Raw genomic sequence first — 72089 nt, 5'->3', positions numbered from 1 at the left:
AAATCCAAACCTCAAAACATAAATGGAAAAATCAAAGACTGTAACACCGTAAGAGAATGCTTACCACCAACAGAAAATAACTTCTATTTCACATTATAATCAACTACAATGCTTCACCTTCACCAATATAAACATGGTGTCTACTGGCTGTCAACAATTAAAAACAAGAAAAAAACGTATTTTAGCTTCTAGAACTCTCGTCCCCTTGGAACGAGCCCAAACAAAACTCATCTTTAATACGGAAAAACGTGCAGTCAAAATAAGATCCATGGCAACTCACTGGCTAAACGCAAAACACAAATCTTTTTGACTGTCCAACCTTGAGACAATCAGAAACTAAATTGTCCTCGCCATGGACACAAGCACCAGAAACGCTGTTGTTTTGACAAGTAGCAATAAATCACTGATATCGATTAGGGGGAAATCAGGTTGTACGTGCTGTTGAAACTAACAGAACTAAAAAACACATGGAAATGGGAGATATATTTTACCTCACTGATTAGAGGACAACCTGCAGAAGACAGTCAGCTACATTTTGGAGTGATGCATTTAAATGTAGGGGTCACTAAACAAAGGAACACAACACTTATTTGTCATAACTCATCGATATCGTGTTGAAATCATTTGGGTGAGAGGAGGGAGATGAGGTTGCACGTCCTGTTAAAACTAACAGCTCAAAAATCACACGGAATCTGGGAATAATGTGTACATCCCTGGTTAGAGGAGAATTTGTAGAAAACAGCTCGCTACATTTTGAAGTGTTGAATTGTGATTCAAGTGGGTCACCAACAAAACTATTTTTGTGTTCGTCACTTTTTGTTAAATCTCATAAATAGTACTCTTCCATTTCAGAGCCTGGATTTTCCCCCTGAGGCTAATATCCATATCATGTTGAAATCAATAGAACAGGGGACAAACGTTTAGGGTTCTACATTGTGACATCATTAAAATACTCCTTCTACAATGTTAAACATTCTACATTGTGACATCACTAAAATACTCCTACTACAATGTTAAAACATTCTACATTGTGACATTATTTCATTGATATCATGAAACAACTCCTTCATGTAGTTTCTGATGTTTGATCAGATAACTTTTATCAGAGTATGTCTTCCCACATTGAGTACAGCTATAAGGATTATGTCCTGTGTGTGTTCTCTGGTGCAAAGTCAGCTGGCTAGATGTAGTAAAACTCTTCCCACATTGACTACAGTTATAAGGTTTCTCTCCTGTGTGTGTTCTCTGGTGTGTCGTCAGACATCCAGATGTACCAAAACTCTTCCCACATTGATCACATTTAAAAGCTTTTCTCTCCTGTGTGTGTTCTCTGGTGTACTATCAGGCTGTTTAGCTGATTAAAACTCTTCCCACATTGATTACAGATTTCTCTCCTGTGTGTATTCTCTGATGTGATTTCAGGGTTTGTAGCCGAATAAAACTCTTCCCACATTGATCACAGCCATAAGGTTTCTCTCCTGTGTGTGTTCTCTGGTGTATAGTTAGATAGCTAGATGTAGAAAAACTCTTCCCACATTGACTACAGCTATAAGGTTTATCTCCTGTGTGTGTCCGTTGGTGTACTATCAGGCTGTTTAGCTGAGTAAAACTCTTCCCACATTGACTACAGCTATAAGGTTTCTCTCCTGTGTGTCCCCGCTGGTGTACTATCCGGTTGCTTAGCTGAGTAAAACTCTTCCCACATTGATCACAGCCATAAGGTTTCTCTCCAGAGTGTATTCTCTGGTGTGATTTCAGGGTTTGTAGCAGAATAAATCTCTTCCCACATTGATCACAGCCGTAAGGTTTCTCTCCTGTGTGTGTTCTCTGGTGTATTGTTAGATAGCTAGATGTAGTAAAACTCTTCCCACATTGATCACAGCTATAAGATTTCTCTCCTGTGTGAATTCTTTTATGTATTTTAAGGTTTGATGAAGAGTTGAATCTCTTCCCACAGTCAGAGCAGCAGTGAGTTCTCTTCCCTGTGGGTCTCTGCTGGTGTTTCTTGAGGTGTTCTGATCTGGAGAGACTCCTCTCTGCCTCGTCAGCATCATGATGTTGTTGAGGCTCCACAGAGGATCCACGATAGTCCCGTCTCTCTCCTGTGTGAACAACAAAGTCAGACAGATGGTTAAAGGCCCACAACAGCAGAAATCCACTATTTATTTGAGGTAAAGGGTGATGTCCAGAGCATACCCATGAAACTGTACAACAATTGTCATCTGTTAAATTTGAAAATTAAGACAGTCAAGATAGCAACAATAGTCATATTTAGTCTTGTTTTCACATTAGTAGTAACATTGATGATTGTAGGCTAGAAATAAGTTATTCAAGTTGTTGAAACTCTAAGCAGTGTGCCAGACGACTTTTGGTCTCCAATAAAGGCCTTTTTCTGTGTTTGCTAAAATTGCAGCACGAGAGCAATGCACACACAATTTGATTGTAGAAACTCCTCCCTGCTAACGAGGAAACCACTAGTTATGGATGTAGTATATCTGGTAATGAGGAAACCACTAGTTATGGATGTAGTATATCTGGTAATGAGGAAACCAATAGTTATGGATGTAGTATATCTGGTAATGAGGAAACCACTAGTTATGGATGTAGTATATCTGCTAATGAGGAAACCACTAGTTATGGATGTAGTATATCTGGTAATGAGGAAACCACTAGTTATGGATGTAGTATATCTGGTAATGAGGAAACCACTAGTTATGGATGTAGTATATCTGGTAATGAGGAAACCACTAGTTATGGATGTAGTATATCTGGTAATGAGGAACCCACTAGTTACGGATGTAGTATATCTGCTAATGAGGAAACCACTAGTTATGGATGTAGTATATCTGGTAATGAGGAAACCACTAGTTATGGATGTAGTATATCTGGTAATGAGGAAACCACTAGTTATGGATGTAGTATATCTGGTAATGAGGAAACCACTAGTTATGGATGTAGTATATCTGGTAATGAGGAAACCACTAGTTATGGATGTAGTATATCTGGTAATGAGGAAACCAATAGTTATGGATGTAGTATATCTGGTAATGAGGAAACCACTAGTTATGGATGTAGTATATCTGCTAATGAGGAAACCACTAGTTATGGATGTAGTATATCTGGTAATGAGGAAACCACTAGTTATGGATGTAGTATATCTGGTAATGAGGAAACCACTAGTTATGGATGTAGTATATCTGGTAATGAGGAAACCACTAGTTATGGATGTAGTATATCTGCTAATGAGGAAACCACTAGTTATGGATGTAGTATATCTGGTAATGAGGAAACCAATAGTTATGGATGTAGTATATCTGGTAATGAGGAAACCACTAGTTATGGATGTAGTATATCTGCTAATGAGGAAACCACTAGTTATGGATGTAGTATATCTGGTAATGAGGAAACCACTAGTTATGGATGTAGTATATCTGGTAATGAGGAAACCACTAGTTATGGATGTAGTATATCTGGTAATGAGGAAACCACTAGTTATGGATGTAGTATATCTGGTAATGAGGAACCCACTAGTTACGGATGTAGTATATCTGCTAATGAGGAAACCACTAGTTATGGATGTAGTATATCTGGTAATGAGGAAACCACTAGTTATGGATGTAGTATATCTGGTAATGAGGAAACCACTAGTTATGGATGTAGTATATCTGGTAATGAGGAAACCACTAGTTATGGATGTAGTATATCTGGTAATGAGGAAACCACTAGTTATGGATGTAGTATATCTGGTAATGAGGAAACCAATAGTTATGGATGTAGTATATCTCGTAATGAGGAAACCACTAGTTATGGATGTAGTATATCTGCTAATGAGGAAACCACTAGTTATGGATGTAGTATATCTGGTAATGAGGAAACCACTAGTTATGGATGTAGTATATCTGGTAATGAGGAAACCACTAGTTATGGATGTAGTATATCTGGTAATGAGGAAACCACTAGTTATGGATGTAGTATATCTGCTAATGAGGAAACCACTAGTTATGGATGTAGTATATCTGGTAATGAGGAAACCACTAGTTATGGATGTAGTATATCTGCTAATGAGGAAACCACTAGTTATGGATGTAGTATATCTGCTAATGAGGAAACCACTAGTTATGGATGTAGTATATCTGCTGAGGAAACCACTAGTTATGGATGTAGTATATCTGGTAATGAGGAAATCACTAGTTATGGATGTAGTATATCTGCTAATGAGGAAACCACTAGTTATGGATGTAGTATATCTGGTAATGAGGAAACCACTAGTTATGGATGTAGTATATCTGCTAATGAGGAAACCACTAGTTATGGATGTAGTATATCTGGTAATGAGGAAACCACTAGTTATGGATGTAGTATATCTGGTAATGAGGAAACCACTAGTTATGGATGTAGTATATCTGGTAATGAGGAAACCACTAGTTATGGATGTAGTATATCTGGTAATGAGGAAACCACTAGTTATGGATGTAGTATATCTGGTAATGAGGAAACCACTAGTTATGGATGTAGTATATCTGGTAATGAGGAAACCACTAGTTATGGATGTAGTATATCTGGTAATGAGGAAACCAATAGTTATGGATGTAGTATATCTGGTAATGAGGAAACCACTAGTTATGGATGTAGTATATCTGCTAATGAGGAAACCACTAGTTATGGATGTAGTATATCTGGTAATGAGGAAACCACTAGTTATGGATGTAGTATATCTGGTAATGAGGAAACCACTAGTTATGGATGTAGTATATCTGGTAATGAGGAAACCACTAGTTATGGATGTAGTATATCTGGTAATGAGGAAACCACTAGTTATGGATGTAGTATATCTGCTAATGAGGAAACCACTAGTTATGGATGTAGTATATCTGGTAATGAGGAAACCACTAGTTATGGATGTAGTATATCTGGTAATGAGGAAACCACTAGTTATGGATGTAGTATATTTGGTAATGAGGAAACCACTAGTTATGGATGTAGTATATCTGGTAATGAGGAAACCACTAGTTATGGATGTAGTATATCTGGTAATGAGGAAACCACTAGTTATGGATGTAGTATATCTGGTAATGAGGAAACCACTAGTTATGGATGTAGTATATCTGATAATGAGGAAACCACTAGTTATGGATGTAGTATATCTGGTAATGAGGAAACCACTAGTTATGGATGTAGTATATCTGGTAATGAGGAAACCACTAGTTATGGATGTAGTATATCTGGTAATGAGGAAACCACTAGTTATGGATGTAGTATATCTGCTAATGAGGAAACCACTAGTTATGGATGTAGTATATCTGGTAATGAGGAAACCACTAGTTATGGATGTAGTATATCTGCTAATGAGGAAACCACTAGTTATGGATGTAGTATATCTGCTGAGGAAACCACTAGTTATGGATGTAGTATATCTGGTAATGAGGAAATCACTAGTTATGGATGTAGTATATCTGCTAATGAGGAAACCACTAGTTATGGATGTAGTATATCTGGTAATGAGGAAACCACTAGTTATGGATGTAGTATATCTGGTAATGAGGAAACCACTAGTTATGGATGTAGTATATCTGGTAATGAGGAAACCACTAGTTATGGATGTAGTATATCTGGTAATGAGGAAACCACTAGTTATGGATGTAGTATATCTGGTAATGAGGAAACCACTAGTTATGGATGTAGTATATCTGGTAATGAGGAAACCACTAGTTATGGATGTAGTATATCTGGTAATGAGGAAACCACTAGTTATGGATGTAGTATATCTGGTAATGAGGAAACCAATAGTTATGGATGTAGTATATCTGGTAATGAGGAAACCACTAGTTATGGATGTAGTATATCTGCTAATGAGGAAACCACTAGTTATGGATGTAGTATATCTGCTAATGAGGAAACCACTAGTTATGGATGTAGTATATCTGGTAATGAGGAAACCACTAGTTATGGATGTAGTATATCTGCTAATGAGGAAACCACTAGTTATGGATGTAGTATATCTGCTGAGGAAACCACTAGTTATGGATGTAGTATATCTGGTAATGAGGAAATCACTAGTTATGGATGTAGTATATCTGCTAATGAGGAAACCACTAGTTATGGATGTAGTATATCTGGTAATGAGGAAACCACTAGTTATGGATGTAGTATATCTGCTAATGAGGAAACCACTAGTTATGGATGTAGTATATATGGTAATGAGGAAACCACTAGTTATGGATGTAGTATATCTGGTAATGAGGAAACCACTAGTTATGGATGTAGTATATCTGGTAATGAGGAAACCACTAGTTATGGATGTAGTATATCTGGTAATGAGGAAACCACTAGTTATGGATGTAGTATATCTGGTAATGAGGAAACCACTAGTTATGGATGTAGTATATCTGGTAATGAGGAAACCACTAGTTATGGATGTAGTATATCTGGTAATGAGGAAACCAATAGTTATGGATGTAGTATATCTGGTAATGAGGAAACCACTAGTTATGGATGTAGTATATCTGCTAATGAGGAAACCACTAGTTATGGATGTAGTATATCTGGTAATGAGGAAACCACTAGTTATGGATGTAGTATATCTGGTAATGAGGAAACCACTAGTTATGGATGTAGTATATCTGGTAATGAGGAAACCACTAGTTATGGATGTAGTATATCTGGTAATGAGGAAACCACTAGTTATGGATGTAGTATATCTGCTAATGAGGAAACCACTAGTTATGGATGTAGTATATCTGGTAATGAGGAAACCACTAGTTATGGATGTAGTATATCTGGTAATGAGGAAACCACTAGTTATGGATGTAGTATATTTGGTAATGAGGAAACCACTAGTTATGGATGTAGTATATCTGGTAATGAGGAAACCACTAGTTATGGATGTAGTATATCTGGTAATGAGGAAACCACTAGTTATGGATGTAGTATATCTGGTAATGAGGAAACCACTAGTTATGGATGTAGTATATCTGATAATGAGGAAACCACTAGTTATGGATGTAGTATATCTGGTAATGAGGAAACCACTAGTTATGGATGTAGTATATCTGGTAATGAGGAAACCACTAGTTATGGATGTAGTATATCTGGTAATGAGGAAACCACTAGTTATGGATGTAGTATATCTGCTAATGAGGAAACCACTAGTTATGGATGTAGTATATCTGGTAATGAGGAAACCACTAGTTATGGATGTAGTATATCTGCTAATGAGGAAACCACTAGTTATGGATGTAGTATATCTGCTGAGGAAACCACTAGTTATGGATGTAGTATATCTGGTAATGAGGAAATCACTAGTTATGGATGTAGTATATCTGCTAATGAGGAAACCACTAGTTATGGATGTAGTATATCTGGTAATGAGGAAACCACTAGTTATGGATGTAGTATATCTGCTAATGAGGAAACCACTAGTTATGGATGTAGTATATATGGTAATGAGGAAACCACTAGTTATGGATGTAGTATATCTGGTAATGAGGAAACCACTAGTTATGGATGTAGTATATCTGGTAATGAGGAAACCACTAGTTATGGATGTAGTATATCTGGTAATGAGGAAACCACTAGTTATGGATGTAGTATATCTGGTAATGAGGAAACCACTAGTTATGGATGTAGTATATCTGGTAATGAGGAAACCACTAGTTATGGATGTAGTATATCTGGTAATGAGGAAACCAATAGTTATGGATGTAGTATATCTGGTAATGAGGAAACCACTAGTTATGGATGTAGTATATCTGCTAATGAGGAAACCACTAGTTATGGATGTAGTATATCTGGTAATGAGGAAACCACTAGTTATGGATGTAGTATATCTGGTAATGAGGAAACCACTAGTTATGGATGTAGTATATCTGGTAATGAGGAAACCACTAGTTATGGATGTAGTATATCTGGTAATGAGGAAACCACTAGTTATGGATGTAGTATATCTGCTAATGAGGAAACCACTAGTTATGGATGTAGTATATCTGGTAATGAGGAAACCACTAGTTATGGATGTAGTATATCTGGTAATGAGGAAACCACTAGTTATGGATGTAGTATATTTGGTAATGAGGAAACCACTAGTTATGGATGTAGTATATCTGGTAATGAGGAAACCACTAGTTATGGATGTAGTATATCTGGTAATGAGGAAACCACTAGTTATGGATGTAGTATATCTGGTAATGAGGAAACCACTAGTTATGGATGTAGTATATCTGATAATGAGGAAACCACTAGTTATGGATGTAGTATATCTGGTAATGAGGAAACCACTAGTTATGGATGTAGTATATCTGGTAATGAGGAAACCACTAGTTATGGATGTAGTATATCTGGTAATGAGGAAACCACTAGTTATGGATGTAGTATATCTGCTAATGAGGAAACCACTAGTTATGGATGTAGTATATCTGCTAATGAGGAAACCACTAGTTATGGATGTAGTATATCTGGTAATGAGGAAACCACTAGTTATGGATGTAGTATATCTGGTAATGAGGAACCCACTAGTTATGGATGTAGTATATCTGCTAATGAGGAAACCACTAGTTATGGATGTAGTATATCTGGTAATGAGGAAACCACTAGTTATGGATGTAGTATATATGCCTGGAGCAAAAAATAGTGAGCAAAGATTTTAGTTTTCACAATGTATTCTGAATAATACAGCGCAAGATCAGGAGTGCTACTCAAGGAAACTCACATTAAGCTCTGTGTCTATTCACTAATTCACCACCGTGGGGGAAAACTCAGGGGAGTTCTCATAGGCTGACAGTAAAAATAGCCTCCATTTACAGGTTGCTTATGAGTGCATTTCACATTAAATATGGATTATAATTGTAAGACTCGCTTGAATCACCTGCTTAATATGTTTGTGTTATTGTCGCATATCAACTGATTTATACTTAAAAAACACTTCAACCAGTAAAATGCTCTTTGGCTTTTCCATCAGCCTGACAATGAGGGTTTGTACACTAAGTGTTTAACAAATTGGCCCATAACTTCACCTAACAATAACATAGACCTACTGTAGGACCCATAACTTCACCTAACAACAACACAGACCTACTGTAGGACCCATAACTTCACCTAACAACAACATAGACCTACTATAGGACCCATAACTTCACCTAACAATAACGTAGACCTACTGTAAGACCCATAACTTCACCTAACAATAACATAGACCTAGGACTATAAATCATTTAATATTTCAGGTGAAACATGGAAACTAAAATGTTTTTGTCATGACATTTCATAACCTGATCACCAGATAATTTTGTGAATAATCCCACTAGGCTACTCTGTAATGTGTTGTCATTCTAAATGTCCTGAATAAAGGAAAATAGCTCTGTGTGTTGTACAATAGCCTATCCATCAAGGAACAGTTCTCTACACATTATGAGCTAAGTGTCTCTGTGTCCAAACAGACTAACAAGACCCTACTGTAAATCAAGTAGACAATAACACTTTATAAACATCAATTTGTTAGGGATGTTGGATCCAACGTGGAGCACGGCATAACTGTCTTTACCAGAGTAATGAATGAAGAAGCACTTTGGTTGTTGTTGCATGTCCTGATGTTTGTCATGTGACTGTCATTCAGAAAATGATTTCCTGGATCAGCTGATGATAGTTGAACATGTGACTGTAACTAAACAGCTACAGTATTAAGTATTATGTGTAATTATTGAAGAACGACGTTAATGACAGTATCTATTTGGGTGTTGTCAATAAAGTTAAGGTGACTCTCGGTTAGAACCATTGGATTTAGCAAACTCTGAAATTATTTAGGATTTCTGTGCCCATAAAAACTGTTTTGCCAGCGTAACATAAGGAGACACTAAATGTTACGTAGGTAGAGAGCATTTCAGAGATCTGAATACAAAAAAACGTCCTAACAGGACAATAACCTAAACCACAAGGCCAAATCTACACTGGAGGAGCTTACCAAGATGACATTGAATGTTCCTGAGTGGCCTAGTTACAGTTTGGACTTAAATCATCTTGAAAGTCAATGCAAGACTTGAAAACGGCTTTCTAGCAATGATCAACAAACAACTTGACAGAACAGGAAGGATTTTAAAAAGAATAATGAATATTCACATGAAGATCAGTCTCCTATTGGATGACATCACGACTTCCCATCAAGCCAACTCCTTGGAGGCCTCACTATGACATCACTCACTCCTTCTAGTTTGCAGTTGTCTAAAAAAACACTATTTTGCTCAAAACATTTATTTGTTTCCCATTAGTGTGTTTATACTTTACTGTATTTATATATCACTTTTCAACAGGAAAAGTTTAAAAATCCCTGGAGGACTTCATGGACAATTCATACCGTACAAAAATATATTCAAGTGTAGAATGCCCTTTTAAAAATCACACATTAGTTCAACAACTGCAGAGTTTGTGTCCCTGTTTTATAAGATAGTACTCACTGTATTTACTGGTGTTAATCAGATCAATGTCCCTGTTTTATTAGATAGTAATCACTGTATTTACTGGTGTTAATCAGATCAATGTCCCTGTTTTATTAGATAGTACTCACTGTATTTACTGGTGTTAATCAGATCAATGTCCCTGTTTTATTAGATAGTACTCACTGTATTTACTAGTGTTAATCAGTTCTCCAGTCTTCTCTTCTTCGTCCTCCTCTAATGTGACAGTAATCTCCCCCTCTTCATCTTTCACTCCAAAAACTGCATCTTCCTCCTTTTCTTTCACAGTAACATCCTCCTCCTCTTTCACTCTGAAGGCGTCTTCCTCTTCTTTCACTGAAACGTCTTTCTCTTCTTCTTTCACGGTAACAGCCTCACCCTCTACTTGTTTTTGTATTGTAACAGCCTCCTCTTCCTCCTCCTCTTTCACGAGAGCTTCTTTCTCCGTCCAACAGCCCTCTTCTTTAGCAGGAGGAGAGTAACTTAGTGAGCGCATGGTCGGGGATGTTAGCTAGCTAGGCTAGTGCTAACTTAACCAGCCAGCTAGTTGACTTACAACGTAAATATTAAATTAAATGCGGTAGCTAGTTGTTTACACATAAGTATGTTTAAATCACAGTTACAGTTAAACCAGGAAAGTGTCTAAAGAACTTGAATGTTCAGACTTTGTCGGCTAGCGAGCTACCGAGGTGGCTGCAGTTGTTGAAGAAGCGTTCCGTCCACTAGATTATACGTCACACTAGAAACATCGCCTGAAAGACACATATCGCCATCTGCTGTCTGGAGGGAGGAAACGCAGTTGAGGAGGGAAAACTATTTTTATTCTTCATTGAATTATAATATTATAAAGCAGTTTAGGGAAACGTTTTTTTTCTCTCCATTAAATATGAATATTATATCAACAAGTACAAAGAGCAACAAGTGTTTGATTAGTTCAGATTTTTTATGAGAATTTAAAACAAACTCTACATCTACTCCACATCTGTATTTCTGATTCAGTGAAATAACTAGATATCAAAATAAGCACCTAGTTATTGGTACCCTTGATAATGATGAGCAAAAATTACTGTATGAAATAAATAAATAAACTTTACCCACTACCAGGATATTTTTGCCAAAAACCTGGTTACCTCTCTGCTAGGAGGCTGAGACTTGGCCATAAGGGGATCTTCCAGCAAGACACATCAACATCCACAAAGAAATGGTTAATTGGGTACAAAATCAACATTTTTAATGGCCATCTCAGTCTTCGGACTTGAACTCCAATGAAAACCTGTGGTTTGAATTGAACAGGGCAGTCCACAAGCGCAGACAAAATAAATCAAGGACATGGAGAGATTCTGTATGGAGGAAGGGTCTAAGATCCCACCCAATGTGTTCTCTAATCTCATAAAACATTTCAGTGTCGTTATTCTCCCAAGGGGAGGGTGCTGGAGTATTGAAAACATGGGAGGCAATAATTCAGACCCCAACCTTTTGAGAATTACATTTTAAACTAAATCTCTTTCTCTGAGCAATTGTATTAGTATAAAATAATATAATTTCCTTTTTTTGTGTTGGTGTAACAATACATCATGTAGATGTATATAATGAACAGACTAGGTCTATACTGCTCCTACATGGTGTAACAATACATCATGTAGATGTATATAATGAACAGACTAGGTCTATACTGCTCCTACATGGTGTAACAATACATCATGTAGATGTATATAATGAACAGACTAGGTCTATACTGCTCCTACATGGTGTAACAATACATCATGTAGATGTATATAATGAACAGACTAGGTCTATACTGCTCCTACATGGTGTAACAATACATCATGTAGATGTATATAATGAACAGACTAGGTCTATACTGCTCCTACATGGTGTAACAATACATCATGTAGATATATATAATGAACAGACTAGGTCTATACTGCTCCTACATGGTGTAACAATACATAATGTAGAAGTATATAATGAACAGACTAGGTTCTATCCTATTCTACTGTATCTGTCTATGTATTACTCATCTCATATGTATATACTGTATTCTATCCTTTTCTACTGTATCTCTCTATGCATTACTCATCTCATATGTATATACTGTATTCTATCCTATTCTACTGTATCTTAGTCTATGTATTACTCATCTCATATGTATATACTGTATTCTATCCTATTCTACTGTATCTGTCTATGTATTACTCATCTCATATGTATATACTGTATTCTATACTATTCTACTGTATCTTAGTCTATGTATTACTCATCTCATATGTATATACTGTCTTCTATACTATTCTACTGTATCTGTCTATGTATTACTCATCTCATATGTATATACTGTATTCTATACTATTCTACTGTATTTTAGTCTATGCCACTCTGACATTGCTCGTCCAAATATTTATATATTCTTAATTCCATTCCTTTACTTTAGATGTGTGTATTTGTTGTGAAGTTGTTACATATTATTGCACTGTTGTCCTTGAGTGGTCCAGCCAGAGCCCGGACTTGAACCCGATCAAACATCTCTGGAGAGACCTGAAAATAGTTGTGCAGCGATGCTCCCCATCCAACCTGACAGAGCTTGAGAGGATCTGCAGAGAAGAATGGAAGAAACTACCCAAATACAGGTGTGCCAAGCTTCTAGTGTCATACCCAAGAAGACTCAAGGCTGTAATCGCTGCCAAAGGTGTTTCAACAAAGTACTGAGTTAAGGGTCTGAACACTTATGTAAATGTAGGATTGGGCCGTTGTCATCAAACTTCCATGATTAGTAAGAATTAGGGTAGATTTATAGGACTATTGTTTTTATGATTCATACATACTTTCCTAACCCAAAAATGTACCTAAATAATCTACAAGATCAGAGTATTTTTAAATCTACCAGTTGGTGTTGAAACAGAGACGAATGATGACTTTCTTGAATTGATCCCTAGTTTCTGACTCCGTGTATTCTATTGAGTCCGTCAACAAAATTAGAATGAAAAGGTATTTAAAGGCACAACATTCTAATTAAAGGTATTACCGTATTTAAAAGAATGGCTTAAGATGAAATGGACTCTAAACCCTATTGAATGAAAACTCCATGACAAAATCTGTTGGCCAACAACTGTGAGGGTTTTCAGCCAGGTATCAACACATGCAGAGTGTGAGTAAGCAAGACATACATTCCTAAATGGGGATCGGCCCCAGTCTCCTGGTAAAACACCAGAACCCTCCCCCTACAGCATTTATGTTCATTTTGAGAAAGTAGCACTACAGTCTCCAGGTAAAAAACTACTTTTGGGTAAAAATAGACGCGACACCTGTCTATGAATTTGAGAGGTTACATTGATGCTCCAGATACTCAACTAGTCTAAAGCAGACCAGTTTTATTGCTTCTTTAATCATAACAACAGTTTTCAGCTGTGCTAACATAATTGCAAAAGGGTTTTCTAATGATCAATTAGCCTTTTAAAATGATAAACTTGGATTAACTAACACAACGTGCCATAGGAACACAGGAGAGATGGTTGCTGATAATGGGCCTCTGTACGCCTATGTAGATATTCCATTAATAATCATCTGTTTCCAGCTACAATAGTCATTTACAACATTAACAATGTCTACACTGTATTTCTGATCAATTTGATGTTATTTTAATGGACAAAAAATGGCTTTCTTTTAAAAACAAGGTTATTTCTAAGTGACCCCAAACTGTTGAACGGTAGTGTACATCTACATCCTCCCATGTTGCTGAACCACTGATCAATAACTCCCTATTACAGGAAAAAACACTATTTCCATTGGTTGTTAGTACTGTACTGACCTCTCGTCCTCTGTCTCTCTCGTACTCTGCCTTGTGTATTTATCTTCAAAATATTCTTATAGTCCCAACATAGAACCAAATAGACTTCCCAAAAATAATATGGCATTTACTTTATTTCACATTTATTTAATCAGATATGTCAATTGAGAACCAATACGCATTTACAATGACAATCTGAATGAAGAAATACTAATATCAATATATTTAATAATTAACATGTTTGAAATATCCCAATGATATAGTGAACAACATTTAGGGGTTTACACTTGCATTCAATCAATCTTAAGTTCATAATCAAAACATTTTTTTTTACTCTTTTAATCCGATTTTCGACATGATCATGTCTTGAGCTGGAAAAAACATGTAGACCTATTTTTCAGTATGATTTCATTCATACAATATTATTTAATGTAGAATGAACAAAAACACAATTTCTCAATCAAAAACATAAGTCAGAACACAGCCTCTCTATTCTCTCATGTGATTTCAGGTCCTCTGACTGGGAAAATGTCTTTCCACAATGAGAGCAGTGGTATGTCTTCTCCTCCTGTGTATTAGTATGTTGGAAAGGCTTTTCTCCTGTGTGTGTTCTCTCATGCTTTTTCAAGCTCCCTAACCGGGTAAAACTGTTTTCACATCGGGAACATTTGTAAGGCTTTTCTCCTGAGTGTATTCTCTCATGCGCTTTCAGGCTCCCTCGATGGGTAAAACTCTTTTCACAATTGGAACAGTGGTAAGGCTTTTCTCCTGTGTGTATTCTCTCATGCTCCTTCAGGCTCGCATACCACCTAAAATTCCTTCCACAGTGGGAACAGTGATAAGGCTTCTCTCCAGTGTGTCCCCTCTCATGTGTTTTCAGGCTCCCTAACTGAGTAAAACTCTTTACACAGTGGGAACAGTGGTACGGCTTCTCTCCAGAGTGTCTTCTCATATGTATTTTCAGGTTCCCTAACCCAGTAAATATGTTTCCACACTGAGAGCAGTGGTAGGTCTTCCTATCTTCTGTGTGTATTTCTTCATGTTGTTTCAGGTACCGTAACTGGGTAAACCTCTTTCCACACTGGGAACATTGGAAACTCTTTTCTCTTGTGTGTGTCCTCTCATGCTCTTTTAGGTTCCCTAACTTGGTAAAACTCTTTCCACAGTGGGAGCATTCGTAAGGGTTTTCTCCTGTATGCGTTCTCTCATGTACTTTCAGGTTCCTTAACCACTTAAAACTCTTTCCACACTGGGAACAGTGGTGTTGTCTCGCTGGTTTGGGCGTCTCTGGGTCTGGTTCCCCTGAAGGAGTCTCCCCGCTGTCAGAGTGAGAGTCTGGTCCCTCTCCTACCAAAGACAAACAGAGTATTTAGTTCAATATTAAACAGAGAACTGAATTAAACCTCCATAAAATAAAACTGTCTTCCTGTGAGGCTAGATTCCTCAAAAACCTGAAGTCAGTTTTCAGAACATTACATAATTTAATAAAAACTTGGTGGCCGCCCTAATAATAATAATAATGTAGAACATAAAATCTAATCTTTCTCACATGTTTATAGGCTGAGCAGAGCTCTACAATAGGGAAAGGGGGATACCTAGTCAACTGAATGGATTCAACTGAAATGTGTGTCCCGTATTTAACCCAACCCCTCTGAATCAGAGAGGTGTGGGGGGCTGCCTTAATAGACATCCACGTCATCGGCAGCCAGGGAACAGTGGGTTAACTTCCTTGCTCAGGGGCAGAATGACAGCGTTTTTACCTTTTCAGCTCAGGGATTTGATCCAGCAACCTTTCGGTTACTGGCTCCTACCTGCCAGTCTACATAATGTTGTATTTTAGGCTGATCAGAGCTGTATAATAATAGATAATGTCATGTGTATAGGCTGAGCACAGCTCTATAATAATAGATCATGTTTATAGGCTGAGCACAGCTCTATAATAATAGATCATGTCATGTTTATAGGCTGAGCAGAGCTCTATAATAATAGAGAATGTCATGTTTATAGGCTGAGCAGAGCTCTATAAAAATAGATGTCATGTTTATAGGCTGATCAGAGCTCTATTATAATAGATAATGTCATGTTTATAGGCTGAGCAGAGCTCTATAATAATAGATTATGTCATGTTTACAGGCTGAGCAGAGCTCTATAATAATAGAGAATGTCATGTTTATAGGCTGAGCAGAGCTCTATAATAATAGATAATGTAATGTTTACAGGCTGAGCAGAGCTCTATAAAAATAGATAATGTCATGTTTATAGGCTGAGCAGAGATCTATAATAATAGATAATGTCATGTTTATAGGCTGATCAGAGCTCTATAATAATAGATAATGTCATGTTTATAGGCTGATCAAAGCTCTATAATAATAGATAATGTCATGTTTATAGGCTGAGCAGAGCTCTATAAAAATAGATAATGTTATGTTTACAGGCTGAGCAGAGCTCTATAATAATAGATAATGTCATGTTTATAGGCTGATCAAAGCTCTATAATAATAGATAATGTCATGTTTATAGGCTGAGCAGAGCTCTATAAAAATAGATAATGTTATGTTTACAGGCTGAGCAGAGCTCTATAATAATAGATCATGTTTATAAGCTGAGCAGAGCTCTATAATAATAATGTCATGTTTATAGGCTGAGCAGAGCTCTATAATAATAGATAATGTCATGTTTATAGGCTGAGCAGAGCTCTATAATAATATACATTACTAATGTTAAAGGCTGCAGTTGATCCATTGTTATTAACGTTTTGTTGGTGGCCCACTTCATCTCTAAAGTAATAATGACCATCTTTTCGAAATGATAATTCTTTAGTTTAGCCTTTCCTTGAAATGGCTATTTTGCCCATGTTTTTTGTCGACTAACAAATGTTTGCTACTATGTTCAGTCTCCCCAAAATGCTTGTCCTTTTGCTAATATGTTCAGTCTCCCCAAAACGTTTGTCCTTTTGCTAATATGTTCAGTCTCCCCAAAACGCTTGTCCTTTTGCTAATATGTTCAGTCTCCCCAAAACACTTGTCCTTTTGCTAATATGTTCAGTCTCCCCAAAACACTTGTCCTTTTGCTAATATGTTCAGTCTCCCCAAAACGCTTGTCCTTTTGCTAATATGTTCAGTCTCCCCAAAACACTTGTCCTTTTGCTAATATGTTCAGTCTCCCCAAAACGCTTGTCCTTTTGCTAATATGTTCAGTCTCCCCAAAACGCTTGTCCTTTTGCTAATATGTTCAGTCTCCCCATAACACATGTCCTTTTCATGTCAATAATGCTTCTAATTTTATGTATTTCTCCAACATTATTTAGAAATCTGTGTTTGCGGGTATACACACTCTACGCAAGGCCTACAATGGACACACGTCAAACATTTCATTTATAACATGTTTGCCATTCTGTGAGACAATTAAGTTGTGATTTTGTGGTGGGGGGACTCTGATGGTATACACATGTTACAGTTAAGTAATAAGGCCAGAGGAAGTGTGGTATATGGCCAATATAGCACGGTTAAAGACTGTTCTTAAGCACGACTCAACACAGAGTGCCCGGATACAGAACTTAGCCGTGGTATATTGGCCATCTATCACAAACCCCTGAGGTGTCTTATTGCTATTATAAACATGTTACCAACATAATTAGAACAGTAAAAATACATGACACACCCGTGGTATACGGCCTGATATACCACGGCTGTCAGCCAATCAGCATTCAGGGCTTTAATCACCCATTTTAAAATGTAGCTTTAACATTATATTATAACATGAATTCCTATAGTACAGAACAACATTTTCAAGTATAGAATTTCAGTAGCATGCTGCTTTAAAACAACACGTTCGTTCAAAACCTTTGGAGAGTTAGAGCCCGTTTTTAAGACAGTACTTACTGATGGTAATCAGATCTCCTGACTCCTCTGTCAATATGACCGTAATCTCTCCCTCTTTCTCCTCCTTCACTCCAAAAACTACATCCTCCTCTTTCTCATCCTCCTCTTCTTTTACAGTAACATCCTCATCCTCTTTCACTCTGAACGTGTCTTCCTCTTCTTTCACTGAAACGTCTTTCTCTTCTTCTTTCACTGTAACAGCTTCACCCTCTACTTCTTGTTTTACTGTGACATCCTCCTCTTCCTTCTCCTCTTTCACGACAATGTTCAGCCCCAGAGCTTCTTTCTCCGTCCAGCAGACCTCCTCTTCTTTAACAGGAGGGGAGTAGTTTAGGGAGCTCATGTTCAGACCTCTTCTTTAGCAGGCGAGGAATACATCAGTGAGTTCATGGTCGGGGATGTTAGCTAGCTAGCTAGTTAGCATGAGCGACTAGTTTTGTGCTAGGCTAACTTATCAAGCCAGCTAGTTGACTAACAATGTACCTATAACATTTAAATGGGGGCAATTAACTAGATGTCAGAAGTATATTTAAAACACAGAGGCAAATATGCACAGAAACAGTCTAAATGTTTCGGCTGTTGGCTACCAAGGTGGCTGACTCGTTGTTGTTGATCCGTTCCGTCCACTAGATTATACGTCACGCTGCAGTATCGCCTGAAAGACGCACATCGCCGTCTGCTGACTGGAGGGAGACGCAGTTAAGATTGTTTTTTTGTTGCACACACATTTATTTTTCATTCCTTTCATTAAATAATAATATTATATTGAGACGTTCAAATAGAGCAATGCATATTTTGAGTGAGAATTTAAAACATACTGTCCTTCACATCTGTATTTAAGGCAGTTTCATATTCATTCATTAATTTGGTCACTGCGCTCAATGCAATGGCACTTACAAATGTAGATCCTTCAAACACCCCCAAACAGGGAAACAGATCCCAATCACAGGTGTTATCAGGTGCACCACTAAGGCAGTTATTTAACTTTTCATTTGTCCTTGTGGTAAAATCTTTTGGAAGCGAACCCCTTGATTTCGTCCCTACATTATATCGGCATCGAACACGTCACCCTCCCTAGGAGAGGGGGTGACCTCGACAATTTATTGTTAAAAACAAGAGGCTGTCTGGATCTTTAATTTAAAGACCTTTGCTCCCGTCTGTCTCAACGTAGCCATTATTGTAATATTGCTATTCATTGTAAATGTTTGCAGGTCTATGTATCCATTATTGTAATATTGCTATTCATTGTAAATGTTTGGAGGTCTATGTATCCATTATTGTAATATTGCTATTCATTGTAAATGTTTGGAGGTCTATGTATCCATTATTGTAATATTGCTATTCATTGTAAATGTTTGGAGGTCTATGTATCCATTATTGTAATATTGCTATTCATTGTAAATGTTTGCAGGTCTATGTATCCATTATTGTAATATTGCTATTCATTGTAAATGTTTGCAGGTCTATGTATCCATTATTGTAATATTGCTATTCATTGTAAATGTTTGCAGGTCTATGTATCCATTATTGTAATATTGCTATTCATTGTAAATGTTTGCAGGTCTATGTATCCATTATTGTAATATTGCTATTCATTGTAAATGTTTGGAGGTCTATGTATCCATTATTGTAATATTGCTATTCATTGTAAATGTTTGTAGGTCTACATAGCCAAATTGTATCTATGATCGTATGCTATCCATTTATGTTTTCATATGTTCTATTTATATCTGTAAATGAACCAATGATATCAGGCCACCGGGGTCTGACAACTTGGATGGAAAAATGACTGAGGATAATAGAGGACGACATTGCCACTCCTATTTGCCATATGTTCAATATAAGCCTACTAGAAAGTGAGAAAACCCTACCTTGTCACAACACAACTGATTGGCTGAAATGCATTAAGGAAAGACATTTCACAAATTAACTTTGAATTATTATTTGTTCTGTGACAAATGGTGAATTGGTTATTGATTTATACCACTTTTAAATGGCATTTTATAGATTTATGTATTTCTATAAAATCAAAACTGGAATTTTTGTTTAAAAAAAGTTGTAAAAGTATGCTAGACATGTATATAATAAATCTAGTTTGATGTTTCTGTGATAATCAATGAATTAGTTATTGATTTATACCATTTTAAATGGCTTTTGGCCAATGTCTGTTGAATATCTGAATGTGTGAATATAAATCCAACTTTACCTCGGTCTTAACTTTCATTGTCTAGGTCTCATTTTTAGCCATCTTTCTCATTGCTATAACCAGGACATTGTGATTAGGAAACTATGAGAACCACACAAAGTCCAGAGGTTGATCACACTCTACCACTAAGGGTCAGTTTAGTTGGAACAACGTAAGACAGTCTCGTGTTCCAATTGTATGTTTTAGTAGCATGAATTGTTCCGGTTCACACCGAGGTGAAGAGCGGAATAATGGAAGGAATGAATCACAGCCTGACGCTCATCACCTGTGGAAGGCGGGACTTCCAGTCCGGAGCGGATTTCATTGGCCTTTTCAGGTGTGATTTTAGATCCTTCAACCGAAGTCGCGACTCCCTATAGTATGTTGTACCAAAGTTGACTGACCCTGAAGGGAACTACACTGCCATAAATACAAGGAAAGTCAAGTAGTGTTAAATACATTTAAAAAAAAAAATACAAATCTGGCAAGGCACCAACTTTGAGAAGGGTTTAAAACAAAGGTTTCAGACAATGTATAAATGTTATTGAATGTAGGTATGTTTCTCCTTTAATGTAATGGCATTGAAAACAATTGAAAAAAGGCGAATATCTGTGTTTGACTACCCATACTAACATACTGTATACAACTTACTTAATGAGTATATACTACATACTATTAGTTAATTGTAGTATACTGTAACTACATACTTAATGAGTATATACTACATACTATTAGTTAATTGTAGTATTCTGTAACTACATACTTAATGAGTATATACTACATACTATTAGTTAATTGTAGTATACTGTAACTACAACCTGTTATGGCTAGGGGGCAGTATTTTCACGGCCGGATAAAAAACGTACCCGATTTAATCTGATTATTACTCCTGCCCAGAAACTAGAATATGCATATAATTATTAGCTTTGGATAGAAAACACTCCAAAGTTTCTAAAACTGTTTGAATGGTGTCTGTGAGTATAACAGAACTCATTTGGCAGGCCGAAACCTGAGAAGATTCCAAACAGGAAGCGCCCTCTCTGACCATTTCTTGGCCTTCTACACTCTCTTTATTGAAAACTGAGGATCTCTGCCGTAACGTGACACTTCCTACGGCTCCCATAGGCTCTCAGAAGGCGGCAAAACGGTGAATGATGACTCTGCTGTCTCTGGCTGAAAAACAGTGCTGTCACGTCCTGACCAGTAAAAGGGGTTATTTGTTATTGTAGTTTGGTCAGGGTGTGGCAGGGAGTGTTTGTTTTGGGTGTTTTGGGTGATGTTCTATGTTTGTATTGACTGCTATGTAGGTTAAATGTACACTTCAAATGCAGCTGTCCTACAACATATCTGTACCTTATTGATCCCAATTGCATTGTGTCCATGTTCTGTCCTATAAGAATTTCAAAGGAAGAGAAAATGTGTCAAAGAATAGTCTTACAATTATTAATATATATATATATATATATATATATATATATATATATATATATATATATTTTTTTTTAAATGAATATTGAAAGATAAATGGCATCGACAAATAATATAATGTAAAATGGAAGAACATATTGGAGAAAGCACTAGCCAATACAGTACTGCCATACAGTAACAGTACTGCCATACAGCCCTAATATCACATTTCAAGATATCTTTGTACTCAAATTGTTCAATATTTTATCAGGCTGACTTGAAAGATTATACTCAACATTTTGCTGCGTGGCAATACTGTGTTTGGATTCTGAAGGGCATTCATACAAAAGAGGTAGTCTAGACACTGTATTAATACCATTATGCATTTGAATCCCATCTACAGCTACCATCTAAGATATGAATTTCCCTCCACAAGGGGGCGGACATGTAACGTTTCCAAAATGGGATAGTATTGTACATGTAACGTTTCCAAAATGGGATAGTATTGTACATGTAACGTTTCCAAAATGGGATAGTATTGTACATGTAACGTTTCCAAAATGGGATAGTATTGTACATGTAACGTTCTGCCCCCTTGTGAGTTAATAGTATTGCATGCTATAGCAGGCTATATAAAGAGGAAGACCTCCATTGACGATTCAGTTCGTTGTAACATCTCGTCTGGACAGGTCACCGTCCTTAGTTAGCTTCGTTAACTAACTAACTAACTAACTAACTAACTAACTAACTAACTAACTAACTAACGTTAGCTAGTTCATTATCACAAAAGTGAGAACTGCTCTAGATTGGAAACTTACGTTAATGAGTGTAAAGCCATGTTGGCTTTATGGAAACGATATACAATATATGGGAAAGAATATAGTTGAAGAAATAATCCAAACCTAGTTGTGCCTAGTTAGGACATAACGTTAGCTAGCTAGTTAACGGTACAGTACTGTAGCTCATACAACGCCGACGGTCAAACCCGGCTTTCTAATATTTACGTTCATTAACTATAGTAACGTTATGGAAGATATTCACAGAAAACCATCATTGTCTTCGATATTCATTATTAGTATGTTATATTATTATAATAAATTATTTCGAGACATATTCAGAGCCAAACATCAACCCAACTTAACCTTTTTAACTGTTGTCGCATCCAAACTTGTCACCATCGTTTTCAGTTGTAATTGCGAAGTTCCCGGAAGAAGTCCAGCAACAACGGAGGTTCCTCGATGAACCCACCTTCTAACAAGTTCTTTGAAGAACCTTTTGGGGATGTTTTTCATTGACCAAGAACCCTACGGTTCTTAGGGGATCTGAGAACAACTCCAGTTGAACCCTTCATTTTTAGAGTGTAGTCGGCTCTATTTACTCTCAGATTCAAACATGATGATTAGTATCTAGATATATTAGACTCTCCACATGTATCAAGACAACTGGAGCACTGGGCCAGACACTCTTAAATAGAACCTGGACCAGCTCAGGTGAAACACCTTCCCACTAACGAGATGGACAAGACAGCACAGGTGTAACACATACTGACTAACGAGGTGACACCAATCAGTGCGTCCTACGTGCTAACGAGCTAGACGTGCTGACGGAGCTAGACGTGCTAACGAGCTAGACGTGCTAACGGAGCTAGACGTGCTAACAGGCTAGACGTGCTGACGGAGCTAGACGTGCTAACGAGCTAGACGTGCTGACGGAGCTAGACGGGCTAACGAGCTAGACGTGCTAACGAGCTAGACGTGCTGACGGAGCTAGACGTGCTAACGAGCGAGACGTGCTGACGGAGCTAGACGGGCTAACGAGCTAGACGTGCTAACGAGCTAGACGTGCTAACGGAGCTAGACGGGCTAACGAGCTAGACGGGCTAACGAGCTAGACGGGCTAAAATCCAAACCTCAAACCATTAATGGAAAAACCAAAGCCTGTAACACCTTCCCCCTTAAGACAACAAATATATCCTATATTTTTGATGGACAAGTTTGCTCACCACCAACAGAAAACAACTTCCATTTCTCATTATAATCAACTACAATGCTTCACCTTCACCAATATAAACATGGTGTCTACTGGCTGTCATCAAGAAAAAAATATTTTCCCCCACTAGCTACTAGAACTCTCATCTTCCTAAAACTCACTAGCTTCTAGAACTCTCGTCTTCCTAAAACTCACTAGCTTCTAGAACTCTCGTCTTCCTAAAACTCACTAGCTTCTAGAACTCTCGTCTTCCTAAAACTCACTAGCTTCTAGAACTCTCGTCCCCTTGGAAGGAACCCAAAAATAAACTCAAATCAAATTGTATTAGTCACGTGCGCCGAATACAACAGGTGTAGTAGACCTGTAGACCTAACAGTGAAATGCTGACTTACGAGCCCCTAACCAACAGTGCAGTTTCAAAAACATACAGAAAACAATAAGAGATAAAACTCATCTCCAACACGGAAAAACGTGTCAAAATAAATTGTGATCCATGGCAACACACTGGCTAAACGCAAATCTTTTTGACTGCCCACCCTTGAGACAATCAGCAACCAAGTTGTCCTTACCACAGACATGTCTGATTTCAAGAGGAAACTCCTGCAATATCCATAGTAACTTTCCACCTCACTGCAGAGCTTCTCTCTCTTTTCAGGGTTCACTAGATAGGCATGTTGTTGGATCGGGGCCCAGTCCCCAATGTCATGCTCTAGTACATTTGGGTTGGCACATCTGAGAATGAACCCTGATATTCTAAAAGCAGGATAACAATGTCAATATAATTGTACCCAAAAATTGTCAGTTGGTTGCATGAATAAGTATTACATGAATTGTAAATATGAAATATCAAAACCAAATGTACACCCCTTTGTTAATACATATTGACAATAAAGAACCTAATGGTGAGGCATAAATAATAAAAAAAATCTGATTTTCTCAGGCTGAATGTTTGAAATTTGTTACATTTTACATTTTAGTCATTTAGCAGACGCTCTTATCCAGAGCGACTTACAGTAGTGAATGCATACATTTCATAAAAAAAAAATGTTTACATTTCATACATTTAAAAAAAAATATGAGGTGATTTGAGTCATTCTTCTTCAGTAGTGGAATAAAGACAATTAGCACTTGAATGTTGTAAAGAAATACTGGAGTGATGTAGGATTGTTAATAAAATTGATTATAGACAAATTTATTATACTGCGTCCATGTGTATAGGCTGCAAGTACGTTGAAATGAAGCTGTTTTCAAGTCATTGAAAAAACGACCAGAAAAGACATCTTCTCAACTTTCACTTTCAACTACAACCGAACATATATTGGACTTTTAGTCTTATTTTCAACGTCTTTTCAATTACATTTTGCTAAATGAGAATAGTGCAATGTGAAAACACAGTTTTAACGTGTCCAAATCACTAACCAATATGTAGAAACAGTTTGTGATAAATTGACAACCTAAACATTTTGAAGTGTTGCATTTTGATTCAAGTGGGTCACCAACATGGTAAGTGTAATACATTTTTTTTGTCACTTTTTGTTAAATCTCATAAATAGTAACTCTTCCATTTCAGAGCCTGGATTTCCCCCCTGAGGCTAATATCCATATCATGTTGAAATCAATAGAACAGGGGACAAACGTTTAGGGTTCTACATTGTGACATCATTAATATACACCTACTACAATGTTAAAACATTCTACATTTCATATCATTGATATCATGAAACAACTCCTTCATGTATTTTCTGATGTTTGATCAGAGATTGTTTATCAGAGTATCTCTTCCCACATTGATCACAGCTATGAGGTTTCTCTCCTGTGTGTTCTATGGTGTACCTTCAGACCACTAGAACTAACAAACCCCTTCCCACATTGATCACAGCTAAAAGTATTCTCTCCTGTGTGTGTTCTATGGTGTATCTTCAGCTGTCTAGATGAAATAAAACTCTTCCAACATTGAGTACAGCTATATGGTTTCTCTCATTTCTCTCCTGTGTGTGTTATCTGATGTGATATCAGGCTTCTTGACTGGGTAAAACTCTTTCCACATTGATTACAGCTAAAAGGTTTCTCTCCTGTGTGTGTTTTCTGGTGTCTCTTCAGACAGCTAGAACGAAAAAAACTCTTCCCACATTGAGTACAGCTATATGGTTTCTCTCTTGTGTGTGTTCTCTGATGTGATATCAGGCTTCTTGACTGGGTAAAACTCTTTCCACATTGATTACAGCTAAAAGGTTTCTCTCCTGTGTGTGTTTTCTGGTGTCTATTCAGACAGCTAGAACGAAAAAAACTCTTCCCACATTGAGTACAGCTAAAAGGTTTCTCTCCTGTGTGTGTTCTCTGATGTGATTTCAGGCTAGCTGACTCTCTATAACTCCTTCCACATTGATTACAGCTAAAAGCTTTCTCTCCTGTGTGTGTTATCTGGTGTCTCTTCAGACAGCTAGAATGAACAAAACTCTTCCCACACTGAGTACAGCTAAAAGGTGTCTCTCCTGTGTGTGTTCTCTGATGTGATATCAGGCTACCTGACAGGGCATAACTCCTTCCACATTGATTACAGCTAAAAGGTTTCTCTCCTGTGTGTGTTCTCTGATGTGATATCAGGCTACCTGACAGGGCATAACTCTTTCCACATTGAGTACAGCCAAAAGGTTTCTCTTCAGTGTGAATTCTTTGATGTATTTTAAGTTTTACTGAGGAGTTTAATCTCTTCCCACTGTCAGAGCAGAAGTAAGATTTCTTCCCTGTGGATCTCTGCAGGTGTTTATTGAGGTGTTCTGATCTGGAGACACTCTTCTCTGCCTCGTCAGCATCATGAGGTTGTTGAGGCTCCCCAGAGGATCCACGGTAGTCCCGTCTCTCTCCTGTGTGAACAACAAAGTCATACAGATGGTTAAAGGCCCACAACAGCAGAAATCCACTGTTTATTTGAGGTAAAAAGGGATGACCAGAGAGTACCCATGAAGTTGTACAACAATTGACAAGACAGTCAAGACCTAAGCAGTGTGCCAGATGACTTTTGGCCTCCAATATAGGCCCCTTTCTGTGTTTGCTAAAATTGCAGTGATGTACATGCAATTTGGTTGTAGAAACTCCTCCATTCTAATGAGGAACCACTAGTTATGGATGTAGTATATCTGGTAATGAGGAAACCACTAGTTATGGATGTAGTATATCTGGTAATGAGGAAACCACTAGTTATGGATGTAGTATATCTGGTAATGAGGAAACCACTAGTTATGGATGTGGTATATCTGGTAATGAGGAAACCACTAGTTATGGATGTAGTATATCTGGTAATGAGGAAACCACTAGTTATGGATGTAGTATATCTGCTAATGAGGAAACCACTAGTTATGGATGTAGTATATCTGGTAATGAGGAAACCACTAGTTATGGATGTAGTATATCTGGTAATGAGGAAACCACTAGTTATGGATGTAGTATATCTGGTAATGAGGAAACCACTAGTTATGGATGTAGTATATCTGGTAATGAGGAAACCACTAGTTATGGATGTAGTATATCTGGTAATGAGGAAACCACTAGTTATGGATGTAGTATATCTGGTAATGAGGAAACCACTAGTTATGGATGTAGTATATCTGGTCATGAGGAAACCACTAGTTACGGATGTAGTATATCTGGTAATGAGGAAACCACTAGTTATGGATGTAGTATATCTGGTAATGAGGAAACCACTAGTTATGGATGTAGTATATCTGGTAATGAGGAAACCACTAGTTATGGATGTAGTATATCTGGTAATGAGGAAACCACTAGTTATGGATGTAGTATATCTGGTCATGAGGAAACCACTAGTTACGGATGTAGTATATCTGGTAATGAGGAAACCACTAGTTATGGATGTAGTATATCTGGTAATGAGGAAACCACTAGTTATGGATGTAGTATATCTGGTAATGAGGAAACCACTAGTTATGGATGTAGTATATCTGCTAATGAGGAAACCACTAGTTATGGATGTAGTATATCTGCTAATGAGGAAACCACTAGTTATGGATGTAGTATATCTGCTAATGAGGAAACCACTAGTTATGGATGTAGTATATCTGGTAATGAGGAAACCACTAGTTATGGATGTAGTATATCTGGTAATGAGGAAACCACTAGTTATGGATGTAGTATATCTGGTAATGAGGAAACCACTAGTTATGGATGTAGTATATCTGGTAATGAGGAAACCACTAGTTATGGATGTAGTATATCTGGTAATGAGGAAATCACTAGTTATGGATGTAGTATATCTGGTAATGAGGAAACCACTAGTTATGGATGTAGTATATCTGCTAATGAGGAAACCATTAGTTATGGATGTAGTATATCTGGTAATGAGGAAACCGCTAGTTATGGATGTAGGGATTTCTCCCCTAGCTCCACAATGAAATAGGGTGCAGGCCAGGCAGCAGGCTGTTAGCCAGCTTAGTGGAGTCTGCCACTAGCACAGTCAGTGTATTCAGCTCAGCTTTCCCCATTGAGACCGTGTCTGTGCCTCGACCTAGGTTGGGCAAAACTAAACATGGCGGTGTTCGCCTTAGCAATCTCACTAGAATAAAGACCTCCTCCATTCCTGCCATTATTGAAAGAGATTGTGATACCTCACATCTCAAAATTGGGTTGCTTAATGTTAGATCCCTCACTTCCAAGGCAGTTATAGTCAATGAACTAATCACTGATAATAATCTTGATGTGATTGGCCTGACTGAAACATGGCTTAAGCCTGATGAATTTACTGTGTTAAATGAGGCCTCACCCCTGGTTACACTAGTGACCATACCCCCGTGCATCCGGCAAAGGCGGAGGTGTTGCTAACATTTACGATAGCAAATTTCAATTTACAAAAAAAAAACAATGACGTTTTCGTCTTTTGAGCTTCTAGTCATGAAATCTATGCAGCCTACTCAATCACTGTTTACAGGCCTCCTGGGCCATATACAGCGTTCCTCACTGAGTTCCCTGAATTCCTATCGGACATTGTAGTCATCGCAGATAATATTCTAATTTTTGGTGACTTTAATATTCACATGGAAAAGTCCACAGACCCACTCCAAAAGGCTTTCGGAGCCATCATCGACTCAGTGGGTTTTGTCCAACATGTCTCTGGACCTACTCACTGCCACAGTCATACTCTGGACCTAGTTTTGTCCCGTGGAATAAATGTTGTGGATCTTAATGTTTTTCCTCATAATCCTGGACTATCGGACCGCCATTTTATTACATTTGCAATCACAACAAATAATCTGCTCAGACCCCAACCAAGGAGCATCAAAAGTCGTGCAATAAATTCTCAGACAACCCAAAGATTCATTGATGCCCTTCCAGACTCCCTCTGCCTACCCAAGGACATCAGAGGACAAAAAACAGTTAACCACCTAACTGAGGAACTCAATTTAACTTTGCCCAATACCCTTGATGCAGTTGCACCCCTAAAAATTAAAAACATCTGTCATAAGAAACTAGCTCCCTGGTATACAGAAAATACACGAGCTCTGAAGCAAGCTCTCAGAAAATTGGAACGGAAATGGCGCCACACCAAACTGGAAGCCTTCCGACTAGCTTGGAAAGACACTACTGTGCAGTATCGAAGAGCCCTCACTGCTGCTTAATTGAGGAAAATAAGAACAATCCGAAATTTATTTTTGATACTGTCGCAAAGCTAACTAAAAAGCAGCATTCCTCAAGAGAGGATGGCTCTCACTTCAGCAGTAATAAATTCATGAACTTCTTTGAGGAAAAGATCACGATCATTAGAAAGCAAATTACGGACTCTTCTTTAAATCTGCGTATTCCTCCAAAGCTCCATTGTCCTGAGTCTGCACAACTCTGCCAGGACCTAGGATCAAGGGAGATACTAAAGTGTTTTAGTACTATATCTCTTGACACAATGATGAAAATAATCATGGCCTCCAAACCCTCAAGCTGCATACTGGATCCTATTCCAACTAAACTACTGAAAGAGCTGCTTCCTGTACTTGGCCCTCCTATGTTGAACATAATAAACGGCTCTATCCACCGGATGTGTACCAAGCTCACTAAAAGTCGCAGTAATAAAGCCTCTCTTGAAAAAAGCCGAATCTTGACCCAGAAATTATAAAAAACTATCGGCCTATATCGAATCTTCCATTCCTCTCAAAAATTTTAGAAAAAGCTGTTGCACAGCAACTCACTGCCTTCCTGAAGACAAACAATGTATACGAAACGCTTCAGTCTGGTTTTAGACCCCATCATAGCACTGAGACTGCACTTGTGAAGGTGGTAAATGACCTTTTAATGACGTCAGACCGAGGCTCTGCATCTGTCCTCGTGCTCCTAGATCTTAGTGTCGCTTTTGATACCATCAATCACCACATTCTTTTGGAGAGATTGGAAACCCAAATTGGTCTACATGGACAAGTTCTGGCCTGGTTTAGATCTTATCTGTCGGAAAGATATCAGTTTGTCTCTGTGAATGGTTTGTCCTCTGACAAATCAATTGTAAATTTCGGTGTTCCTCAAGGTTCCGTTTTAGGACCACTATTGTTTTCACTATATATTTGACCTCTTGGGGATGTCATTCGAAAACATAATGTTAAATTTCACTGCTATGCGGATGACACACAGCTGTACATTTCAATGAAACATGGTGAAGCCCCAAAATTGCCCTCGCTAGAAGCCTGTGTTTCAGACATAAGGAAGTGGATGGCTGCAAACTTTCTACTTTTAAACTCGGACAAAACAGAGATGCTTGTTCTAGGTCCCAAGAAACAAAGAGATATTCTGTTCAATCTGACAATTAATCTGGATGGTTGTACAGTCGTCTCAAATAAAACTGTGAAGGACCTCGGCGTTACTCTGAACCCTGATCTCTCTTTTGAAGAACATATCAAGACTGTTTCAAGGCCAGATTTTTTCCATCTACGTAACATTGCAAAAATCAGAAACTTTCTGTCCAAAAATGACGCAGAAAAATGAATCCATGCTTTTGTTACTTCTAGGCTGGACTACTGCAATGCTCTACTTTCCGCCTACCCGGGTAAAGCACTAAACAAATTTCAGTTAGTGCTAAATACGGCTGCTAGAATCCTGACTAGAACCAAAAAATGTGATCATATTACTCCAGTGCTAGCCTCCCTACACTGGCTTCCTGTTAAGGCAAGGGCTGATTTCAAGGTTTTACTGCTAACCTACAAAGCATTACATGGGCTTGCTCCTACCTATCTTTCTGATTTGGTCCTGCCGTACATACCTACACGTACGCTATGGTCACAAGACACAGGCCTCCTAATTGTCCCTAGAATTTCTAAGCAAACGGCTGGAGGTAGGGCTTTCTCCTATAGTGCTCCATTTTTATGGAATGGTCTGCCTACCCATGTGAGAGACGCAGACTCAGTCTCAACCTTTAAGTCTTTACTGAAGACTTATCTCTTCAGTGGGTCTTATGATTAAGTATAGTCTGGCCCAGGAGTGTGAAGGTGAACGGAAAGGTTGGAGCAACGAACCGCCCTTGCTGTCTCTGCCTTGCCGGTTCCCCTCTTTCCACTGGGATTCTCTGCCTCTAACCCTATTACAGGGGCTGAGTCACTGACTTACTTGTGTTCTTCCATGCCGTCCATGGGAGGGGTGCGTCAATTGAGTGGGTTGAGTCACTGACGTGATCTTCCTGTCTGGGTTGGCGCCCCCCTTGGGTTGTGCCATGGCGGAGATTTTTGTGGGCTATACACGGCCTTGTCTTCGGACGGTAAGTTGGTGGTTGTAGAAATCCCTCTAGTGGTGTGGGGGCTGTGCTTTGGCAAAGTGGGTGGGGTTATATCCTGCCTGTTTTGCCCTGTCCGGGGGGTATCATCGGATGGGGCCACAGTGTCTTCTGATCCCTCCTGTCTCAGCCTCCAGTATTTATGCTGCAGTAGTTTATGTGTCGGGGGGGCTAGGGTCAGTCTGTTACATCTGGAGTATTCTCTTGTCTTATCCGGTGTCCTGTGTGAATTTAAATATGCTCTCTCTAATTCTCTCTTTCTCTCTTTCTTTCTTTCTTTCTTTCTTTCTTTCTTTCTTTCTTTCTCTCGGAGGACCTGAGCCCTAGGACCATGCCTCAGGACCACCTGGCATGATGACTCCTTGCTGTCCCCAGTCCACCTGGCCGTGCTGCTGCTCCAGTTTCAACTGTTCTGCCTGCGGCTATGGAACCCTGACCTGTTCACCGGACGTGCTTGTTGCACCCTCGACAACTACTATGATTATTATTATTTTATTATTATTTGACCATGCGGGTCATTTACGAACATTTTAACATCTTGACCATGTTCTGTTATAATATCCACACGGCACAGCCAGAAGAGGACTGGCCACCCCTCATATCCTGGTTCCTCTCTAGGTTTCTTCCTAGGTTTTTGACTTTCTTGGGAGTTTTTCCTAGGGAGTTTTTCCTAGCCACCGTGCTTCTTTCACATGCATTGCTTGCTGTTTGGGGTTTTAGGCTGGGTTTCTGTACAGCACTTTGAGATATCAGCTGATGTACGAAGGGCTATATAAATACATTTGATTTGATTTGATTTAAAATGCAGCCGTCGACACAGCAGTTCTTAACCTCTCTAGGGTAGGGGGCAGTATTTTCACATCCGGATAAAAAACGTACCCGATTTAATCTGGTTATTACTACTGCCCAGAAACTAGAATATGCATATAATTGTTTGATTTGGATAGAAAACACCCTAAAGTTTCTAAAACTGTTTGAATGGTGTCTGTGAGTATAACAGAACTCATATGGCAGGCCAAACCCTGAGAAGATTGTATACAGGAAGTGCCCTCTCTGACCATTTCTTGGCCTTCTACACCCTCTTTATTGAAAACAGAGGATTATTTCATATTATTTCCATTACAATCCACCCTATTGGCAAAATATTTCACATACACTATAACACATCTATTTTTATTGGATTCGGAAATGTCACACAAAATCAAACTAGATCAAAGAAAACGAATACATGTATTTTCATTACATAATTATCAATGACTGTTCTAAGCCTATGTCCAGTCATAACTCTTCAGATTAGGATTTTTGCTATGACCTTCATTTAGAGAAACAGTCTTCCTAAACATTAAAGATGGTCTCGTCTAACATGGGCTCCTCATAATTGAATGACTCCTCCACCAGGCTCGGCGGTAGGTATTTGTCATCCCACTGGTCTGAACTTGGAATCGGTCCATATCTCACCATCTGCTCCGTCATCGATCTCTCCAGAACCCTGGAAATGAGACCTCTCGCACAAGGGACCAAACAACAACCACATAATATCAACACAGTCATACAGGTAAAAGCAGCCCACAACACCGTGATTACAACCTTTTTCCATTTTCCGAACATACTATCAAACCATCCCGTGAGTGCCATGTCCACCCCAGAATTTTCTGCTAACTCCTGAGCTAAATTGTTTATACCGGCCAGGGCCTTGGTCATTGATCCATCTGGATGTGTTCTCAGGGATGAAAGTACAGCATTCAGATCCGAACATCACACACACACCACCCTTTTCAGCCAAAATACATATCCAAAGCTATTCTATTCTGCAATACCATCAAAGTGGTCGCAGCTGTCTGTTCAGCTAACCCTTGAATTGCCTCTCTGGTATAGTTGATGAAACGCTGTTGGTTATAATAAATGTAATTTATCCAATCCACATTTTTATTGAGAGTCGACCGCCAAAAAAGACTTGATTCCAATCCAGCCCATATCTGATTCCTAGCTTTAAACTCATCAGGCACCCCCCTTGGAACCCCAATGCTATCAATGTAAATTCTATCATCAAAGGACCCTGACGGAGCACTCCTCCCCTCTCTTTCACCTGGCACTAGGAATTTGTGTTGTATAAGGGTGAAGGGCATGCCTAACTGTACCAATGCACAAAAACCAGTCCAATTTGCAGGCAGGTTTGGCCACAGCTTCATACCTCCACACAACCACCAGACATCCGCTCTCGGCCTTTTTATCTTACTAAAGTCCTCGGAACTCAACCACCCAGTCAGGTCCCTCATTGTCTTGTCAGTTGTAACATTCTGTCCTATTGCATGTTCTTACTTCCCCAACGTTCCATCCGTGTGTGTTGTGTCGTGCCACACAATAATAGTCTCCTCCTGCGACTGTGAAAGGGGGAAGTCTGGATCTAATGGGCACATAGGATACAGATAATGCAGATCAGTGCAACTGTCTGGCTTCCTTGCCTTCATGAACAGCTTTACCATACAGGCCATTCCCCTTGGTAAATTAATTCCATCGGGTAGAAAGGGGATGGTTGTCAACTGAAGTTTGGCTGTTGCGCAGGCATAACCTTCTTCTTTAGCTACTGATCTAGCTGTATACTGAATCCATTCCAGCCATAGGTTGGAATCCCCAAACCAAGTCTCCACCTCAATCACTTCCTTAACCTCTATGGGCTAGGTGGGACGCTAGCGTGCCACCCGTGGTGCACTCCATCAACAGCAGGTGCATTTCAAGAGCGGCAAATTTGAATCCAAATAAATGTCAAAATTCAAATTTTTCAAACATACAACTATTTTACACCCTTTGAAAGATAAACATCTCCTTAATCTAACCACGTTTTACGATTTCAAAAAGGTTTTACGGCGAAAGCATAAATTTAGAGTATGTTAGGACAGTACATTTACAAGAGTTGTGTGTAATGTTTTGTCAAGTCAAAGACAGGGTCACCAAAACCATAAAACCAGCTAAAATGATGCACTAACCTTTTACAATCTCCATCAGATGACACTCCTAGGACATTATGTTAGACAATGCATGCATTTTTAGTTCTATCAAGTTCATATTTATATCCAAAAACAGCGTTTTACTATGGCATTGATGTTGAGGAAATCGTTTCCTCCAATAACCGGCAGTCAAGTCAGCGTCACAAATTAAATAATTAAAATTAGAAAACATTGGTAAAATATTATATTGTCATTTAAAGAATTATAGATTTACATCTCTTGAACGCAATCAACTTGCCAGATTTAAAAATAACCTTACTGGGAAATCACACTTTGCAATAATCTGAGCACTGCGCCCAGAAAAATACGCGTTGCGATACAGACTAGACGTCATGTTGGGGAGATCTAAAATCGAAAATACTATGTAAATAATCCATTACCTTTGATTCTCTTCATCAGATGTCACTTCCAGGTATCACAGGTCCATAACGAATGTAGTTTTGTTCAAAAAAGCTCATCATTTATGTCCAAAAATCTCCGTCTTGTTAGCACATGATCTAAGCCAGCCGGACTTCTCGTCATGAACGAGGGGAAAAATATATTTACGTTCGTTCAAACATGTCAAACGTTGTATAGCATGAATCATTAGGGCCTTTTTAACCAGAACATGAATAATATTCAAGGTGGACGAATGCATACTCTTTTATAACGTATTGGAACGAGGGTACCCAACATGAACTCGCGCGCCAGGTGTCTAATGGGACATCATCGTTCCATGGCTCTTGTTCGGTCAGATCTCCCTCCAGAAGACTCAAAACACTTTGTAAAGGCTGGGGACATCTAGTGGAAGCAATAGGAAGTGCCAAAATATTCCTCAGCCCCTGTGTTTTTCAATGGGATAGGTTTAAAGGTAATACAACACATCAGGTATCCACTTCCTGTCAGAAAATGTCTCAGGGTTTTGCCTGCCAAATGAGTTCTGTTATACTCACAGACACCATTCAAACAGTTTTAGAAACTTTAGAGTGTTTTCTATCCATATATAATAAGTATATGCATATTCTAGTTACTGGGTAGGATTAGTAACCAGATTAAATCGGGTACATTTTTTTTATCCAGACGTGCAAATGCTGCCCCCTAGCCCTAACAGGTAAAGATCTTTCGTCTGAACTATCCTCACCGGTCCTTGGCTCTGGATGACTACACGGGTAATGTCCGTTTTATCAGGGGTACTACTGGTATTCTGGCTGGCGGTAGAACTATCTCCTGTCCTAACCTCTACTACTCAGAATGGTACCGCAGTGTCGACAATGGTCTGGTCAAGGCCAACATACCATAACCCTAAATCCTCTTTCTTTATGCTTTTAATGGTCATTCCTATCTTCAAGCAATACTTCCCTTGCTCTGGATTGCAGTCAAAAACCCTGGCCTTCACTATACTCCATCTGTTTCTATATTGGGTGTGTGGATAGACATAGCCTTCTCTCTCTGTGTGAGCTATAACCTGATTCCATGAGTTACACCGGGATCTACACAGATATCTTCCCCATGAAGTCCGAGTCCTAGACTGCCAGGAGGTTAGGGACCCCATTTGGTCTGCAGAGAACTCTATTGAGACATCCTTCCCTAACTCTACTCTCACTTCCTTTTTATCCAGATCGAGTGACCTTTTGTACCTAGGCCATAAATACTCCTCATCTTCTACACTATGGGTCAAGTTACCACTTTCTGACTTCTCGAGTGGTTCATGGTGTATTAGGAATATGGCTCCCACAATCAGACAGCTCAGACTGACCAGTACCCCTGTAAAGCCCCACCCCCTCCCGGTGAATATATCACTGGCTAGAGGCCAACCCACACTTTCACTTCTATGAACGCACACAGTGAGGATCGGGCGGGTTAGGGAATCTTCGTTAGAGAGGTAACCCCCGAACCTTATTGGTATTCGGTTCTTCTCCTAACTCTGATTGTTCGACAGTGTCAGTGTGTCTTACCCTCCCGCAATGTGTGATGTGAACCCAGGTAGCTCTTTCAGCTATTCTCACCGCGAAGGCTATTACCAGGAACACTTGGTATGGGCCCTCCCACCGTGGCTGCTTCCAGTTCTTTTCTCCTCAGGGACTGGATCCACACCCAGTCTCCTGGTTGGATTGAGTGAATCATCTTCTCCTGTAATTCACCTGTTGGACACAAAGTCTCGGACAAACGGGTTTGGTTAACCATGTGTTCTGTTAGTATATCTTCAACTTCTATGTCTACCTATTCTGGCCTCCCTAACTCTGGCATTCTATATGGTTTACCTGATCAGCTAAAATGTAATCCATTATTTAAAGAGATAGATCCTAGTAAACCAACTACCCTAATCATGTCCACCCAGTAATTTGGGACCGCTTCTTCCCATTTAATATACTTATCTATTATAAAAAATGTTTTTTAAGTAGTTCGTTATCCAATAGGCCACAAAGTGTTTCCGAACCTGCTCTACTATCCCCCCCTTTTGACACATGGCTCTGCCCATGTGTCAATCTTGCCGCATCTCTTCACAATGACTTAGGTAGTATTGGTAACTTATCATGATACCAAATACCGTCCTTATATAAATTGCTCCTAACTTCTCCCATTTCGAAATCCCTTTCACTGGTGCTCTAGACTGACAATTTTAATATAGCTTTGTCTATGTTTACTTCCTCTTTTAACCTCTCTAGGGTATGTGGGACGAAATCGTCCCACCTAGTCAACAGCCAGTGGAATCGAGTGGCGCGATATTCAAATACCTTAAAAATGCTATTACTTCAATTTCTCAAACATATGACTATTTTACACCATTTTAAAGACAAGACGATCCTTTATCTAACCACATTGTCTGATTTCAAAAAGGCTTTACAACGAAAGCAAAACATTAGATTATGTCAGGAGAGTACCCAGCCAGAAATAATCAGACACCCATTTTTCAAGCTAGCATATAATGTCACAAAAACCCAGAAGACAGCTAAATGCAGCACTAACCTTTGATGATCTTCATCAGATGACACACCTAGGACATTCTGTTATACAATACATGCATGTTTTGTTCAATCAAGTTCATATTTATATCAAAAAACAGCTTTTTACATTAGCATGTGACGTTCAGAACTAGCATACCCCCCGCAAACTTCCGGGGAATTTGCTAACAATTTACTAAATTACCCACGATAAACGTTCACAAAAAGCATAACAATTATTTTGAGAATTATAAATACAGAACTCCTCTATGCACTCGATATGTCCGATTTTAAAATAGCTTTTTGGTGAAAGCACATTTTGCAATATTCTAAGTACATAGCCCAGCCATCACGGGCTAGCTATTTAGACACCCGGCAAGTTTAGCCTTCACCAAAATCAGATTTACTATCATAAAAGTTTGATTACCTTTTGTTGTCTTCGTCAGAATGCACTCCCAGGACTGCTACTTCAATAACAAATGTTGGTTTGGTCCAAAATAATCCATCGTTATATCCGAATAGCGGCGTTTTGTTCGTGCGTCCCAGACACTATCCGAAATGGTAAATCAGGGTTGCGCGCATGGCGCAATTCGTGACAAAAAATGTCTAAATATTCCATTACCGTACTTCGAAGCATGTCAACCGCTGTTTAAAATCAATTTTTATGCAATTTATCTCGTAAAAAAGCGATAATATTCCGACCGGGAATCTCCTTTTCGGCAAACAGAGGAAAAATCACAAAGACGGGGGCAGCCAGGTCACGCGCCTAAGCCCACAGTCCCTTGATCGGCCACTTGAGAAAGGCGATAATGTGTTTCAGCCTGGGGCTGGGATGACGACATTCTGTTTTTTCCCGGGCTCTGAGCGCCCATGGAAGACGTAGGAAGTGTGATGTTAGAGCAGAGATCCTTTGTAAAAGATAGAGATGGCAAAGAAGTTCAAGAAATGGTCAGACAGGCCACTTCCTGTAAAGGAATCTCTTAGGTTTTGACCTGCCATTTGAGTTCTGTTATACTCACAGACACCATTCAAACAGTTTTAGAAACTTTGGAGTGTTTTCTATCCAAAGACAATAATTATATGCATATTCTAGTTAATGGGCAGGAGTAGTAACCAGATTAAATCAGGTACGTTTTTTATCCAGCCGTGAAAATACTGCCCCCTAGCCATAACAGGTTAAGAAGGTAGAGCAGGGCTTTATTATGGACAGACTTCTCCCCATCTTAGCTACTGTCGTATCAATATGTTTTGACCATGGCAGTTTACAATCCAGGGTTACTCCAAGCAGTTTAGTCACCTCAACTTGCTCAATTTCCACATTATTCATTACGAGGTGAACAGGTGAGCAGTACGCGTCTATGAAATGAGAGCATGAACAGTGTGAGGACCGTTAAAACGTCTTAGGGCTAGGGGGCAGTTTTCGGAAGTTCGGAGAGTCTGGCGAGCCCAAAGTAAAATGCCTGTTACTCAGGCCCAGAAGCTATGCATATAATTGGTAGATTTGGAAAGAAAACACTCTGACGTTTCCAAAATTGTTAAAATAATGTCTGTGAGTATAACAGAACAGATATGGCAGGCGAAAACCCGAAGAATATCCGACCAAAAAATAAATAGATAAAATCACAGGCTCATATTTTGTAAAGCTATTGAAAACTCCTATGTCCGTCACCCAGATTGCAATTCATAATAGCTTCCACTAGATGTCAACAGTATTTATTCAAGGTTTTGAGGCTTCAATTTTGAAAAATAAATAAATATTTACACTTTCAGTGAGCTGACTGCTTGGGTCACATCAGTGTTTTTGCGCGCAATGGAGAGGGTGCGCACTTGCGAATTTGGCATTCCTATTGAACACAGTACTTTCCGTATGAAATATTATAGTTTATTGACATTTTAGACAACCTGAGGATGATATAGACACGTTATTTGACTTGTTTGGTCGAAATTTACTGGTAGCTTTTAGAACTTCATTGTCTGCATGTTGAAGGAGTGGATTTCTGAAGTCATGGCGCCTGCTAAACAGACTATTTTGCGATATAAAGAAGGACTTTATCGAACAAAACGACCATTCATTGTGTAGCTGGGACCCTTGGGATTGCAAACAGAGGAAGATCTTCAAAGGTAAGTGATTTATTTTATCGCTATTTGGGATTCTGTGACGCCTGTGCTTGTTTGGAAAATATGTTGTTGTGGGGTACTGTCCTCAGATAATCGAAAGCTATGCTTTCACCGTAAAGCTTTCTTGAAATCTGACAACGCAGTTCAATTGCCAAGATTCTAAGCTTTTAAATGATGTATGACACTTGTATTTTCATGAATGTTTAATATATTTCTATTTTGAATTTGGCGCTCTGCAATTTCACCGGATGTTGTCATAGGTGTTTCGCTTGCGGTCCGCGAGCCCTAAGAGTTATTAAAACCATGTGCACTGATTTAGTTAAAACTGGTTCCATCAGAGCCCTTACAAAACCTTTTACAACTGATTCATCACTGTCATACCTTATAGGGTCCAGAGTTTTCCTGGTTAGGTCAACAGATAAGGACAAACTCTGGGCCCCAGGGCAAAAATCCCCCCCCCACTCTGGGACCTATGGTTGCCACCAGTCTGCTTGCCGTTCTCAGTTATCGTCAGGTTCTGTATGTGGATGATCAGGGCTTTATTCAGAAAAAGTTTCTTGGGCTACTTTGATTTGCTAAGTGGGCGAGATGTGAATTCCGTGTTTATCTTCATGGACAAACTTCTTGTTCAAACCTACGATTGCTCAGCTTCAAGGGAACATATCTGCTATTTGTATTTCCAGCTGAGTCCCCTCCTGTTCCATGATTTAACAAGTGATGACCACTCCTCTACCACTGTCAACTACCTCCTCACATGAACTGGAAGCCACGTCTCATGTGTCCCACTCATCCACTGGCACATTGAATGTTTCCTCTCCAAGCACTGTGAGGGAACCCCTGTCAATTTTTCTCTCATTACTTTATGTAGAGTCAATCACAAACACAATCACATTATTACACGTCTATGATTTGACTCCTTGCTTCGACTAACTCATTCTTAGCTCTTTGGTCTCACTGTGTAGTGTTTTTGTGTTATTGTCTTCCCAGTCAAATCCTGTCCTGCACTGGTCAAGCCTCTGAACACCTCAACTCACGCCTCATACCCTCATTCAATCACTGCTGTGATCCCTTCCCAAAATGGTGTAAGTATCCCTCTCATTCCTATTCCCCATAATATTGTACTATAAGTGTCTTTATTAAATGCTTTAGGTTAAAATAATTACTCTTTGACGATTTTAGAAACACATTTTGACGTCTCTGTGGGTCTCCCATCCTCCTCAACAACAGAAATGTCTAATAACGTCTAATACAATTCATCATTAATAATTCTGCAAGTTTTCTGTGTTCAGAAGCCTGATTCTACTCACTGTGGTAGTGTGGAAGTGTTGAGCTGTATTATTTGGCCTGTGGTCCTGTTGTCCCCAGTCCCAGTGGTGAAGATAATGTCTTAATTGAGCTTCTTGTCTGTGACTGAGATACGTAATCTGCACATTTACTAAAACGTCAGCTCTCATCTCTCCCAATGTTCTCAATGTCAAACGATGAAGGCCGGGAAGTTTTTTTTCATGATTGCAACCCAGGTCATTTTAGTTGGCTGGCCCTTGCTACATATTCGTCGCCAGACCCACTGGCTCCAGGTCATCTACAAGTCTATGCTAGGTAAAGCTCCGCCTTATCTCAGCTCACTGGTCACGATAACAACACCCACCCGTAGCACGCGCTCCAGCAGGTACATCTCACTGTTCATTCCCCAAAGCCAACACCTCCTTTGGCCGCCTTTCCTTCCAGTTCTCTGCTGCCAGTGACTGGAACGAATCGCAAAAATCGCTGAAGGCGGAGACTTATTGCTCCCTCACTAACTTTAAACATCAGCTATCTGAGCAGCTAACCGATCGCTGCAGCTGTACATAGTCCATCTGTAAATAGCCCACCCAATCTACCTACCTCATCCCCATATTGTTTTTATTTACTTTGCTGCTCTTTTGCACACCAGTATCTCTACTTACACATCATCATCTGCTCATCTATCACTCCAGTGTTAATCTGCTAAATTCTGATTACTTTGCTACTTTGGCCTATTTATTGCCATACCTCCTCACGCCATTTGCACACACTGTATATAGACTTTCTTTTTTCATTTGGGTTGACTGTACGCTTGTTTATTCCATGTAACTCTGTGTTGTTGTTTCTGTCGCACTGCTTTGCTTTATCTTGGCCAGGTCGCAGTTGTAAATGAGAACTTGTTCTCAACTAGCCACCTTGTTAAATAAAGGTGAAATAATACAAATAAAAAGATCCTATATCATAATGAATCAGATTACATGGAGAGGGGGGACCTGATCCTAGATCATAATGAATCAGAATACATGGAGAGGGGGGGACCTGATCCTAGATCATAATGAATCAGATTACATGGAGAGGGGGACCTGATCCTAGATCATAATGAATCAGATTACATGGAGAGGGGGGACCTGATCCTACATCATAATGAATCAGATTACATTGAGAGCCGGATATATATAATATACTGTGGCAAACCTCTTCAAAGTTAGGAGCGTTTGTCACAAATTAAGTGGGAAACTGTCACCAAAGTCAGCCCAGAATGAAAGTTCTTTCGAACATGACAGTACCTGTGTGTTTGTTTCGCTGTCCTGGTCCACCCAGGCCGCAGGTAAGGTCAAGGATAGCAGGGTTCGGTACACAAATCTGGTTCTCGGTAGGTCCAGGTCTAAACGCCAACAGGTAAGTCCAAAACAGTCCAGCTCGTACACGGTAAATCCAGCCAATGTAGATTGTCTCTTTCTCTATGGTTCATAGATCCTTCCCGCCCTCTCTCTCTCTTCCTGGTTTTTCTTGACCTTTTATCTGTGGGTTGGCTCCACCTTCTGAGGGTTCCCCTTGCTTCTGGGAATTGTAGCTTTGGCAGTCGGCCATTTTGTGATCTGTAGTTCTGATCGGGGTGGCCATTTTAGTGATCGGGCAGAGCCCGTTTATTAGTTCTGCCCTCACATATCTGCCATTTATCACTCGACCCCCTTCTTTGCCACACATCTCCCCCCTAGATCCGACCCCCTAGGTCGGGCTACCGCAGAAAAATATGCGTGCATGCGGGATAACCCATCCACATTTCCCATTTCCTTTCCTGCTCTGTGTTTCAAGTCAAAGTGAAACGGTTGGAGACTCAAAAACCACCGCATCACCCGAGCGTTCTTCTCTTTAGCCCTATGCATCCAGGTGAGTGGTGCATGGTCACTGATGAGGGTGAAGTGGCGCCCCAGCAGGTAGTATTTCAGGCTTTCCAGAGCCCACTTTACTGCCAGCGCCTCTTTCTCAACAACTGAGTAGTTGGTTTCCCGTGGTTCCAGCTTCCTGCTTAAAAACAGGATGGGGTGTTCCACCCCTTCTACCTCTTGGGACAGCACTGCTCCCAAGCCGACCTCTGAAGCATCCGTCTGAACCACAAACTCTCTCTCAAAGTCTGGTACCACCAGCACTGGATTACAGCAGAGGGCCTCCTGTAATGTCCGAAATGCTTTGGTGGCCCTTTCATCCCACTTGACCATGTTTGGCCCTCTGGCTCTAGTCATGTCGGTGAGTGGGGCGGCCACTGTGGCATAACTTGGGATGAACTTCCGGTAGTACCCGGTCAGCCCTAGGAAGGCTCGAACCTGCTTCTTATTTACTGGTTTCGGCCATTCTCTAATTGCCTCCACCTTCTTACGTTGGGGTTTGATTAACCTGTTGGGTCTAGGGGGCAGCATTTGCACGTCTGGATAAAAAAAATGTACCCGATTTAATCTGGTTACTAATCCTACCCAGTAACTAGAATATGCATATACTTATTATATATGGATAGAAAACACTCTAAAGTTTCCAAAACTGTTTGAATGGTGTCTGTGAGTATAACAGAACTCATTTGGCAGGCAAAACCCTGAGACATTTTCTGACAGGAAGTGGATACCTGATGTGTTGTATTGACTTTAAACCTATCCCATTGAAAAACACAGGGGTTTAGGAATATTTTGGCACTTCCTATTGCTTCCACTAGATGTCACCAGCCTTTACAAAGTGTTTTGAGTCTTCTGGAGGGAGATCTGACCGAACAAGAGCCATGGAACGGTGATGTCCCATTAGACACCTGGCGCGCTACTTCATGTTGGGTACCCTCGTTCCAATACGTTATGAAAGAGTATGCATTCGTCCACCTTGAATATTATTCATGTTCTGGTTAAAAAAGGCCCTAATGATTTATGCTATACAACGTTTGACATGTTTGAACGAACGGAAATATATTTTTCCCCTCGTTCATGACGAGAAGTCCGGCTGGCTTACATCATGTGCTAACGAGACGGAGATTTTTGGACATAAATGATGAGCTTTTTTGAACAAAACTACATTCGTTATGGACCTGTGATACCTGGAAGTGACATCTGATGAAGAGAATCAAAGGTAATGGATTATTTACATAGTATTTTCGATTTTAGATCTCCCCAACATGACGTCTAGTCTGTATCGCAACGCGTATATTTCTGGGCGCAGTGCTCAGATTATTGCAAAGTGTGATTTCCCAGTAAGGTTATTTTTAAATCTGGCAAGTTGATTGCGTTCAAGAGATGTAAATCTATAATTCTTTAAATGACAATATAATATTTTAACAATGTTTTCTAATTTTAATTATTTAATTTGTGACGCTGACTTGACTGCCGGTTATTGGAGGGAAACGATTTCCTCAACATCAATGCCATAGTAAAACGCTGTTTTTGGATATAAAAATGAACTTGATAGAACTAAAAATGCATGCATTGTCTAACATAATGTCCTAGGAGTGTCATCTGATGGAGATTGTAAAAGGTTAGTGCATCATTTTAGCTGGTTTTATGGTTTTGGTGACCCTGTCTTTGACTTGACAAAACATTACACACAACTCTTGTAAATGTACTGTCCTAACATACTCTAAATTTATGCTTTCGCCGTAAAACCTTTTTGAAATCGTAAAACGTGGTTAGATTAAGGAGATGTTTATCTTTCAAATGGTGTAACATAGCTGTATTTTTGAAAAATTTGAATTTTGACATTTATTTGGATTCAAATTTGCCGCTCTTGAAATGCACCTGCTGTTGATGGAGTGCACCACGGGTGGCACGCTAGCGTCCCACCTAGCCCCAAGAGGTTAATCCTCTTCCCACTGTGTATCCCAGATACTCCGTTTCCTCTAACCCCACATAACACTTGGCAGGGTTCGCTGTGAGCCCTGCCTTTCTAAGGGCGTCTAACACTGCCTGTACCCGGGGTAAGTGGGATTCCCAATCTGGGCTGTAGATCCCCACGTCATCTAAATAAGCTGCAGCGTATGCTTGGTGCGGTTTTAGGACCTTGTCCATGAGCCGTTGAAAGGTGGCTGGGGCCCCGTGTAGGCCGAATGGCATGACGGTGTATTGAAACAAACCGTCAGGGGTTGCAAAGGCTGTCTTTTCTTTGGCCCTGGGGGTCAGAGGAATTTGCCAGTACCCTTTTGTCAGGTCCAGGGTCGTAATGTACCGAGCTTTACCAATTTTCTCCAGTAGTTCGTCTACTCTGGGCATGGGGTAGGCATCAAACTTGGAGATTTCATTTACCTTCCGAAAGTCGTTACAGAACCGCAAAGACCCATCGGGCTTGGAGACCATCACAATTGGGCTAGACCACTCACTATGTGACTCTTCGATCACTCCAGCTGTCAACATTTTCTCCGTCTCTGCTCTAATCGCTGCCTGTCGAGCCTCGGGTACCCGATATGGCCTCATGCTCACTTTTCTCCCTGGTAGGGAAACGATATCATGAGCTGTAACCTCAGTTAGGCCGGGTACCTCTGAAAACACATCTCTGTTTTTCTGGATCAGGGTCTTTACTTCCTGTACTTGTGCTGGGGACAAAGTAGGTGAAATATTTACTTCGGCTGTCTCCTGAGTGTGTGTGGGGTACGTAACCATTAGTGTTTCTCTCTCTCTCCGTGCTTTTAACAGGTTTATGTGATATATCTGTTCCTGGGGCCGTCGACCTGGCTGTCGGATCCGATAATTAACTTCTCCTATTCTCTCCAGTACTTCATATGGTCCTTTCCATGTTGCTAGTAGTTTGCACTCTACCGTGGGGATCAGCACTAACACCTTATCTCCCGGTTGAAATTCCCTCAGGGTAGCCTGCCGGTTATAAGTGTGCCGCTGGTGCTCTTGTGCTTGTCTCATGTGCTCTCTGATGATGGGCATGACTGTGGCTATCCTGTTTTGCATTGCCGTGACGTGCTCTATGACACTAGTATACGGGGTGGATTGGTGTTCCCAGGTTTCCCCGGGCGATGTCTAAGATTCCCCGGGGTGCCTCCCATATACCAGCTCGAAGGGAGAAAACCCCAGCGAGGCTTGAGGAACCTCTCTAATGGCAAACATCAGATATGGCAACATGCAATCCCAGTTTTTCCCATCCTTGTCGATTACCTTCCTGAGCATTGACTTCAGGGTCCGGTTGAACCTCTCAACCAGCCCGTCCGTCTGTGGATGGTAAACCGATATCCTCAAATGTTTCACCTGCCACAATTTACAAAGGTCCGCCATAAGGCGGGACATAAAGGGGGTCCCCCTGGTCAGTAAGGATCTCCTTTGGGACCCCGACCCTGGTGAACAATAGCACTAGTTCCTTGGCGATATTTTTGGAAGCCATTGTCCGAAGGGGAATGGCTTCTGGGTAGTGAGTGGCATAATCTAGAATGACCAGAATTTATTGGTGCCCTCTGGCAGATTTGGGTAGTGGGCCCACTATATCCATCACTATCCTCTCAAATGGCGTTTCGATTATGGGGAGTGGCACTAACGGGCTTCTAAACGCTGGTCGGGGAGCTGTTACCTGGCACTCCGGGCACTCTCCACAGTGCCGAGCCACTTCAGCCTGAATTCCTGGCCAGTAAAACCTCCCTTACAATCCGGTCTCGGGTTTTATCGATACCAAGGTGTCCACTCAGAATGTGCCCATGAGCTAGATCCAGTACTGTCTTCCTGTACCGGGTGGGGACCAACAACTGTTCCACCACATCAACCCCTATTTTTGAGACTCTGTACACCAAACCATTTTTCATGATGAAGTGGGGAAAACTATTAGGCATCATCCTATCATTTATGGGAGTACCATCTACGACCTGCACGTCTGCTCTGGCTTGCTGCAGGGTTGGATCCTGGTGTTGGGCCGTCCCGAAATTAGTCATGGACCCTGCCAGATCTGCTGGTTCTAGATAGTCATCCTCTGGATTCAGATCGACCCCAGCCCCACTAGTACTGGGCTGTTCATTATCAACAAGGTTTGCCACTTCATCCTCATCCTCCCCTACTAGTACCTGTGAGGTTGGCCCCTGGGAGACCTCTTTTTTTGGCCTTGGTTGAAGGCCCCATGCTTCTTCCTGCTTGGTCAGGGTTGTTGGCTTCTCAAATATGCCATTCTTTTGGCCTAACTTCGCAAAGTTAGGAAAGTATCTACCCAATATTACATCATATGGCATCTTTGGGACCACGCCGACCTCATAATCCAGCAGACCGTCCTCTGTTTGTATGCTCACTAAGGCTGTGGGGTACAGACGGGTATCCCCATGAATGCACGTAACACAGATATCCTGACTTGTATCCAGTTTATGCGTCGGCACTAGGTTTGCAACGACCAGGGTTAGCATACTGCCGGAATCCAGTAGTGTTTCAACCTCTTTCCCTTCAACCTTCACCCTGCACATATGTTTGTTTCTTGATCTTTCAAGTACAGTGGTTACCACGGGACATGCATACCATATCTCATCTTTTTCACCGAGGTTACATTGGATTGGCTCTTCTTTAATAGGGCAGTAGGCTGCAATATGTCCCGGTCGATTACAATTGTAACAGATAATAGGGTTTCGGGGGAGAGACCCCCTCAACCCCCAGTCCCGGTTTCTGTTTTTTCCCTTAGTGTCTCGGCCCGATTCTGATTCTTTCCTCATGGCCCCACGCTGCTCTCCTCCCCCTCCACCTGTTGGGACAGTCTTACCCTGTCCGCTGGTTCGCCCAGGCCTGGGGAATGGGAATCTTTCCTCCTGCGCCTGCTCAGCTGTTCCTGCCGTACAATACCATTCAACCAGGCCCACGAGATGGTCGGCGGAAAGTACATCGTTCTGGCCAACCCATCGTCGCACTTCTTGGGGTAGACCTCGCTGAAACTGGTTGAGTATGATGGTCTCGACGACCTCGGCGGACGAACGGGTCTCCGGTCGCAACCATTTCTGTGCCAGGTGAATCAAGTCGAACATCTGTGTTCGGGGGGTTGTCCCGGTCTGTAGGACCACTGGTGGAAGCGATGTGCCCTCACGGTATCGGTCACTCCCAGTCTAGTCAGAATCTCTCCCTTTAGTTTATCGTAATCCTGTGCATCCTTCAACTCCAGGTCGAAATATGCTTTCTGAGCGTCCCCTGCCAGGTATGGTGCCAGAAGCCCTGCCCATTCTTCTTTCGGCCACTTCTCCCTCTCTGCCGTCCTTTCGAAGGTGGTAAGATATGCTTCCCAATCATCCCGTTTATTAGTTCTGCCCTCACATATCTGCCATTTATCACTCGACCCCCTTCTTTGCCACAATACCCTACTATTTTTTTATATTTAATATGCCATAAACTGTTTTTTTTTAACAGTTTCAGTAATTCATTGTAATTAACTTAATCATTATGTCACACCCCTCTCTATTGTCATTGGTTGCATTAATTGCACTGTTCGTTTATATAACCTGGTTCAAGTATTGATGACATCACCCTGAAGAAGGCACAGTGATGCTGAAACGTTGGTAAATACTGTCGTGTCTTTGGCTATGCCGGATTAAGTGATATGACATGCTAACTTATAAAATGATTTCTCTGTAATTAATATTACCTGATTAAGCTAATCATGTAAAAGTAATTAACTAGAAAGTCGGGGCACCACGGAAGAATGTTTATAGAGCCGTTATCTTCCGAATAAACTCTTAAAATACTTTGTAATATTTTACATCGATAGCAGTCAATATTAACCCTTGTTTTATTTTCAGTCTCATAATGAAAGTTGTAAGTTCTTGGCTATCTTCACGAACCCTGGCTAACAAGTTGAATCAGCAATACAAAATTGGGTTTAATTATTTATTTACTAAATACCTAACTAATCACACAGAATTACAAATACACAGACTACAATGATGTCATACAGAAAACGTCCTGGTGGACGGAACCTGTATGAAAGCTAGTTACACAAAGGAAAGGGGGTTGGGCTTGAATGAAAGAGCGGGAAGATTTAGGAACACAGAAACAGCAGCTATGCTATCGTAAATACATTATCTTATGCATTCTAAATTACCGCCCATTTGGAAAAGGAAAATGCAATAAATATTTACTCTGAGCTGCGCTTCGGTAGATTGGTCGTAGATGCTGGCCGGGTTGGCCAACAGACCTTCCGTACTCGAAGAATGTCTCTGGTGGTAAATTGGATACGTGGTGGTATCTTCGTCTGGTTGTTAGACTGGATCCGTCGTCCGTCCTTTCCTAGCCCACGTAAGCAGCGGCCGCTGCTAACTCAACGGCTAGGAAGTAGCACTTCTGTAGTGAATAAGCTCAAAGTTCATACCATTCGCCACCAAAGCTCACGCCGAGGTTGGCTTAGTTCTGTTCTTGACATGTGTGTCCTTCTAACGTAGAGGCTGCAGACCTCCCGTACTGCAACAACCTGGTTATCTTTTCGTCAAAGGATTATATAGTGGGGAGGGGAGGGAGGTGTTTCATCGTTTATAACCCCTGTCTCTTCACAGGGTTGGGTTACTGATCGAGCAGGGCACTTTCCTTATGAAAACCCAAATCTCTCATTCGGAAGCTAAAATTACATTTCATCTCCTAACAAACATTTTCAATATCAAACATTTCAATTGCATAACAATTATAGAGCATAACAATTCCATGTGACTCTGATAACTAGAGGGTGTATACTTTCTCAGATACAGTTCATATACAGTTTATGTCGTCCTGTCATCAGTCATAATGTCTCAGATGACAACCGAACTGACATACATACTCATTACGTTCCCAAGCATATTTCCAACTGGTTTTATTAACAAAATATGTTGTACCTTTCTCCATTTGTTTGATGTTCCCAGACTCTCTATATTTAACAGGACAGCAGTCCTTCAGTAGGGTCAGTAAGAGAGGGGAAGGGGGAAAGGTATTTATGGGGGGGGGTCATAAACCTTACCCACAGGCCAACGTCATGACAGTCCCCCCATGTTGGGTTCAATCTTGCGATTAAACTGCATGTTGTAAACCAATAATAAAAATGAACGTGGGTTGTCCTGGTTGTGGATCATCGTTGTGGTCCCCATCTGGCGGTCGACCTGGGTAGGGTGTCTGCAAATGAAGAAGTCCGCTCCAAGGCTGGGCAGTAGATGTCCAGTTGGTGGTTGCTATTGCAGTCCCCCCTCTGGTGGTCGACCCGGGTAGGGTCTCTGCAAATGAAGATGTCCATTCCATGACTCAGCAGCGGATGTCCGGATTGGGATCGCCATTCCGGACCCGCCGTCTGGTTGTCCAGACTAGAATATCTGGGCAGTAACTTAGGCAGATGTTAACAACGCACGCACACACACTCATGAAATATATCATTACATTTCCTCCCAAATGAGCGGCGTTGTGGCACTAACTGATGTTGTATGGGGGAGTTGTTTATGGCTGTATCACTTTCTATGTGCCGAAGAAAATGAAACAAAATGAATGAAAGCATAAACAAAACAAAATATAGTTATTTTGGGGGCAGTATTGACACGGCTGGATAAAAAACATACCCGATTTAATCTGGTTACCACTCCTACCCAGTAACTAGAATATGCATATACTTATTACATATGGATAGAAAACACCCTAAATTTTCTAAAACTGTTTGAATGGTGTCTGTGAGTATAACAGAACTCAAATGGCAGGTCAAAACCTGAAAGATTCCTTTACAGGAAGTGGCCTGTCTGACCATTTCTTGAACTTCTTTTCCATCTCTATCATTTACTAAGGATCTCTGCTCTAACGTGACACTTCCCACGTCGTCCATAGGCGCTCAGAGCCCGGAAAAAACAGAATGTCGTCATTCCAGCCCCAGGCTGAAACACATTATCGCCTTTTCTCAAGTGGCCGATCAAGGGACACTGGGCTTATGCGCGTGACCCCGACCGCCCCCGCCTTTGGGGATTTTTTCCTCTGTTTGCCGAAAAGGAGATTCCCTGTCGGAATATTATCGCTTTTCTACGAGAAAAATGTCGTAAAAATTGATTTTAAACAGCGGTTGACATGCTTCGAAGTACGGTAATGGAATATTTAGAATTTTATTGTCACGAATTGCGCCATGCGCGCGACACTTCTTTACTATTTCGGATAGTGTCTGGAACGCATCGAACAAAACGCCGCTATTCGGATATAACGATGGATTATTTTGGACCAAACCAACATTTGTTATTGAAGTAGCAGTCCTGGGTGTGCATTCTGACGAAGACAACAAAAGGTAATCAAACTTTTTATAATAGTAAATATGATTATGGTGAGTGCTAAACTTGCCGGGTGTCTAAATAGCGAGCCCGTGATGCCTGGGCTAAGTACTTAGAATATTGCAAAATGTGCTTTCACCAAAAGCTATTTTAAAATCGGACATACTCGAGTGCATAGAGGAGGTCTGTATCTATAATTCTTAAAATAATTGTTATGCTTTTTGTGAACGTTTATCGTGAGTAATTTAGTAAAATGTTAGCGAATTCCCCGGAAGTTTGCGGGGGTATGCTAGTTCTGAACGTCACATGCTAATGTAAAAAGCTGTTTTTTTATATAAATATGAACTTGATTGAACAAAACATGCATGTATTGTATAACATAATGTCCTAGGGTTGTCATCTGATGAAGATCATCAAAGGTGAGTGCTGCATTTAGCTGTCTTCTGGGTTTTGGTGACATTATATGCTGGCTTGAAAAATGGGTGTCTGATTATTTCTGGCTTGGTACTCTGCTGACATAATCTAATGTTTTGCTTTCGTTGTAAAGCCTTTTTGAAATCGGACAGTGTGGTTAGATTAACGAGAGTCTTGTCTTTAAATAGCTGTAAAATAGTCATATGTTTGAGAAATTGAAGTAATAGGATTTTTAAGGTTTTGAAAATCGCGCCACAGGCTGGCAGTGGCTGTTACGTAAGCGTCCCACCTAGCCCATAGAGGTTAATCATCTAATTGGACTGTATTCTATCTACGTCCATGGTCTTTGCAAAATGACCCTATCATGGCATTGTCTAATGACATATTTAGGGCTTTCCTAATTTGCGGGGTGGCGCTTAGGGTACTATCCTAAGTTGACAACTATATGATAAGTCTACAGCTGTAAGGCACTAGTTTTGGGCAGTCTACAGGATGACCTATGGACTTCTGGTTAGAAAACTGGTGAGTGCTGTAGAGTCAAAGGCCTAGAAGTAAATGTTCAACTTTACTAAGGCTGGTATATTGCTTGGGCCCTTAACCTGTTGGGTCTAGGGGGCAGCATTTGCATGTCTGGATAAAAAAAATGTACCCGATTTAATCTGGTTACTAATCCTACCCAGTAACTAGAATATGCATATACTTATTATATATGGATAGAAAACACTCTAAAGTTTCCAAAACTGTTTGAATGGTGTCTGTGAGTATAACAGAACTCATTTGGCAGGCAAAACCCTGAGACATTTTCTGACAGGAAGTGGATACCTGATGTGTTGTATTGACTTTAAACCTATCCCATTGAAAAACACAGGGGTTTAGGAATATTTTGGCACTTCCTATTGCTTCCACTAGATGTCACCAGCCTTTACAAAGTGTTTTGAGTCTTCTGGAGGGAGATCTGACCGAACAAGAGCCATGGAACGATGATGTCCCATTAGACACCTGGCGCGCGAGTTCATGTTGGGTACCCTCGTTCCAATACGTTATAAAAGAGTATGCATTCGTCCACCTTGAATATTATTCATGTTCTGGTAAAAAGGCCCTAATGATTTATGCTATACAACGTTTGACATGTTTGAACGAACGGAAATATATTTTTTTCCCCTCGTTCATGACGAGAAGTCCGGCTGGCTTACATCATGTGCTAACGAGACGGAGATTTTTGGACATAAATGATGAGCTTTTTTGAACAAAACTACATTCGTTATGGACCTGTGATACCTGGAAGTGACATCTGATGAAGAGAATCAAAGGTAATGGATTATTTACATAGTATTTTCGATTTTAGATCTCCCCAACATGACGTCTAGTCTGTATCGCAACGCGTATTTTTCTGGGCGCAGTGCTCAGATTATTGCAAAGTGTGATTTCCCAGTAAGGTTATTTTTAAATCTGGCAAGTTGATTGCGTTCAAGAGATGTAAATCTATAATTCTTTAAATGACAATATAATATTTTACCAATGTTTTCTAATTTTAATTATTTAATTTGTTACGCTGACTTGACTGCCGGTTATTGGAGGGGAAACGATTTCCTCAACATCAATGCCATAGTAAAACGCTGTTTTTGGATATAAATATGAACTTGATAGAACTAAAAATGCATGCATTGTCTAACATAATGTCCTAGGAGTGTCATCTGATGGAGATTGTAAAAGGTTAGTGCATCATTTTAGCTGGTTTTATGGTTTTGGTGACCCTGTCTTTGACTTGACAAAACATTACACACAACTCTTGTAAATGTACTGTCCTAACATACTCTAAATTTATGCTTTGGCCGTAAAACCTTTTTGAAATCGTAAAACGTGGTTAGATTAAGGAGATGTTTATCTTTCAAATGGTGTAAAATAGTTGTATTTTTGAAACATTTGAATTTTGACATTTATTTGGATTCAAATTTGCCGCTCTTGAAATGCACCTGCTGTTGATGGAGTGCACCACGGGTGGCACGCTAGCGTCCCACCTAGCCCCAAGAGGTTAAGGCCCTTAACCTCTATGGGACCGGCGGGACGAATTCGTCCCACCTACGTAACAGCCACTTGCAGCCTGTGGCGCGATTTTCAAAATCTTAAAAATCCTATTACTTCAATTTCTCAAACATATGACTATTTTACAGCCATTTAAAGATAAGACTCTCGTTAATCTAACCACACTGTCCGATTTCAAAAAGGCTTTACAACGAAAGCAAAACATTAGATTATGTCAGCAGAGTACCAAGCCAGAAATAATCAGACACCCATTTTTCAAGCCAGCATATAATGTCACCAAAACCCAGAAGACAGCTAAATGCAGCACTCACCTTTGATGATCTTCATCAGATGACAACCCTAGGACATTATGTTATACAATACATGCATGTTTTGTTCAATCAAGTTCATATTTATATCAAAAACCAGCTTTTTACATTAGCATGTGACGTCAGAACTAGCATACCCCCGCAAACTTCCGGGAATTCGCTAACATTTTACTAAATTACTCACGATAAACGTTCACAAAAATCATAACAATTATTTTAAGAATTATAGATACAGACCTCCTCTATGCACTCGATATGTCCGATTTTAAAATAGCTTTTTGGTGAAAGCACATTTTGCAATATTCTAAGTACATAGCCCAGGCATCACGGGCTCGCTATTTAGACACCCGGCAAGTTTAGCACTCACCATAATCATATTTACTATTATAAAAATGTCATTACCTTTTGTTGTCTTCGTCAGAATGCACACCCAGGACAGCTACTTCAATAACAAATGTTGGTTTGGTCCAAAATAATCCATCGTTATATCCGAATAGCGGCGTTTTGTTCGTGCGTTCCAGACACTATCCGAAATAGTAAAGAAGTGTCACGCGCTTGGCGCAATTCCTGACAATAAAATTCAAAGTATTCCATTGCCGTACGTCGAAGCATGTCAACCGCTGTTTAAAATCAATTTTTACGTCATTTTTCTCGTAGAAAAGCGATAATATTCCGACAGGGAATCTCCTTTCGGCAAACAGAGGAAAAAATCCCAAAGGCGGGGGCGGTCGGGGTCACGCGCATAAGCTAGTGTCTCTTGATGGGCCACTTGAGAAAGGCGATAATGTGTTTCAGCCTGGGGCTGGAATGACGACATTCTGTTTTTTCCCGGGCTCTGAGAGCCTATGGAAGACGTGGGAAGTGTCACGTTAGAGCAGAGATCCTTAGTAAATGATAGAGATGGCAAAGAAGTTCCAGAAATGGTCAGACAGGCCACTTCCTGTAAAGGAATCTCTCAGGTTTTGACCTGCCATTTGAGTTCTGTTATACTCACAGACACCATTCAAACAGTTTTAGAAAATTTAGGGTGTTTTCTATCCATATGTAATAAGTATATGCATATTCTAGTTACTGAGTAGGAGTGGTAACCAGATTAAATCGGGTATGTTTTTTATCCAGCCGTGTCAATGCTGCCCCCTAGCCCTAACAGGTTAAGTGATCCTAGCATAAATCCTAATTGGATGTTCCGTTGTGCATGTGCGTTTATGCTTACACAATCGCGCATGTCAAGGGAAGAAAACCAAGTATCCTGGCAGATTACAATTTGTTCAGAATGAGTCTGACGTAGTCAGGTAATTTCCAGGTCAATGCCTGGAGGTCAGTCAGAATTGGTGTCAAGGGAGTCTGTAGTAGTTTTCTACAAGTCACGGTGTCTTCCACTATTGTAGTGGCGGTAGGTATGAAGTCTATTTCATAGCTATGTTATCCACAGAGAAGCTAACCTCTCGACGGAAGTACTCTAAGTATTAGACCAGTCGTACGTGGTGTGATCATGGTTCATGACTTCTAATAACTTTTCTCCTGAATGGAGGGTTCTATTTATTAGTGGCATGTGTTAACCATTGGAAGAGTGCAATGGTGATTCCCTTCCCGTGTTGCACTCTGAGTGACTCCTATGTCGCTATTATCAATAGCAATTTAACTTGTGAGGTTACTAATCCTCTTACTGAGTGTTGCTGGACTGACTGTGGTATTGCTACTGGTATTCAAGGGGTCCAGTTGTCCCGATTTATTCTGAAATATTATCTACCGGAACACATGATTGGAGCATATTACTAGTTGTATTGTAGTTGAACCTACACATGGCAAGGAATGATTATTGTTGCCATTTGTTTTGGAGGTGGCCAAGTCCATTGGACTTCCTTTACGACCAGTGTGGTACACCTCAGTACTATCTTAGATGTCTTCTAAGATAATCCCCATCTAGGGGCCTGTCTGCTCCTCACTGTTCTCATAGGGGAGTTTACAACTAGATTTGATTTATGCTCTGGCGGCCTCGTACGGTGTTGTCCGTAGTCTCGACCCCCCACCGGCCTCGATGAGGCTCATCATGGGTCTGGGCTACTATTCCCCCCTTTGTGTCTCGGGACCCCCCCACCAGCGGGTGGTGTTGGTGTCCGAGGCGCAAACGAAAAGGTCGGACCCTATGTACGGAGTTGTCCGTGGCCGCGTTATTATGAGAATGGCTGTAACCTTTCAACCAAATCTCCTGGTGTTTGTGCTTCAACACCCTCAGTGGCTGTCGAGGTCTGTCAGTCACCACCACGTCCGCGTGTGGCAACCTCTTCAGAACCAGCAAACTGAGACGAGGATATCGGTCTGTGATATCGCAAAGTGTTTCACCAGTGGGAGTCATCGGGTCAGTTGCTGGACTGACGCCCTTAGTGTCATTGTAAGGGGTGACAGTCCCCAACAAAGCAGAAGGTGTATCATCGGAAGCAGAGTGTACTCTGCGCATCAATGTTTTTCTTGCTGAGACGGCCGCAGTGCTTGCGGAAGTGTCCGAAGAGCAAGAGAAGTTCATCTCAACTACCGTATTGCACAACTGCAAGGAGGAGGGAAGTTGCTCATTCACAGAGACAGCTGGCTCGAAATCATGAAAAGAATGGTCAATCAGATTGGCTGATGGAATGTGTCGAGATATCGTAATATCTCCTTGGATCGGATTCTGCACCAAGAGGTTTCTAAACGTCTTTTCCCAAAGGGGTGCTTTCGACAGATACCCCTCGTGAATGACTGCATTGCAGCTAGCGTTAGGGGAAGACAGTGTGGTCAGTGGAGAAGGCACTGTGGCCTGTGACCATACCTGGTTGGTTTTCCAATCCATCAATGGGAGTAACCGATCCATCAAGTCTGCTCCAAGTAGCAGGGTTACAGTTTCGAGGCTGGTAACATACACAGGGTGAACAAGCGATACGTCCTGGAAGTGTAGTTTCAGCATGACTCTCAATGTGAGAGGCGAGGTAGTCTGAGTGACCCCTCGAAGTGTAGTGTCGCATCGTTCCACTTTTAACCAACGTTTAGTTGGCTTCAAAGCCCTTTTGAGATCATCAAACAATGTTTGAGAGATGAGTGATATTGTCGCACCCGAATCAATTAGCGCATGACAAGTTAAGCAGTCCTCCAGGACTGTTTCCAGGTATGGCCGTTTAGATTCGTGGTTAGTGGACATATTCCCCACAAAGTGGAGTGGTCGTTGGCAACGACGTGATGTGCCATTTCTGTTCAAGGTGGAAGCAGATTGACTTTTCCGATTTTGAGTGGGCTTGGCTTTAACGAAGCGTTTGACCTTTTTCTTCGCAACTTTTGTATCAGAGTCTACAGACAAAGCCCGGGGGCTTGTTTCTTGATCAAGCGGGCCCTGGATAGGGTCTTGAATGAGAGCGGGAGAAATTTGAACTTTAACGTCCTTGTTATGGGTGTTAATTTCTGCGGACCTGGTGTCCGGTAATTCCCCGTCTAGTCCTTTACCCTTTTCTCAAATTGTTCTCGCTTTAGTTCTTCCCGTAGTGGGACTTCTGGAGAACATTGGTCTACGTTTTGATCGTGCTTCAACCCTTTGTTACCCTGGTGCTCTGACACTTTTTGTGGGTTGGGTGCAGGAACGTAGCGAACGGGTCGTTTGTAGCGGTAGTCATGTTGATGGCTACGTACTTTACAGTTATTTCGACCGCGGGTTATTGGAATCATGGTTTCGAGGTAGAAACTGTTGTGGTGCGTCATCTCTCGACGCTCCAATACCTGATAATGCACCCTCTAACTGGAGTGAGTGCTCCTGGTCAAACTTCAAAACCGAGTGGTCAGGGCTCTTAGCGTTGTGAACTTTTGATGCCTCAAAAGCTGTGCTTGCAAGCTCTCTGAGTTGTAAGATAGGCAAGCCAATGTGGGCTGCAGGGCCCAAATAGGTAATGAAGGTGGGATACATGTTCGACAGAAACATTTGTTTGAATGGTAACAGCTCTTCCATTCCTGTTTCCGTGAGTAGGCCAAAGTAAGCTGAACGAAGCCTATGATAGAAAGCTTGTGGGTGTTCGTTCCGAGCTTGTTTGACGGTGTTAGCCAGTGAGCTATCGTGTTTGCGAGTCGCAGAACCACTGAATTCTAATATCAAAGCTGTGGCAAGTTTAGCGTAGTCATTTAGCACGTTTTGCTGTTTCGCGAATGAACCTCGTCACGTGTCTATTCAACGTTCGCTTCAATAGGTAAACCCTGTCAGAACCCGTAGCATTCGGGTAGCCACCCAACGCGTCCTCTATGTCAGCTAGGAACGTCTCAGTATCGTTTGGCTGACCTGGAACGGGGTCAAAGGTGGGGAAATTCTTGACGAGTTTGTCAAGGTATTCCGCGCCAAGCGGGCGGAGAGGGTTGGCTTCATCCTGTGGAGAAATTGGGGCCGACAGGCCAAGAGGAGAAGCCAAGCTTTGGCTTTGTTGGCCAAGAGTCTCCATATTACTCAGTGCCGAATGGCCAAGAGGAGAAGACTGAGGGACACATGATGGAGGCAATGTCTGAAACCTATCGTCTTCACTCCTTTGAGTACCGGACTCCGGTTGCTTGGATGGGTAGTCATGCTGTAGAGCGTGACCATTCTGGACTTCCTCCAGATGGTACCTAAGGATGGTCTTCTGCTGCATTGCAGAGTCCACTTGAGCGCTTAGAGTACCAATTTTGGACACGTGAGCGTCACACCTGCTCCTTTCGGTCTCAAACTTATCTGTCATGGTTTGCAGATAGAGGTCTCGAGTACGGAGCGAGAGATTCAGTGATGAGATTTCCTTTGCTTGCTTAGAAATCAATATTTCCATCCTCATCACCTGAGTTCTCTCATCATTCATTTGGTCAGCGACTTCAATAAGTTCTGCTGATTTGTCATCCAACTTAGTCATTGTGTTCATCAACTGATCGTCTTTGGTCTGCAGAATTTGGAGTAGAACATTGTTACCTTGAGTAACGTTCAACAAAACTGCCTGCATGTTATCAAATTGCGCGTTCCTGTTTGTAGATAACTCGACAGATTTCTCTAGTTTGGCGTGGACTACATCGCATTTAGTTTTGGCTAAATCGAGTTGTTCCTGCAGATGACGATTTTGTTGGAGAGTTTTTGCTCGTTCATCGTCATAAGTTTTTGCAATTACTTTTAATTGTTCCGATTTCAAACGCAGTTCCTCGACTAGCAGAATGTTTTCATTTCCTGCTTTTGTCAATAGTTGCTCAGTTCTCTCCACCTGTGCCCTCATGTTAGCCATGTCTTGCACGTGCTTCAGCTGTGCACTGTGGTTTTGGACCGATGCCAACCTTTGATGGCGATACATAAGTGCTAAAGTGGAGAGAACAGTCACAAAGCCTGTATTTGATGGTTGATTTTGGAGAGCGTTCGCAATTTCGGCTGTTGTTTTTCTAATGGCATAATTAGGGTTGGTATCACTGCTGAGGTCAGAGATCAATCCTTTTATGGGTGGAGGTTCACTAATTAGCGGAGGAGTGGTGACCACCTCCTTTGGTAGCTTGCACATTATTAGAAAAATTTAGAGGAAAAATGTTCCTATTTTTTTTTTATGTTTGGGTTTGGAATTCATTGGAAGCTGCAAAGACAAGTTTAATCTATTTATAGATGTTGACGAACCATCAGTACTGTACCAGTAATGTGGAAGTTGGACGTGAATGAATTTGCAAAAGCAAATTGAATTAATTAATCAATGCCAATGATTAATCCTACCTGGGTAGGCTATCTGGGTATTAAACTTGAATTAACCTGAGAGGTTGCTTCATCCAGGTTAATATGGGAAGTTTAAAAGTGTCTCATTTGATTGCAAGAACATTAAGGTATGTTCAACAATTTAATTTATTAAATTGAATGAGATGATAATCCATACAATCTCCATTGATTGGATATCATAAGTGTAAACAGTAGATCAAATGTTGGGAACACTCCCCCACTATGGTACACTTCTTCCTTGGGCCGAAGCCACATGGGATTCCCGCTGGGCGGGACTTCTGTCAGTACTGGATTACTGAATGGGTTTTGCAAAAACCAAATTTTACTGATAGATCCATTTTAAGGATAAATCAAACCTGTATATGCTATTTGGGATTTAAGCTTTAATTAACCTGAGAGGTTTATTCATCTAGGTTAAATGTGGAAAATTTAAAAAGTGTCTCATTTGATTGCAAGAACATTAAGGTTTGTTAAACAATTTAATTTATTAAATTGAATGAGATGATAATCCATACAATCTCCATTGATTGGATATCATAAGTGTAAACAGTAGATTAAATGTTGGGAACACTACCCACTATGGTACACTTCTTCCTTGGGCCGAAGCCACATGGGATTCCCGCTGGGGCGGGACTTCTGTCACTACTGGATTACTGAATGGGTTTTGCAAAAACCAAATTTTACTGATTGATCAATTTTAATGATAAATCAAACCTGTATAGGCTATTTGGGATTTAAACTTTAATTAACCTGAGAGGTTTATTCATCTAGGTTAATGTGGAAAAAAAAAGATTACAATGTCTCATTTAGAAAACTCATCAATTTGGATATTATTTAAACTTGAGAATGTAAATCTGGCAATTTCACTTATTAGTTCAATTGAATAAGACATCGATATCCGTCTGGATATCACGAGTAACGACTTGAGTGTCACCTGACTAATTCTACTTGAAGCAAAGTACTGGTGACTCTTCAAAGGTCCCTGCTGGCACACGCTGAAATCCAACTCAAGTCGGATGAATTACCATGTGGCACAAACAAAATGGCTGTTTTCCATTTTGTTAGCTTAGCATCTCGAGCAAGCTAATGCTACTTGATGCCTGAACAATGCTCAACATAGGATTCCCTTGGCAAGGGAGAGGTTTTACTTATAACGTATTATGTTCAAACCCTTTTCGGCTTTATTTGACGATGTTTTAACCGGAACTCGCGGGAAACAACGAACTGCACCGTGGTCTACTCGCATCGAAACGCGAGAGACAGAGAGATACTTATCGCTGGTCAAGCTAATCTCTCCTAAATTTCAATCGGCTGGCTCTTTGTCCTCGCTCGAGAAATTAATAATGACCTAGCCAACACGCGTCTGAAACGCGAGAGGCAGAAATACTTAGCGTTTGGCCAAACGCGCTATTTCTCAGATAGCTTTATCAGTCCTCCTACAGAACTGTATAGCTTATGCTACCCACTGACTAAGTCAGAGCACAACACGGAGGCGATTCTCCAGAGCACACACGCACCAATAATTCCGATCTACAATTCCCATAATGTATATAATCAACTTGGTATATTATGTAATCTGCTTTTCAATTTTATATATGCTGAATCAAAATAAAAGCTTCATCCTTTTTTAGATTCCTCGCACGGGGGCTCCAATGTTATCGAAATTACCCAAACGTGCGGCCTAGTTTTAGAGTCCACACAGGGGGCGCCAAAATGTCTGTTCAGACACTTTTCGGATCATTGAACAATGTTAAATTCTTAGGAAGCAGAGTATACTCTGCTAACAAGTGGAGAAGGCACTGTAAAATTGGGTTTAATTATTTATTTACTAAATACCTAACTAATCACACAGAATTACAAATACACAGAATACAATGGTGTCATACAGAAAACGTCCTGGTGGACGGAACCTGTATGAAAGCTAGTTACACAAAGGAAAGGGGGTTGGGCTTGAATGAAAGAGCGGGAAGATTTAGGAACACAGAAACAGCAGCTATGCTATCGTAAATACATTATCTTATGCATTCTAAATTACCGCCCATTTGGAAAAGGAAAATGCAATAAATATTTACTCTGAGCTGCGCTTGGTAGATTGGTCGTAGATGCTGGCCGGGTTGGCCAACAGACCTTCCGTACTCGAAGAATGTCTCTGGTGGTAAATTGGATACGTGGTGGTATCTTCGTCTGGTTGTTAGACTGGATCCGTCGTCCGTCCTTTCCTAGCCCACGTAAGCAGCGGCCGCTGCTAACTCAACAGCTAGGAAGTAGCACTTCTGTAGTGAATAAGCTCAAAGTTCATACCATTCGCCACCAAAGCTCACGCCGAGGTTGGCTTAGTTCTGTTCTTGACATGTGTGTCCTTCTAACGTAGAGGCTGCAGACCTCCCGTACTGGAACAACCTGGTTATCTTTTCGTCAAAGGATTATATAGTGGGAAGGGGGAGGGAGGTGTTTCATCCTTTATAACCCCTGTCTCTTCACAGGGTTGGGTTACTGATCGAGCAGGACACTTTCCTTATGAAAACCCACATCTCTCATTCGGAAGCTAAAATTACATTTCATCTCCTAACAAACATTTTCAATATCAAACATTTCAATTGCATAACAATTCCATGTGACTCTGATAACTAGAGGGCGTATACTTTCTCAGATACAATTTATGTCGTCCTGTCATCAGTCATAATGTCTCAGATGACAACCGAACTGACATACATACTCATTACGTTCCCAAGCATATTTCCAACTGGTTTTATTAACAAAATATGTGATACCTTTCCACATTTGTTTGATGTTCCCAGACTCTTTATATTTAACAGGACAGCAGTCCTTCAGTAGGGTCAGGAAGAGAGGAAGAGAGAAAGGTATTTATGGGGGGGGGGTCATAAACCTTACCCACAGGCCAACGTCATGACACTCCTAATGGTAATATCTACTGTAGGAATACCTTTCTGTATCCTAATGGTAATATCTACTGTAGGAATACCTTTCTGTATCCTAATGGTAATATCTACTGTAGGAGTACCTTTCTGACTGACTCCTAATGGTAATATCTACTGTAGGAATACCTTTCTGACTCCTAATGGTAATATCTACTGTAGGAGTACCTTTCTGACTGTCTCCTAATGGTAATATCTCCTGTAGGAATACCTTTCTGTCTCCTAATGGTAATATCTACTGTAGGAATATCTTTCTGTATCCTAATGGTAATATCTACTGTATGAATACCTTTCTGTATCCTAATGGTAATATCTACTGTATCAATACCTTTCTGTCTCCTAATGGTAATATCTACTGTAGGAGTACCTTTCTGTATCCTAATGGTAATATCTACTGTAGGAATACCTTTCTGTCCCCTAATGGTAATATCTACTGTAGGAGTACCTTTCTGTATCCTAATGGTAATATCTACTGTAGGAGTACCTTTCTGTCTCCTAATGGTAATATCTACTGTAGGAATACCTTTCTCTAATGGTAATATCTACTGTAGGAATACCTTTCTGTCTCCTAATGGTAATATCTACTGTAGGAGTACCTTTCTGTCTCCTAATGGTAATATCTACTGTAGGAATACCTTTCTGTCTCCTAATGGTAATATCTCTGTAGGAGTACCTTTCTGACTGACTCCTAATGGTAATATCTACTGTAGGAATACCTTTCTGACTGACTCCTAATGGTAATATCTACTGTAGGACAGGAGTACCTTTCTGACTCCTAATGGTAATATCTAACTTCACTGACAAGTAGCTGAGTAGTTGCTCTGATATGTGTCTCCACTGGGTACCTCTCTGTTGTCCACTACAGTTGATAGAATGTTTTGAGTATCCAATCACCTTCAAGCAGGAAGTTGGTAGACCTGGCAGGATAATCTAAACACAGGGATATAACATGATAGCTGCATGACAACAAGTCGTGATGAGTGCAGCCTTTCAGCCTATCCCTTTATAAGGCCTGTTTGGGGTATCATTCATAAGGAAGTCACGTTATGGCTTGTACTCTGTGACCGGCCATCGATGGCCATGTAAGGTCCTTTCTTTCTATCTATGCAGTCTTTCTGTGACATCAGTGTGAAGAGTTATTCAGAGGTGGTGGGGGAAATCTATGTCTGCATCTTTATCAGAGGTTTAAAAGGGGAACTTTACATGTGTGTGTGTGTGTGTGTGTGTGTGTGTGTGTGTGTGTGTGTGTGTGTGTGTGTGTGTGTGTGTGTGTGTGTGTGTGTGTGTGTGTGTGTGTGTGTGTGTGTGTGTGTCAGTTCTGCTCTGCCCTTTCTGTGTCCAACTACAGGTGACACTATTTTAAGTATCTAATCACATTCAATCAGGAAGCTGGTCGACCTTGTTAAAGGACATTGTTCCTTTATTTATTAATCTGTGACTTTGTTATTCTTATTATTGAAGTGGTTAATAATTGGTCCCACCTATTTATTTTTTTACCAAGCGTAAGCCTATGGCAAATCATATGACATGTTTCTAATAAAATAATAAATAATCATTTTATAGAGTTCAGTATGTCTACATACTCTCCTCTAAATCTAAACACAACAATTATGTGTCTTGTTTTTTATCTCTTCTGATATTCTTGTAATTTTCTTCTTCCTCCTCTGTCTCTCTCTGACACTAAGGCTCCTTTCTCCTCTTCTCCCATCTCCTCTCTTCCCATCTCCTCTTCTCCCGTCTCCTCTCTTCCCATCTCCTCTCTTCCCATCTCCTCTCTTCCCATCTCCTCTTCTCCCATCTCCTCTCTTCCCATCTCCTCTCTTCCCATCTCCTCTTCTCCCGTCTCCTCTCTTCCCATCTCCTCTTCTCCCGTCTCCTCTCTTCCCATCTCCTCTTCTCCCATCTCCTCTCTTCCCATCTCCTCTTCTCCCATCTCCTCTCTTCCCATCTCCTCTTCTCCCATCTCCTCTCTTCCCATCTCCTCTTCTCCCATCTCCTCTCTTCCCATCTCCTCTTCTCCCATCTCCTCTCTTCCCATCTCCTCTTCTCCCATCTCCTCTCTTCCCATCTCCTCTCTTCCATTCTCCTCTTCTCCCGTCTCCTCTTCTCCCATCTCCTCTTCTCCCGCCTCCTCTCTTCCCATCTCCTCTTCTCTCATCTCCTCTCTTCCCATCTCCTCTTCTCCCATCTCCTCTCTTCCCATCTCCTCTCTTCCCATCTCCTCTTCTCCCATCTCCTCTTCTCCCCGTCTCCTCTCTTCCCATCTCCTCTTCTCCCGTCTCCTCTCTTCCCATCTCCTCTTCTCCCATCTCCTCTCTTCCCATCTCCTCTTCTCCCATCTCCTCTCTTCCCATCTCCTCTTCTCCCATCTCCTCTCTTCCCATCTCCTCTCTTCCATTCTCCTCTTCTCCCGTCTCCTCTTCTCCCATCTCCTCTTCTCCCGCCTCCTCTCTTCCCATCTCCTCTTCTCTCATCTCCTCTCTTCCCATCTCCTCTTCTCCCGCCTCCTGTCTCCTCTCCTCTTCTCCCGTCTCCTCTCTTCCCATCTCCTCTTCTCCCATCTCCTCTCTTCCCATCTCCTCTTCTCCCGTCTCCTCTCTTCCCATCTCCTCTTCTCCCATCTCCTCTCTTCCCATCTCCTCTTCTCCCGTCTCCTGTCTCCTCTCCTCCGGTCTCCTCTCCTCCTGTCTCCTATTCTCCCCTCCTCTCCAACTGTCTCCTGTCTCCTCTCCTCCTGTCTCTTCTACTCCCATCTCCCTATTAGAGTAAAAAGTCCACGGTCCTTCCCATTGGCCAATATTATCCAATGCGTTTTGAGAAGGAAGCGAAGAGACCAAGAGGATGCAAGGAGGAATCAAGGAAGGATGAATTGAGAAAAGCCCATGGGCATGTCTGTAATACCACTATTTTACCTCTATGGTGAGTTCATCTCTCACTTTAACCACTAGGTGGCTTCATCGCCCATTGAGAGAGCGAGAGAGAGAGCGAGAGAGAGAGCGAGAGAGAGAGCGAGAGAGAGAGCGAGAGAGAGAGCGAGAGAGAGAGCGAGAGAGAGGGCGAGAGAGAGATAATGACAGTGGAGACTTTGTATTAACAATGTTGTTTTCTGTCACAACAGACATTCATCAATGGGTTTAACTCAGTCCCAGAAACCAGGTACCTCCAAATTATGCTGCGTGACAGACAGAAAGCCTGAGAGTCTATTTATGCACCGGTTGCATCAAATTAAGGAACATCATTTAAAAAAAACATCAAAATCCAATGGTGAAATTGAAAGATATCAGCTTTTACATTGACTGCGTCTCATCCACCACATCTGCCTATGTCAGCCTTCCACATCTGTGGTGGAAGGTGGCAGAGCTAAAGCATTGTTTGTCAGACCATGAGACATCTCGAAAATCGGTCTTCCCATGAAAACGTCTGTAGAGTCCAAACGGTGTGGCCTACAAACTATTATGACCCCAGTATGTAAAGGTGTATTCAAGGCTTGTATTCTCCAATGTGTATTGCGAAGGCGGCGAGGACAGTGAAAGTATTTATACTTACAGCCTGAATTGAAAATGGATTGAATTTATTTTTCTCTCACCCACACAGTGCCCCACAGTGACAAAGTGAAATCATTTTTAGAAATGTAATTTCCATAAGTATTCACACCCCTGAGTTAATACTTTGTAGAAGGACCTTACAACTGTGAGTCTTTCCACACCTGGATTGTCCACCATTTGTACATTATTCTTTTCAAAGTTCTTTAAGCTCTGTCAAATTGGTTGTTGACCATTGCTAGACAACCATTTTCAGGTTTTTCCATAGATGTTCAAGTAGATTTAACCTCTTAGGGCTAGGGGGCAGTATTTACACCGCCGGATAAAAAACGTACCCGATTTAATCTGGTTACTACTCCTACCCAGTAACTAGAATATGCATATACTTATTAGATATGGATAGAAAACACCCTAAAGTTTCTAAAACTGTTTGAATGGTGTCTGTGAGTATAACAGAACTCATATGGCAGGCAAAAACCTGAGAGATTCCTTTACAGGAAGTGGCCTGTCTGACCATTTGTTGGCTTTCTTTGACATCTCTTTCCAAAACAAAGGATCTCTGCGGTAACGTGACACTTCCCACGGCTCCCATAGGCTCTCAGAGCCCGGGAAAAAGCTGAATGTCGTCATTCCAGCCCCAGGCTGAAAAACATTATCGCCTTTGTCAAGTGGCCGATCAGGGGACAGTGGGCTTAGGCGCGTGCACTGGTCGCCCCCGTCTTTCTTTTTTCCCTCTATTTACCGAAACGCAGATTCCCGGTCGGAATATTATCGCTTTTTACGAGATAAATTGCATAAAAATTGATTTTAAACAGCGGTTGACATGCTTCGAAGTACGGTAATGGAATATTTAGAATTTTTTTGTCACGAAATGCGCCATGCTCGTAACCCTGATTTACCATTTCGGATAGTGTCTAGAACGCATCGAACAAAACGCCGCTGTTTGGATATAACGATGGATTATTTGGGAACAAACCAACATTTGTTATTGAAGTAGAAGTCCTGGGAGTGCATTCTGACGAAGAACACCAAAGGTAATAACATTTTTGTTATAGTAAATCTGATTTTGGTGAAGGCTAAACTTGCTGGGTGTCTAAATAGCTAGCCCGTGATGGCTGGGCTATGTACTTAGAATATTGCAAAATGTGCTTTCACCAAAAGCTATTTTAAAATCGGACATATCGAGTGCATAGAGGAGTTCTGTATCTATAATTCTTAAAATAATTGTTATGCTTTTTGTGAACGTTTATTGTGAGTAATTTAGTAAATTGTTAGTAAATTCCCCGGAAGTTTGCGGGGGGTATGCTAGTTCTGAACGTCACATGCTAATGTAAAAAGCTGTTTTTTGATATAAATATGAACTTGATTGAACAAAACATGCATTTATTGTATAACATAATGTCCTAGGTTGTCATCTGATGAAGATCATCAAAGGTTAGTGCTGCATTTAGCTGTGGTTTGGGTTTATGTGACATTATAAGCTAGCTTGAAAAATGGGTGTCTGATTATTTCTGGCTGGGTACTCTGCTGACATAATCTAATGTTTTGCTTTCGTTGTAAAGCCTTTTTGAAATCGGACAGTGTGGTTAGATTAACGAGAGTCTTGTCTTTAAATAGCTGTAAAATAGTCATATGTTTGAGAAATTGAAGTAATAGCATTTCTAAGGTATTTGAAAATCGCGCCACAGCTGGCTGTTACGTAGGTGGGACGATTTGGTGCCACCTAGCCCAGAGAGGTTTTAAGTCAAAACTGTAACTCTGCAACTCAGGAACATTCACTGTCTTCTTGGTAATCAACTCCAGTGTAGATTTGGCCTTGTGTTTTAGATTATTGTCTGCTGATAGGTGAATTCATCTCCCAGCGTCTGGTAGAACGCTGGATTTTTCCTTTGCTTAGCTTCATTCCATTTCTTTTTATCCTGGAAAACTCCCCAATCATTAAGGATTATAAGCATACCCATAACATGATCCACCCACCACTATGCTTGAAAATATGGAGAGCGGTACCCGTTAAGGTTTTGTGTTGAATTTGCCCCAAACATATTTTGAATTCAGGACAATTTGAATTGCTTTGCCCCAGTTTTTGCAGTATTACTTCAGTGCCTTGTTGAAAACAGGATGCATGTTTTGGAATATTTGTATTATGTACAGGCTTCCTTCTTTTCACTCTGTGGAGTTACTGCAATGATGTTGATTCATCCTCAGCTTTCTCCTATCACAGCCATTACACTTTGTAACTGCTTTAATGTCACCATTGGCCTCATGGTGAAATCCCTGAGCGGTTTCCTTCCTTTCCGGCAACTGAGTTAGGAAGGACGCCTGTATCTTTGTAGTGACTGTGTGTATTGATACAGCATCCAAAGTGTAATAACCATGCTCAAAGGGATATTCAATGTCTTTTTTCACCCTTTTTTTCATCTACCAGTAGGTGCCCTTTTATGCGAGGCATTGGAAAACCTCCCTGGTCTTTGTGATTGCATCTGTGTTCACTGCTCGACTGAGGGACCTTACAGATAATTGTATGTGTGGAGTACAGAGATGAGACAGTCATTAAATCTACTTGAACATCTATGGAAAAACCTGAAAATGGTTGTCTAGCAATGGTCAACAACCAATTTGACAGAGCTTAAAGAACTTTGAAAAGAATAATGTACAAATGGTGGACAATCCAGGTGTGGAAAGACTCACAGTTGTAAGGTCCTTCTACAAAGTATTAACTCAGGGGTGTGAATACTTATGGAAATTACATTTCTAAAAATGATTTCACTTTGTCACTGTGGGGCACTGTGTGGGTGAGAGAAAAATAAATTCAATCCATTTTCAATTCAGGCTGTAAGTATAAATACTTTCACTGTCCTCGCCGCCTTCGCAATACACATTGGAGAATACAAGCCTTGAATACACCTTTACATACTGGGGTCATAATAGTTTGTAGGCCACACCGTTTGGACTCTACAGATGTTTTCATGGGAAGACCGATTTTCGAGATGTCTCATGGTCTGACAAACAATGCTTTAGCTCTGCCACCTTCCACCACAGATGTGGAAGGCTGACATAGGCAGATGTGGTGGATGAGACGCAGTCAATGTAAAAGCTGATATCTTTAAATTTCACCATTGGATTTTGATGTTTTTTTTAAATTATGTTCCTTAATTTGATGCAACCGGTGCATAAATAGACTCTCAGGCTTTCTGTCTGTCACGCAGCATAATTTGGAGGTACCTGGCTTCTGGGACTGAGTTAAACCCATTGATGAATGTCTGTTGTGACAGAAAACAACATTGTTAATACAAAGTCTCCACTGTCATTATCTCTCTCTCGCCTCTCTCTCGCTCTCTCTCTCGCTCTCTCTCTCGCTCTCTCTCGCTCTCTCTCTCGCTCTCTCTCGCTCTCTCTCTCGCTCTCTCTCTCGCTCTCTCAATGGGCGATGAAGCCACCTAGTGGTTAAAGTGAGAGATGAACTCACCATAGAGGTAAAATAGTGGTATTACAGACATGCCCATGGGCTTTTCTCAATTCATCCTTCCTTGATTCCTCCTTGCATCCTCTTGGTCTCTTCGCTTCCTTCTCAAAACGCATTGGATAATATTGGCCAATGGGAAGGACCGTAGACTTTTTCCTCTAATAGGGAGATGGGAGTAGAAGAGACAGGAGGAGAGGAGACAGGAGACAGTTGGAGAGGAGGGGAGAATAGGAGACAGGAGGAGAGGAGACCGGAGGAGAGGAGACAGGAGATGGGAGAAGAGGAGATGGGAAGAGAGGAGATGGGAGAAGAGGAGATGGGAAGAGAGGAGACGGGAGAAGAGGAGATGGGAGAAGAGGAGATGGGAAGAGAGGAGATGGGAGAAGAGGAGATGGGAAGAGAGGAGACGGGAGAAGAGGAGATGGGAAGAGAGGAGACGGGAGAAGAGGAGATGGGAAGAGAGGAGATGGGAGAAGAGGAGAAAGGAGCCTTAGTGTCAGAGAGGGACATAGAGGAGGAAGAAGAAAATTACAAGAATATCAGAAGAGATAAAAAACAAGACACATAATTGTTGTGTTTAGATTTAGAGGAGAGTATGTAGACATACTGAACTCTGTAAAATGATTATTTATTATTTTATTAGAAACATGTCATATCATTTGCCATAGGCTTACGCTTGGTAAAAAAATAAATAGGTGGGACCAATTATTAACCACTTCAATAATAAGAATAACAAAGTCACAGATTAATAAATAAAGGAACAATGTCCTTTAACAAGGTCGACCAGCTTCCTGATTGAATGTGATTAGATACTTAAAATAGTGTCACCTGTAGTTGGACACAGAAAGGGCAGAGCAGAACTGACACACACACACACACACACACACACACACACACACACACACACACACACACACACACACACACACACACACACACACACACACACACACACACACACACACACACACACACACACATGTAAAGTTCCCCTTTTAAACCTCTGATAAAGATGCAGACATAGATTTCCCCCCACCACCTCTGAATAACTCTTCACACTGATGTCACAGAAAGACTGCATAGATAGAAAGAAAGGACCTTACATGGCCATCGATGGCCGGTCACAGAGTACAAGCCATAACGTGACTTCCTTATGAATGATACCCCAAACAGGCCTTATAAAGGGATAGGCTGAAAGGCTGCACTCATCACGACTTGTTGTCATGCAGCTATCATGTTATATCCCTGTGTTTAGATTATCCTGCCAGGTCTACCAACTTCCTGCTTGAAGGTGATTGGATACTCAAAACATTCTATCAACTGTAGTGGACAACAGAGAGGTACCCAGTGGAGACACATATCAGAGCAACTACTCAGCTACTTGTCAGTGAAGTTAGATATTACCATTAGGAGTCAGAAAGGTACTCCTACAGTAGATATTACCATTAGGAGTCAGAAAGGTACTCCTACAGTAGATATTACCATTAGGATACAGAAAGGTATTCCTACAGTAGATATTACCATTAGGAGTCAGTCAGAAAGGTACTCCTACAGTAGATATTACCATTAGGAGACAGAAAGGTATTCCTACAGTAGATATTACCATTAGGAGTCAGTCAGAAAGGTATTCCTACAGTAGATATTACCATTAGGAGACAGAAAGTTACTCCTACAGTAGATATTACCATTAGGAGACAGAAAGGTATTCCTACAGTAGATATTACCATTAGGAGACAGAAAGTTATTCCTACAGTAGATATTACCATTAGGAGACAGAAAGGTACTCCTACAGTAGATATTACCATTAGGAGACAGAAAGGTATTCCTACAGTAGATATTACCATTAGGAGTCAGTCAGAAAGGTATTCCTACAGTAGATATTACCATTAGGAGACAGAAAGGTATTCCTACAGCAGATATTACCATTAGGAGACAGAAAGGTATTCCTACAGCAGATATTACCATTAGGAGACAGAAAGGTACTCCTACAGTAGATATTACCATTAGGAGTCAGAAAGTTATTCCTACAGTAGATATTACCATTAGGAGTCAGAAAGGTACTCCTACAGTAGATATTACCATTAGGAGACAGAAAGGTATTCATACAGTAGATATTACCATTAGGAGTCAGAAAGGTATTCCTACAGTAGATATTACCATTAGGATACAGAAAGGTATTCATACAGTAGATATTACCATTAGGATACAGAAAGGTATTCCTACAGTAGATATTACAATTAGGAGACAGAAAGGTACTCCTACAGTAGATATTACCATTAGGATACAGAAAGGTACTCCTACAGTAGATATTACCATTAGGATACAGAAAGGTACTCCTACAGTAGATATTACCATTAGGAGACAGAAAGGTACTCCTACAGTAGATATTACAATTAGGAGACAGAAAGGTACTCCTACAGTAGATATTACCATTAGGATACAGAAAGGTTCTCCTACAGTAGATATTACCATTAGGAGACAGAAAGGTACTCCTAGAGTAGATATTACCATTAGGAGACAGAAAGGTGTTCCTACAGTAGATATTACCATTAGGAGACAGAAAGGTATTCCTACAGTAGATATTACCATTAGGAGTCAGTCAGAAAGGTACTCCTACAGTAGATATTACCATTAGGATACAGAAAGGTACTCCTACAGTAGATATTACCATTAGGATACAGAAAGGTATTCCTACAGTAGATATTACAATTAGGAGAC

The 72089-nt window shown here is 40.6% G+C and overlaps 1 long non-coding RNA gene and 1 pseudogene across 1 annotated transcript; both read right to left on the bottom strand.

The window, feature by feature from the left end:
* Window positions 1-14342: 14342 nt before the first annotated feature.
* On the bottom strand, window positions 14343-18179 carry LOC123741796 (uncharacterized). Its single transcript, XR_006769362.1, has 2 exons — window positions 18108-18179; window positions 14343-15573 (listed from the first exon to the last, which is right to left on the bottom strand). It is a non-coding gene; the product is annotated as an uncharacterized lncRNA (long non-coding RNA).
* Window positions 18180-24841: 6662 nt separating this feature from the next.
* Window positions 24842-46843, bottom strand: LOC123741864 (oocyte zinc finger protein XlCOF22-like; annotated as a pseudogene).
* Between the last annotated feature and the right edge of the window lie 25246 nt (window positions 46844-72089).

Source organism: Salmo salar, chromosome ssa03 (genome assembly GCF_905237065.1).
Source record: "Salmo salar chromosome ssa03, Ssal_v3.1, whole genome shotgun sequence".
NCBI classification, from domain to species: Eukaryota; Metazoa; Chordata; class Actinopteri; order Salmoniformes; family Salmonidae; genus Salmo; species Salmo salar.
The sequence above is the reverse complement of the archived record's forward strand: the minus strand, read 5'-3'. Positions and strand labels throughout refer to the sequence as shown.